The sequence below is a fragment of the Nuphar pumila genome, chromosome 5 (genome assembly GCF_984573655.1).
Source record: "Nuphar pumila chromosome 5, dmNupPumi1.hap1.1, whole genome shotgun sequence".
Lineage (NCBI taxonomy): Eukaryota > Viridiplantae > Streptophyta > Magnoliopsida > Nymphaeales > Nymphaeaceae > Nuphar > Nuphar pumila.
The window spans coordinates 114,342,122-114,414,210 of NC_143253.1; the positions used below are offsets into that span (position 1 = coordinate 114,342,122).

General features: G+C 37.0%; 3 protein-coding genes across 3 annotated transcripts in view; all 3 read right to left on the reverse strand.

Annotated features, from left to right (window-relative positions):
• LOC149838225 (uncharacterized) overlaps positions 1 to 688 on the reverse strand; it is a 1,976-nt gene extending 1,288 nt beyond the window's left edge. Inside the window, exons 1-2 of the mRNA XM_090007630.1 lie at positions 521 to 688; positions 141 to 327 (exon numbers count right to left, since the gene is read on the reverse strand). Coding sequence (XP_089863756.1) covers positions 141 to 327; positions 521 to 676 — 343 coding nt within the window. The 5' untranslated portion in view covers positions 677 to 688. The remainder of the gene's footprint in view (positions 1 to 140; positions 328 to 520) is intronic.
• An 8,592-nt stretch (positions 689 to 9,280) lies between these two features.
• On the reverse strand, positions 9,281 to 47,635 carry LOC149838226 (protein FAR1-RELATED SEQUENCE 5-like). Its single transcript, XM_090006460.1, has 5 exons — positions 47,337 to 47,635; positions 11,259 to 13,825; positions 11,099 to 11,174; positions 10,933 to 11,003; positions 9,281 to 9,450 (listed from the first exon to the last, which is right to left on the reverse strand). Exons 2-4 carry the CDS (start codon positions 13,720 to 13,722, stop codon positions 10,979 to 10,981), a joined length of 2,565 nt encoding a protein of 854 aa, XP_089862586.1. The 5' UTR covers positions 13,723 to 13,825; positions 47,337 to 47,635; the 3' UTR covers positions 9,281 to 9,450; positions 10,933 to 10,978.
• Positions 47,636 to 62,948: 15,313 nt separating this feature from the next.
• On the reverse strand, positions 62,949 to 70,913 carry LOC149838227 (putative UDP-glucuronate:xylan alpha-glucuronosyltransferase 3). Its single transcript, XM_090006461.1, has 6 exons — positions 70,814 to 70,913; positions 70,656 to 70,723; positions 70,176 to 70,277; positions 66,033 to 66,251; positions 65,150 to 65,787; positions 62,949 to 64,194 (listed from the first exon to the last, which is right to left on the reverse strand). The coding sequence occupies exons 3-6, from the start codon at positions 70,238 to 70,240 to the stop codon at positions 63,176 to 63,178; spliced, it is 1,941 nt and encodes a 646-aa protein (XP_089862587.1). The 5' UTR covers positions 70,241 to 70,277; positions 70,656 to 70,723; positions 70,814 to 70,913; the 3' UTR covers positions 62,949 to 63,175.
• Between the last annotated feature and the right edge of the window lie 1,176 nt (positions 70,914 to 72,089).

Consider the following 72,089-nt stretch of genomic DNA (forward strand, 5'->3'; position numbering starts at 1 on the left):
ATGAAGAAGATCAAGAAGACCCAAAAGTTGGAGTTTTCATGATAAATAAAGCTAGTGGGGTTCACAAACTCTGTTTATTCGCCTCCAACGAAATCTCAAAAAAGAAGAAATGGCAAAATGGTAAGCAGTAAGAGTATCACCTCCTGGACAATCTATAGAAGAAATCCAAGATGATCTGCAGAGAGAAGCATCATATCCCTCCATCCTCATCCTTAGCATTAATCCTTTCTTCAAACTATACCATCCTTGATTTCTAATCTGCCTCAAATACCTCATCACACTCTCATAGGCCTCCCTCTCTGCCTCTGTGGTAGAACCATTAATCCTCTGCAACCCAAGCCAAGGCAAATCAGCAAAGGCAACAAAGGTATAAAAGACAATTTTCATCTCAGAAAAAGATGGTCCTTTGCAGAAATATGCCCAGTAAAAACAAAAAGAGACAAAACAGTAAGAAAAACAAAAAAACAGCAAAAGTGTTGGCCACAAGAAGGAGAGAACAAGAGCTGATGAGGATATGGACCTCTAGTGTGAGATACTCCTCATCCTGTAGGCGGTGAGCTTGTAAAGTTGGGGAGGAGGTGTGGGTTGCTTCTGATTCAAGGAAGTCATGGACCATCCGAGAAAGCCTCTCTTCCTCTTCTTCTTCCTCTTCCTCTTCCTCTTCCTCTCTCCTCATCACCACTGGTCTCTCTCTCTCTTGGGTTATTTGCAAATAATAGGTTGATGGGTTTTTATCCTTGGGTTCATGGTCCATATAAACGGGTCTCTCACTCCCTTGCTTGCTTGTTCACGCACACAAGCCCACACGTCGACATAACAAACAGGCTTATCCTTTCGGTGGCGTGTCATTCGCCTATGTGATTACTCTCTCTCTCTCTCTCTCTCAATTGACTGCCTTGCTTGTTTATCATTTCATTGATAATACTTGACTTCGTCTCGTCTCGCATCACATGATGGATGGCGTATACGTATGTATATATAGAGAAATGGCTAGAAGCTACTGAAGAAAGTGTATTAGGAGAAAAGAATACGTTTGGGTTTGTTGGCTAAGAAAAGTGCACCCCCTTCACTTCACATCAAGAGCGTTGAGGATTTGGCCACTTCTTATCTTTGCATTCTTCTTTATCCTATTCTTACACCAAGTTTAGTGCAGGAAAATAAAAGTCCAAGTGGCATATTAGAATATTCCTGAAAATATGCAATTGTTGCCACTTCACATTTGAATGCCTGTAAAAGACAACAATTTTTGTTGTATTTTCACTGCTTAGCAAAATGTACCCTCTTGAAAGACCATAGAAGTAGTTCAAACTTCAAAAGTTTTTGGTGATAGACCCCTATTCTAATAGGTTAATGTAAGAGATTGGAGTTGTTTTACCGAAGCATAATGTTAAGGCTGTTGAGGTTTGTCAAAAAAATTATTGGGTAAACCATAACTTTGCCCAAAGCATGTTAAGGCTGATGAGGTTTTGTTAAAAAAACTATTGGGTAAACCTAACTTTGTCTATTTTTTTTTTCATTTATATAATATTGTGTGTTTATTAAACCTTTCAAAAGTTTAATCTCATGTTTAAATAGTGTAAAATTGTATTTTGTCTATTGAGGACATATCAATTGGACTTCGGACCTTAGATTTAGATGTGGCCATTAACCGCTCCTCTAACTTTGAATGTTTTAACTTTGATAGGGCTTTTTTAGACTCGTTGACAAATCTTTTTGCTCTTGGTTAAAGCATGACACCTTCTAACCATTTTGGCCATCTAGGAGCATTGATACCTAGTTGTTGGCCTTAATACCTAATTGTTGAGGTTGAAGCCTATGTATACCTTAGTGTTTTCTTATTCTTCTCACACTTACAAGCTCTTTCTCACTTACTCTCTATTGTGACAAACACAACATTGATCGTTAGCAGCTCAGGGGCCTATGATGACACGCACGTTGATAAGTGAAAAACTCAAATCTTGGCTATGGCATGTGGCAATGGTGTGATACAATACAACATTGCTCGTTAGCAACTCAGAAAGCAAGCATTAATGTGCGCATTACATCTCAAGTGCATCACCTTAACTCTATGCTTCATGCTACAATGATCTCTCAAGCTACTCACGATCACATGCCATGCTTCGGGAGTGCTATGCTACCTGCGGTCTGTCTCAACTTCAAGCTTACAAATTGAGTACATCCATGCAGATTTTACATGCTAAGGGTATTCTCTCGCTCAATCATATATGGAAATACATCCTTAAAGCCAGAACATAGAAAGAAACTATTTCATTCAGAGACACTATGCCAGTGCCTATTATGGCCCACCCGAAGAATTTCTGAGCCAAGATCAAAATCTCAATGACATATTCATATGTAGGGAAGACTATGGTGCATTTGTTTCGGTGAAATATAAAGTCTGCATTTAAAAACACCATAAAGAACAAAGGTGTTACATTTTCAAGTGGTATTAGGGTTTCTCCTACTAGAGGGGAGTCAGTGCCCATAACACCTATATAAGGGATCATCATCTTGACTTGTATTGGTGCACCATCGTGCGATCTTTAGTGGGCAACCCCTATATCGCGTGAGTAGCATATCAAAGTGCATGGGGGTGCTCATGAGTATGAAAATTCTTTACTTGGGCATCTCAGGCATGTGTGGGGCCCACCCGTGTCGTTCACCTTATCGTCCAACCTTACACCCTTGCAAGGGGCTCGATGAGTGTATGGCGAATCACGATGATTCTTCTTAGCTAGAAAATTTTATTACATTATACTAACAACTGGCTTCGACTGAGGGTTGAAAGACCTTCTCCATCATAACATGGGGTTCTGTAGGGTGCGTTATATGCTTTGCAGAGCCCATAAGTATCAAAATTCAATACGCTTCTCATTCAGTGCGCCTTAAAAACTCGATGCTCACTTTAATGTTCGTTATGCTTATTCGGACGTGTAGGTGACTCTATGACCCTCGATTACTCATGCGCTTGTCATACGAAGATGATGCACCCATTCATCGTTGACTTGGATGCTTATATGCTAAAGGCTTTGGCATCACCCTGCACTATCAACTCGTTTGACCTTGTTGCTCTAAACATTTTACTATGATAAGCGTGCGTGAGATATGTATGACCTCGAATCTACTTTTGTCAGGCTTACCTCGAATCACCTCTGATGCAAACTACATGTTAAATGGCCCAAATAACCCACCAAGCTCTCTTTGCGTGAGAGGAAGTGCGCAAAAAAAAAGACTAACTTTGTACTCCATAGCTCATCTGAGTCATCTCTCTCTTTAGCCCCTTAGCCAAGAGTCTAAGCCCATGTTGAGTCCAGGGTATACCCAACTTAGTCAAGAGCTATTCAAGGTGAGAAATATCGAGTTACTGAGTATCACCACGTGTTGTGCACTTGCCAAGCACAACGATCACAGGATCACGATGTTGTAGGACACTACAATTTAGCGGCCTCGCAATTGAGCGGAGGTGACTTTGCTGCTGAATTTGAAGCTCAACGCACAAAAAAGAATAAAGTACAGACAGGCGGAGTGTCTCTCGACAACACGCAACAAGGCACTCTCGCAATCAATTTGCTATAGAAGTGTTTCTGAATTCTGATCTTGCACACACTTTAGCACAACTCCTCACAATGTAAGTTGCTCGAACAAGTTGCGAACATCAACAGAAGTGCGTCAGTCATTAAGCATACGACAATAAACAGTAAACATAATTCAGTTGGCGATGCACTTGGCTGAATTGTTGTTTAACGACGTGTGCAAGCTAGGGACGCTCAACAGAACATCGACAACACTTGAATTGGCTGACAATGCGAGGCTAGACTCGCTCAACAGAGATTATCCTCCACGTGAATGCTCTAAAGCATCACAGATATGAACAAAACATCATATGAATCAAATTAACTTTAGCATTTAATACTGTGATTTAAAAGAGTTAATGCACTTAGATAGACATAGTTTAAGAGGAATCAGGAGCTATTTCAACTCAACCAGATCGTCTGCAGCATGCGTGCGCTCAGGCACAATGATCTGGCATGATCAAATACTCAATTCGCATGAACAGGACCGGTTACAGATGTTGCGTCTGAGCTTAATTGAATGCTTAATCGATAGGAACATACAATGACTAGCCTCCTGCAGTCCATCGGTCGGCAGATCTACAAATCGAACATCTTCTTCCCTCAAATCGATGACGCATTGCTCGTAGACTGATCAAACAGTGTCCTCAAGTTGTGATCAAACGGTGTCCTCAAATCGATGACGCATTGGTCGTAGATGAAATGAATTCTACCTAAAGAAGATGAAGTCTTCTGTAAGACGCCAAATCCTCAATTGAGGCCAATCTTCAGCAATGGAGCCAATTCTATTTCAAAATTATTCAAAAGTTCAAGAGTTACAATTAGAGTGTTGGAGTTCAGCTAGCTTTTCACGGAAGTTTTCTCCTTTCTTAACAACTTATGCCACCTTGGCACGAGACGGTGTTGCACCGAACTCCGATGCTAAGTGATGCCGACACACACGGGGATACAAGCCCCATGTGCTTATATGTGTGGCGCTCATTCGGACCCCCAAACATGCACCTCCGTGTTCCAGAGGGGGGGAGGGGGGGAGACATATAACCTGCTTAGCCTTGGCACCAGAAGTGGACAAGGCCCAACAGGTGCCTTTGACCTTGCTGAACCTCTCTTGCTCGATGGCAAGATGCACTGAGTTGGCGTGCTTTTCACAAGAAGATGCCTCAAGTTGTGGACACTCGTTGTCCTCACTTGCATTTGTCGCTGAAGGCCGTGGCTCACTGGCGCTGGGTGTGAATGTCGCACACTGCACGTTGTGCAGCACTTGGATGATGTGCAACAATTTCCTCTCCCTTGAAGCATTCCTAGTCCTCTAGGGAAAAAACCTGGGATACTTCCTGTGCATATTGTAATCAAACTCCCATATTGCTCATTCCTCCTCAACTTCATCTCATTCTACCAAGTATTTCCTCATCTACTGACCCTTAACCCCGACTTTCATCACTTTGAGAATACATGACCTACATGTTCGTATAAGAACCATAATAGCATGTGGTCAGTTTGGTAATCGTGTTCTTGCTCAAGAAGAATTTTCTCTTTGGAATACCCAATCCCCTTATGAAAAATAGTGATCCTTCTGCTGTCGGTTATATACTTGTCTCATCCTTGTTTGAGCCTTCTCAAGGTTGCACTTGAGCAGCCTTAAGACCTCATTGCATTAATGCAACTGCTGCACTCCCGTTCTCCTGTATCTTGCCAAACAATGCAAATACGTCTCCAAAGACTGATTCACTACTTTGGTATGCTCATCTGTTTGAGGATGGTTTGTTGTACTGTAGCAAATCTTTATACCCATGAGTGTGAAGAGTTCCATCCAGAACTTGCTGATAAAAACAGGATGCCTGTCACCAGTGGCGTAGCTAGGATTCATGTGAGGGAGGGGGGGCAAACAGGGCTGTAGCAAAAAAAAAATGGTGTGCTAGTCGGGGTTCGGGGGCAGCGTCCCCCGAAAAAAAAATTGAGATAAAATAAAAAATGGCTACAATTATTAATAAAAATCTATTTCATATGGACAAATCAAACTATTTGCTGCAGTCAGGGCTGGGCTAGGACTGAACTGGGCTGGGCTAAAAAAATGGATAAAAATCTATTTCATATGGAATCAGGGCTGGGCTAGGACTGGGCTTTAAAAAAAAAATTAACTGTTTCGGGAGGCAGGACTCGGCTACAGCTCAGTCCTGCCCCCGCCCCAGCTCCGCCTCTGCCCTTCCACTGTGCCAAACCCCTTGGGGCCTAGGAAATGGCTGGTCTTGCGAGGAGCTAGTGAATCCTTTTCAATATAAGAGGTGGACATCGGATCAGGTACCCAGTGGGCTTTTTGGTACCTGGCCCAGAATGCCCAAAACCTGAAAGACCTGAGCCTTGCCTAGCTCAACCTGATTATCCATATGCATAGGCTTGGGCTGTCGACAGGTTAGGCCTTCTTCCTGGCCCATCGAGCTTGAATGGGCTCAACCACCAACCCTTGTTTAATAGATGTCACAATCTTTTGGATCTCAGTCGGATCTCCAGACATACTTTTGTCTGCTTTATAAATATCAAAACCAGATTACTGTGTTTCCAGTTCAGAATAAAGTATAAACCCTGACGGGGGGGGGGGCACCGTAACCAAATCTGAGTAGTTTTTTATCCTAATCAATTGTACTTTACATAAACAAATTTGAAGCTTGCCTGTATGGGCTCCACGAACCCAGCTAGGTGGGTCGGCTTAAGGCATTCAAGTTGAAGAACATACTCAAACCTTGCATCCCTTGCTGCAAGGTCGAAACCGAAGAAAACCGTTCCCGGTGTGCATGAGTACTCATGGAGTTTTAGTCTAGGTGTTCAGGGGGTCATTACTCTTAGGAACTGGTTTGGGTCTAAACCAGCATGTTTCCACCTTGTGCCCATACTCCTCTCAAGATTTCCATAGCACTGGCACAACCTCATCAACAACCTGCGGAAAGTACTCTTTCCCTCGGCCATAGAAGCAGATCTCGTGAAGCATTGGACACAGAAATTCCATTTGTGTGTGTGTGAGCATGCATAAGTGGCAATAGAGATCACCATTTCCGTAAAACAATACTTGTGTCCCCCTTTGAACTGAACCATCCATTATACCAATTCATCCAGTGAACCGGTTTTCAAAAGATTGGTTTCTAGTTTTTACAGTGGAGCAAAAGTTTTAAACTGCCTCATCAAAAATAGCAAAAGGATATAAACTTTCTTTCACCCTAACCTAGATAATGCACACTGGTGAAGATGGAATTTTGCAAATGTTGAGATTGATTTGGGTTACTAACATATGTGTTTATCGAAGAATCTCTCAAAAGAAAGAAAAAAAAAAGAGTCAAAATGCTTAACACAGCAAAATAATGGCAGCCAAACTTTCATGAGAAAATTGAATATTTTCTTGCTTTTTTATTAAAAAAAAAATATCAACAAAAATGTATTAATTTAACTAACAAGAAAACTATGTAAAAAGAAAGAAAAAAAGGAAAATATAGATCAGAGAAATAGCTGATGTATATGTAAATATTGTGATAAATTGTGATTTTTTTGTTTAAAGAGCAATGTTAGGGCATTTTGAAAATAGTCTCATACTTTGACTATTTAAGATAGTGACTAAAATATAGCCATTTAGAGATATTGTCCAAATCCGGCTGATATTTTGCCAACAATGTGGCCAAAGAAGGTGATAGCCCTGTAGATTTGTTCCTATGGTTTGACCTTCTCAATAAAATGCTGCATGCTTAAATGATGATTGCCCTTTTACGTGAGAAAAGAGTATAACTCTCCAAGCCTAAGTATTTCTCAATGACTGACAGTGTACAAGTACCGTGCGTGAAAGAAAGGTGAAATTAACTTATGACTGGAGGGAAATAGAGAACCTAAGATCCAATGCAAACAATCAAATCGAAGGAGCAGAGTTTAGAGTTGGCGGGGGCACTCACTCTAATAACGCACCTTTTGCATGTTGGGTCAGTCAAAAAATGGGACATTGAGGATTCATCTAAGCCAGTCTGCATCCATTTCCATGGCAAACCAGATACAGTGAGTCAAATTATATTTATTAATAAAATTTAAGTTGAATCCTGGGCTTTGCTCATTTGGTAGGGGTGACTTGTGAACATCACCAAGTTGATGGGATGTCACAAGTTATGCTCCCGGTAAGGCTTATTCTCATGTTTTTCGCAGCTTTGTCGAGGCTGAAGCTCAATGAAAATAAGTGTTCGGTTACGCTTCTAAATGGCGATCCGACCAGTTAAAATGTGGTAGAAAAAATTTCAAATGCGCTTTAGGGCCGTTGCCGATTAAGTACTTGGGGCTACCCTTACAAGTCAAGGCAACCTCTAAAATATCATGGGCACCGGTTGTTGACAAGGTCGGTCTTAAGCTACAATCTTGGCGTGCCAAATATTTGTCTCTTGCAGGCAGAATTACTTTGATCAGGCATGTTTTGTCAGCGATCCGGAATTCTGCATGTAGGTTTGTGTCATGCAAGTCAACGTTGAGCAACAACTTAAGTGCGTCCTATCAAATTTTTTGTGGCGAGGTGTAAATGGACCTTATAAGAGGCACTTGGTGGGATGGAACTCCATCGTTATGCCAAAGACTATGGCTGGCTTAGAAATTTTTGCTTTGCGTAAAAGGAGTGTGGCATTGGCTGTGAAGCAATGTCGGTTGGCTCATATGCAATAGGAAGCATGGTATTATGACCATCATCTTGGGCTGAATCACGGTCATCCTAACTAGGCTGATTATTATGTATTTCACATGATCCACCAACTCCTTGTAATAAAGATAAACTCATCCAATGGCCAATGTCATTAATAAGTGCTCAACGATGACTATTTGGGTAATTATACCTCCCTTCTATTCTCTATAATATCAAAATTTCCTTCATCAAAGATAACATGCCAAGATATAATGATGCATAGCATGGTAAAATTCCAACATATGTATCCTTTATAGCAGTCAACATATTCCACAAATCTACTGTTAAAATGTAATATAGATATATATATAATAATAATGTATTTTTATTATATATATTTTTTATTTTTATTTTTTATTTTTTATTTTCTTTTAATTTATTCTACAATAAATATTATCTAGTTTGTATCGAACTAGATAATATTTAGTTTGGTTAAGTTCCACTTGGAACTTAACCAAATACTAGCTGTTGGAACTAGTCCAACAGCTAGATTTCTAGCTGTTGGACTAGTCCAACACCTGATGAGCACCTCAAGGGTTTTATCAACTGGAGGCCTGTTAATGTGCGGCCAGTGATAAGGAAGTTTTTTCCTTGGCCTAGCCAAAAAAAATTAAAAAATTAAGTTGAATACGCATTACCCAACATGATTCACCTCAGTTTTTATTATTTCCCTCCTTTTTCACAGTTAAGCTGGGCAATAACCCTAGGTTCAATTCAAACTTGAGATCATTTGGTTAAGATAGTGCAATTATAACCAGTGCAGGCTGCAGCTATCTTATTCGAACCTATATTTACGTGAATAATATGGCTGTCAGTGTCAGTACTACATGACACTGCATTTCAACTGACCAATTTTTTATACAAGAGTGAGATTTCAGATTGTTATAGTAAAACTATGGCTTTGTCCTACTGATTTCAGGCTACCAATCATAATAAGGACCTCATCTAACTAGAGTTTGTTCACATAAGATTGTCACGTGGATTTCTTCTTCATTCACCCAAAAAAAGAAAAAGATTGCGACACACACACAGGCTAGAGTTTTTTTCTTAATTCAGGCTACAGTATTCACCAACAAAGACTTTTATGTACAACAAAACAACACATCTGGGGGAAATTCATGAAGCAAGGAGTTGATACAAGATATCAATTTTTTTTATGCCTGCAAATGCAAATAACTTTTCATCCTGCAAAAGTTATACTATAATCAGATGAATTCTGCCCCTTTCAACACACACATGCACACGCATGCACACAAGAGTATGCAGAAAACATTGGCTACATTTGTGGGTTCCAAACCCATGAGTAAGAAACAGAATTTTGATTATTTTTTTTTGAAAGAAAATTATATTCAATCAAAAGAGGATAATAAAATAGCATACAGAATTTTTCCAGCATGTATATATGTTTTTCCAAGGGTTAAAAAATCAATAGCCTATACTGTACAGAATTTTCACTCAAAAACTCTTGTTTTAACATTGAACACGATCCAAGAGTTGATCCCCATTAAATGGATCATGCTGAACACATCTAAGGGTCAGACTTGGTCAACATGATCTGCCCTTATGAGTTTGAACTCATGGGTTTAGAGTGGAACCCACAAGTGTAGCTAGTATTTTACAACATAAAATACACTTCTTTTTTTAATAAAATACACGGTGTTGGAACTTTTTATGCCTGCAAATGCAAACTTTTCCATCTTAAAAAGTTAAACTATAATAAGCCGAACTCTCTCTCTTTCTCTCTCCACACACACATAGTAGACCATAATTTTCATAAATTTTGAGTTCTGTCAATTAGGCCGTAAAGATGTGACCTCCATAACTTGTTTACAAGAAGTTTTGGACCACATGATTGTAATGCGCACACAGGATTTTCAAGAGCTTGAAAAATTAAATGTATCAAATTTTCATGTCTCATAATCGTATTTTTATGTTTAAAAAACATGACCCAAAATGTGATCCGTGATTGTGATGCACATGCAGGGTTTTCAAGAGCTTGAAAAATCAAACAATCTGCAATGTATGAAATTTTCATGTCTCAAATAATCGTAATTTTATGTTTAAAAAAATTACCCAAAATGTGATCCTTAGCAAACAGGCTATGCTGAATAATCTGTGGCATCAAATTGAGTAGATGTAATTTACATCCATGATTTCCCAATAAATGAGAGTGTGTGCTCCCAGTGAACCCCTATCATTAGATGTGTGCCTGTGTGTTTTTGTGTGAATGGCAGTACACTCTTTTGTTTGCATGGATCTAGCCACCAAACCTTAAATGTAACAATACAGATGTGTTTAATATAGTTTATTTACTATGTTAGTAGGTTTAATCATATCCAATATAACAAAAGATTAAATTTTCAAGATAGCAAAAAATGGATGACTCACGATTATTGAAAAGAAAGATAGCTTAAAAATGACCCAAACATCATGCTGGCGTCAGCTTTAATGAATGAAATAGTAAATAGAACATGCTTCACATGATCCAAAGGTTAATTTGAGCTTTTGGAAAACTGGATCCACATAAATCAAGTGTACCAGCATAAGTTATAGTGGCCTAATATATATATATATATATATATATATATATATATAGAGAGAGAGAGAGAGATGCAAATATAACATGGGAGAATACCACAAGATTGCTAAAAAGGAGCATGGTCTTACCTCCATGACATGGGTTGTCAAGCAACTGCCTTTTTAGCATGGTTTTCTAACGTGAACTTGATGGAAAGATCCTGTTCAGCCAATCCAATGAAAGTTAAGAGCATACGACTAAGCAAAAAAGGGTTTCATGAACCATAAGGAAACAACAGAAACATAAATTGCTTACGGAATTCCAATAGATAATCCAAGTTCTTCACCACTCAACCAATGAAACCCTTGGTCATTGTGTGCTTCTTCGTCAACTGAAAGACAGTAGGCATCAAGTCAAACTTGATGACACTTGAAGTTACTACTCTAAGTAGCTTTTGAAAGGAAGATCTGTGTACCTGATGGCATCAAGCACCCAATGGCAGAAGTAGCCCTCAATGCTGGGCAGTTGCGCTTGTCATGATTGTTTGCTTTGCAGATGTTACAATGTCTTAGTTTTTTTTGGGGTTTCACTTGTCGAGCATCATGTGAAGTAAACTGGTTCATCAAATTATCAACTTCATTTTCACTGTTATTCTCTTGACGAATACTTCGTGTGCCTCGATCAATGGCTGCATTTTCTTTTAATCTGGTGATCTCCCCAGAGGCCTTCTCTAGAGCACGCAATACCATGTGATATGTATCTGCGGAACTTGCTCCATCTTCTGCAAACTTAATGACCTTGTTAAAAAGATCATTATACCTCAAGCTTATAGATTCTTGAAGACCAACTTGTGTATCAGTGTGACATTCATCAGATACAACCCCACTCCTGGCACCTCTTGTGAACCTCTTTAAGATGTACTGTGGTGGGAGGATTATGATACTTCTTTGCACGAAGACAATCAGAATATGTCTACAAAGAACGCCTGAAAACTCAAACATCTGGCAGCTACAACTAGCCCTCATTGTGGAAATATCCAACTTTACAGTGCATTCCCTCTTCTCTTCTCCAAATTTCATCACTCTATAAATTACACCCATCCCATCATTCTCTATTTCATCGGTCATATAACCAAAACTGTCGAGTAATTCATCTTGAAACCTTGCAAATACTGTTCTTGTATAAAGATCTGCGGCTTGTTTCTCCAAAGGCCATGATGTTTTGGGAATTGGTTGTGATTGGTTTGTTTCAAAGTCTGCATGAATTTCCTTTTTGTATTGGCCCTCCACTGCTCTTCCTTGTTGCTTCAGAAAATCCAGAAAAGTAGTATTTGAGTTTATATACTCATGAAAGATTGATTGCACGCTCTCACTCCAATGGTTTCCAGCCATTTCTGCAAAAAACGTATTTCGAAAATATGCAGGTACCCATTGATGGCGTATACTGTAAATTGATTGAACCCATTGGTTCTCCCTTAAGTTGTATCGATCAACAAGGAACTCCCAACAATCTTCAAACTCAACAATTGTCTCAGTCATGTGAATGCATTTATAAAATTCATCTTCAAAATTTAGATGCATCTCATATACATGGGATAGCTTATCTGGCATTTCTCTTAAAACATGATGTAAGGAAAGACGATGACGAGTTCCTGGAAATATCTTCGCAACTGCAGCACTTATGCTTTGATCAGAGTCGGTAATTAATGAAACTGGTTGCCGTCCAAACATTGCTTCAAGCCATGTAGAAAACAGCCAAACAAATGAAGATTCTGATTCATCTAGAAGAAGTGCACAACCAAAAAATATGACATGTCTGTGGTGGTTAAGTCCCGTGAATACAGCAAATGGCAGTTCATATTTACTTGTCTTGAATGTCATGTCAAGTGTAACAACATCACCAAAATGTGCATATGCCATTCTAGATCTGGCATCAGCCCAAAAAAAATTAGTCATGTGCCCCTCTCCATTGACTTGTATAGCATAAAAAAATAAAGGATTCTCAGTTTGCACATGCTTAAAATAGTCAAGGATGGACTGAACATCTTTCCCCAGGATCCTCTTTCGAAAATCATGAACAAGATTTTTTTTATCTTGTTCAGCAGCATCAATATTTCCAGGACCACCTGCTTTGTCTCTAAGATAGGATGCCAAAAGATTAGTGTGCAACCCTGAGGCCATGCAAGTATCAATAAAACTTTGCATAGTTCGTGTAACAGTCCTATGTGATCGAAGATATTGAGCTTCACTGGGGTCTGCAAGGGCATGATTATGATCTTTCACAAATTTCTTAACTACCCATTTCCCATTTTTCTCTCTTTTTACATGTAATGATGCCTTACACCCTTCCCTTGTAGCAGGCCGAAACCTTTTACCTTGTGTTTCGTTATTTCCCTTTCTCTTTTGGCGAAATCCCTCCTTCGAACAAACTAAGTGCCGACCAATACACTTACCACCACGAGCGCGTTGGGTGCTACTTGATCTGATACTAAAACCTACTCGTCTAGCATATGCATTGTAGAATGATTTAGCAGCTTCCTCATTTTTAAATTCCATACCCACATAGGGTTCCATAATTGTGTCCCCTCCAGAAGCAACAGAATCTTTTTTATTGGAATTTTCTACTGTTAGATTGTTCCCATCCACATTACCCTTTTCACTAGAACTTGCTTCCATTTTATCATCTTCACCTACATAGAGATCCTTTCCACTAGCACTCTCCTCAGCTTTATCTTCCCCATGACCCCTTCCATCCATATCCACACAAGGATGCATTTGAGTAGAACCATCAACCACATCAGCATTGCCATTCACATGAAGATCATTTTCACTAGATTCTTGTACCACCTTGTCATCCCCTCCTACATTTCCACTAGAATCTACCATTCTTCTATCTGCATCCTCACAAGGATAGTTACTCATTTTATCATTATTGTTCATGCTAGAGACAGTTCCACTGGAATTCCTCTCCACTTCATTCTGCCCCTCAAGATCCCTTTTTCTGCCATTATCCACGGATCCAAAACCTGAAATGACTAAGCATCTGGATAAACAGTAGCACATAGATGAACAAGAGAAAAAGCAAGTCTCAGTGAATTAAATATAAAAAAACTTTTTAGCATTAGGAAAACAAGACAAAATTAAAGAATGGAAAGTACTGTTCACTTGAATTCAAACAGTAAAAGTGAAGAAATATTAAATCAAGAAGTTGAAAACCAATAACCAATCACATAACATGTGAAGAACAAAATTGGCAAAAAATTAGAAACAGATGAAAAAGTAAATGACATCAAAGAAAGTGAATGTCTGTGCAATAACAACTCAGTTACTAGCATACCAAATGTTAAAATCAGTATCAATAAAAATGCAATCTTGGTTGACAAACAATCAACATTGGAATGTTTTGCTTTAGATCACTCCTAATCAATTTTGAAGTAAACAAAACATGCAGGTGTGATGGCTCCTTGGCAGCTTCTTATCACCACAATTGCAGAAAAAAAAATCAAAATGATCAACTAAATAAAAAGAGTTTTGCTCCATTAGGGAAAAAATACATCCAAGTACAGGATTCATTAATCATAACAGACCTGCATTAATGCCTGGATTCATCAAAACGGCTACAAGTTAAGAGAACAACTACAATGAAATTGGTATAGCTTTATCGGCAACCAGTATTCTTTAAATAGTAAATCAGAAAAGATTACACGTTAATTTTATCATAAGATTTCCTATATGTTATTATGATACTCTTAGTGTTACCATACGATGCTCATGTCTTGCAATGTTAATAGGACGTGCCCAAATTATCATGCTCAATATCAAATGTATCTACTCTGTTACAAAGGGTCTTAAACTCCTAGGTTAAGAAAGTCTGTTTTCCTTTGTCTCTTGACCGTGTATTGGCAAGATTTAGCTCTGACCCTGTGTCCTCTTCTTCATGGCTACCAGGAACCTCTATCTGCATTTAAATAACAAATTGTATAATGTTGTGACTGCTGATTATGCTTCTGGCGTGGTTCTTCACCTTTAGTTACTATCATTCGTATTCCAAACATGCAATAGAAGCATCATCCTTTTGCTACTAACTATAATTACCACATCTACTACTACAAACAACTAACCCATCTCAACCAATCTCAACCCCTCAAGCAGTGCAATACTGTCTGCCTTACACTCGATACAATCTTCCACAAGCAACACTTCATCTCAAAATGATGCACTACCTCCTGTTCTCAATTTAACATTGCGGTGAAATCAAAGGGGTTTTGCAAATTTTGAGAATTAAATGAAGATAAAAGTAATGAGTGGTGAATTAAATGAAGGCTAAAAAAAATTTCTAAATGGGGCTCAGCTTATCTGGTAGGAGCAGCTAGTGCACGCCACTTTGTGTTGGGAAGTTGTAGGTTCAAAACCCAATGATATAGTGTATAACTGATAGGGTTTTGCCTAACCCCAACTTGCCTTTAAAAAAAAAAGAAAAAAGTTTCCCAAAGACTAGGCCCTTTCATTTGAGAAAGATGTATGGGTACATGGTCATTTTAATAAATAAACAGCAGAATTTATTAAGGTTAAGTAAACTTGGTGCTATTTGATTAACCCTCGTAGAAACTTTGTCAGGAAATTGGAAACTCCCAAACTTTTGGTGGGCATATGAATTAGACAGAAAAGTTTGGTGGCTTTTTGAAAATTTTCCTAAGATTTTTCTGCAAGCGAGTGAGTGAGGTGGGTTTTTTCAGTTATCTATGAAAAAAAAAGGAAATTTTATAATAAAAATATGAAAATCATAACTTTCCATGCCATTATAAAAGGAATAAAATTCTTCATATGCAAAATTTTCACACTTGTACAATTTTCATATGAAAATACCTTCCTACAGAAAAATGTAGATGAAAAATCTCTTGAAGATACAAAGACGGGTGGTTAATGTTTTCCAGCCGCACTTCAGACACTTCAGACGCTCTTCACATGACATGAATATTTATTTTTGCTCTTGAAAATTTGCCCCACTTCCAAATGTGACCAATGAAAAATTGTGACCTAACAATTCACAAAGAAAAAAACCAATTGTATCATTTTGAGGTTCAACCCACCCCCAGGTGATCTGCCAAATCACTTTCCTTAAAGTGATTTGGCATGGTCACTGTCCACAAATTGCATAAAGATCGTGGGGTTCTCTGAGATGAAGCAATGGACGGTGAAGATGTCAAATCACTTTCTTAAAGTGATTTGACTGATCACCTTATATGCGCCCCCCCCCCCCCCCTCTCTAGTAGCCGACCCTACACCATGGCCTTATCGATCGTCTGTCTTCATCCCCCAATATCTCTCCCAAACGGATTAGGAACTTGGTAGAGAACGGAATCCCCAGGAAATTAATCCTAAAGTAAAGGAAAGGGTTTGGGTACAAAATAAGAAGTGGGTTCTCACCAAAATTGATGGTGCTGACAGTTTTGGGTTCGACACAAGAAGTGGGTACTAATCAAAATTGATGGTAATCTCTCTCTCTCTCTCTCTCTCTCTCTCTCTCTCTCTCTCTCTCTCTCTCTCTCTCTCTCTCTATATATATATATATATATATATATATATATATGACTTTTGTTTGTTATTTATGCGTGAATGCTCGATATTGATTGGTTGGTGTTGTTTCTCAGCAGATGGGAATGCCGAAATTCTCTCGAATTGATCTCAGAAGTTGAAGAAACATTGTGATCTTCTCGTGTAATGACATCTTTCTTTCTTTTCACGTGGCACACCCAATCAGGTCTGTGTTCGGTGAAGGGATAGAATCGATAGATCCCCTCGCCTAAAAAGCTCAGCAGTCTCTGAAATATTCCGATGGTAATTTTTCACTTTCTTCTTCTCTTGATTGCTGATACCATTGTTTTAGTTTTCTCTCTTTTCCTGTTTATTTTCGAGTTTTTGCAGTTCCCATTTTGGTTTAGTTTTGGTTGGTGTGTGCTACTCTTTTTAGTGTTGGTCAAATTCCCTAAATTTGCAAAACCCTTTTGATTTCACCGCAATGTTAAATTGAGAATTGGAGATAGCACATCATTTTGAGATGAAGTGTTGCTTGTGGAAGATTGTACCGAGTGTAGGGCAGCCAGTATTGCACTGTTTGAGAGGTTGAGATGGGTTAGTTGTTTGTAGTAGTAGATGTGGTAATTATAGTTAGTAGCAAAAGGATGATGCTTCTATGGCATGTTTGAAAAAAGAATGAGAGTATCTAAAGGTGAAGAACCACGCTAGAAGCATATTCAGCACTCACAGCATTATACAATTTACTATTTAAATGCAGATAGAGGTCCCCGGTGGCCATGAAGAGGACATAGGGGCAGAGCTAAATCTTGCCAATACACGGTCAAAAGACAAAGGAAAACAGACTTTCTTAACCTAGGAGTTTAAGACCCTTTGTAACAGAGTAGATACATTTGACATTGAGCATGAGAATTTGAGCACGTCCTATTAACATTGCAGGACACGGGCATTGTATGGGAACACTAATAGTATCATAATAAAGTATCATAATAACATATAGGAAATGCTTGGGAGAAAAGTGTTGGAAAATTGAGATATTTATTTCTTGTAATCGTTACCCTCTCTTTATAAATACCCCATCAAATTGAGAGTTTCAAGTATCCAAGAGCTTTTCTCTTCCTTCTCTTATTTCTTCTCTCTTTTTGGTTTTTTGAGGTTTTTCTTCTTTCTTCACTTGAGAGTAGTGAAGGGTGCCTTTCTAGGAACTCTTCTCTACTCCCTTAGTGCTTTGAAAGATCCAAAACAAGGAGGAGTTCAAGCCTAAGCCTCAAGTCAAGGTAAGTAAATTTAATATTTATGACTTGATAATATTTAATTTCTCTTCTATATCCTAATCTCTAGCCTCAACTATATAAACATGTGTTTTCATAACATATGTGGATATAGGAAATGAGTATGTTACAACTCTTTCTATCCTCATTCTTTCTCAAGTTACACGATATTCTTTATTATGTTCATATGAGAAGCAGAATGATTTTTCATGATCTAATGATAATTCATTACCATGGAAAAGTTTAGTTGGTATTAAGAAGAATTTTGTTTTAAGAGATATGCATTCATGCATTTTAGAATTTTTCAAATCATACTACTTCCAAATTGAAAGACTTTTTAGAAATCCATGTGACCATCACAAATTGAAATTTTACCTTTGAAAATTTGTGTGAAAGGATATGTCTTGATTATAATTGCATTCTTGAATCTTATTCATGTGGGTATGAGAAAGTGTATACTCAAAGTTTGAATGAATTGATTGAAATCAATTTTTGAAAAACCGTGCAACCATGATCATTAGACTTATGACCAAAGTGAATTAGATGAATTAAAGATGAAATTGAAAAAATTTGGATGGTTGTGGTTCATCTAACCAAAAGAAAATAGATTTCTTGAAATTCGGATTTCTCTCAGTAAAAATCCGATTTTTGAATAATGAGAGGTTGTTGAAAATTGAATTTTTGGATTTGGATTTACCCAATTGAATTTTGGATTTAGATTTACCCAATTAAATTTTTGGATTTGAATTTAACCAAATGGATTTGGATCTACTCAAATGGATTTGGATCTACTCAATTGAATTTTGGATTTAGATTTACCCAAATGGATTTGGATCTACTCAAATGGATTTGGATTTACCCGATTGATTGGATTTGGATTTACCCAAATGGATTTGGATCTACTCAAATGGATTTAGATTTACCGAATTGAATTTTGGATTTACATTTACCCAAATGGATTTGGATCAACTCAAATCGATTTGAGATTTGGATTTACCCAAATGGATTTTGGATTTGGATTGACTCAAATAGATTTTTTGGATTCGGATTTACTCAAATGAATTTTGGATTTGGATCTTCTCAAATGGATTTTGGATTTGGATAAACCCAAATGGAATTGGAATCATTCAATGGAGTTTTGTAAATTTATATTTGCTTAAATGGATTTTGGGAATTCATATTCACCCAAACCAACCTTGAAAAAATGTCAAAAATATTCTACCAAAGAGATCCATTTCAAAGAACTTGAGTCTTCTATGGGTATAGTCCTAACTCAAGTATTTGAAAGATGAGAGAAACAAGTACATGTCTAATACTCGACTAGGCCAAGTAAAGCATTAGCACAAATCAAAAAACAAAGTGCATAGAAGTACATAATATTGTTGTCTTAAAGAAAGGCTAGACGAGCCTCTACTTAGACTCCTTCTCCTTGAAAGGATACACACGCCTACACCATGAGACTTGGTCAAACCCTACAAAGTTGTGACATAAGTCAAACAACGATTTGTTGTTAAAACACTCAAGAGAGTGACACATATACTCAATAATGTGGTAAAGTGTGAAATGAAATGGAGATCTTCGAAACACCAGCTTAGATTAACAAGGGCAAGTGTCAAGAATGACACTAAAGCATAACCCTTAAAAAGGGTATAACTGGAAAGAAAATAAAAATAAAAATGTATTCTTTATTGATATGAAAAACCAATTGCTTAAGAAGCATTGGAATAAAATACAAGAGGGGTTGCACCCCTTTATATACACAGCAGAAAGAGGACTCAATAGAGCTGTTGGACACAGTCCTGGAATGTGTCAGTCCAACAGCTCTATTGCTAGTCAAGTCTGGACAGAACTTGACTAGCAACAGTCATTCTAGTTCAAACTGAACTAGATGACATAAAGACAAAAAATAAAAATAAAGGAAAAAAATTACATAAAAGAAAGAAATGAAAAATATATTTATATATATAATAATATAATATTATTATATATACATATATGTACAGTTTTACATTTTAACACTCCCCCTCAAACTTACGGTACAATGAGCGAAAGTTTGTCTAAGAGAAAGTGAAATCGGGGAGCAGCGAAACGCTTTGTAAAGAAGTCTGCTAACTGATATTCTGAAGTGACATATGGCAGATCAATTATCCCGTGTAGATATTCATCTCTGACGTAGTGACAATCCATTTCGATGTATTTGGTGCGTTCGTGGAATGTTCTGTTACTGGCAATGTAGATCGCACTTTTGTTGTCACAACACATTTGTGAAGCCTTTGTTGCTTCAGCTCCCATGTCAGCAAGCAGTCGTCGGAGTCAAACTACTTTCATGGTCGTGGTTGTCATGGCTCTGTATTCAGCTTCGGTGGATGAGAGAGATACCTTCTGTTGCTTTTTACACCTCCACGAGATCAATGATTCCCCTAAAAAGACACAAAAGCCAGTGGTTGTGTGTCTGTTATTGGGATCACCTCCCCAATCAGCATCAGTATATGCAATTAAATCAAGAGAAGAGGAGGAAGATAAGAAAAGTCCTCGTGAAAGAGAGGACTTGATGTATCTGATAATACGCATGACTGCTCCCATATGAACAGAAGTAGGAGCATGTTGAAATTGACTTGTTGTATGAACAGCATGTGCTATATCTGGTCGGGTAATGGATAGATAGGAAAGTGCCCCGACAAGCTGTCTGTAAGGAGTAGGGTCTGCAAGAAGTTCTCCATCATCAATCTTCATTTTAACATTAACAACTTCTTGAGTGTCAACTTTCGTATCATCAGTAATACCAGACCTGAAAACAATATCAAAAGCAAATTTAGTCTGAGATAATAAATATCCTCTAGGAGAATAAGCAACTTCAATGCCTAAAAAATATCTCAACAAGCCCAAATCAGTCATTTCAAAATGAGATTTAAGAAGTATTTTGATTGTTTCAACTCCTTATTTATCGCTTCCGGTGATGATCATATCATTCACATAGAGAAGAAGCACAATGATCCCTGCATCAGAATTCTTAATAAACAAAGCAGTGTCAGTTAAACAGAATTGAAAACCAATATCAATCATAACACGACTAAACCTATCATAACAAGCTTTTGGTGTTTGTTTAAGTCCATAAAGAGCTTTTTCTAAGCGAAGGACTTTACACTTAGGAATACTTAGACCAGGAGGGGGTTCCATATATACTTCTTCAACTAGCTTTCCATTTAAAAAAGCATTTTTGACATCCATTTGAAAAATAGACCATTTTTTGATAGAAGCTAAGGCAATTAAGGTTCGGACAGTAGTCATACGAGCCACCGGAGCAAAGGTTTCTTCATAATCAATCCCATATTCTTGGGCATAACCTTTGGCTACTAAACGAGCTTTATATCTTCCAAGAGTACCATCACTCTTGGTTTTAATTTTATAAACCCATCGACATCCTATAGTTTTCTTCCCTGGAGGAAGATCTTGAATATTCCATGTAGAAGCCTTTTCAAGTGCATCTAATTCAGCTTTCATGGCTTCTATCCATTTGATATCATTTTTTGCTTGAAAATGTGTGGATGGTTCTTCATATGAGTGAATTAATGCAATAATTGCCCTATATGTGGGTGAGAAAGACTCGTATGATACAAACTTTCCTGGAGGCCTCGAGATTTGGCATGATTGTCTAGTTGGAATGTTAGAATATTTCTCAAGTGCACATGGAGGATTAGACTCTTGTCGCCTGGAATATTGAATATTAGTATCTCTATGAACTTCTTCAATTTCAACATTAAGATCAATAATTCTTTGATCATCATCAAAGTTACAGTCAAGGTCATATTCATCAGATGTTGATGTTAGATCTAGCAAAAAGGAGTACTCAGTGACGTCTTTTAATTTTCTAAAATCAAAGAAGCTCTCCTTTTCAAGAAAGGAAACATTTCTATACACATATAGTTTATTATTTTTCAAGTCAAAACATTTATAACCTTTCTGGTTTTCAGCATATCCTAAAAAGGCACAGGGAATCGCACGAGGGGAAAGTTTATCATTTTTGTCTGTAAATATGAAACATTTGCACCCAAATATTCTTAGTCTAAAGTAGTCTGGAGAAATGTTCATAAGTTTTTCAATGGGAGTGATATTTTGTAACGAAGAAAATGGCATCCTATTAATGAGATAGGTGGCAGTTAAGGCAGCTTCTGCCCAAAAGTCTTTTGGGACTTGATTTGCTATTAATAAAGTCCTAGTGGTTTCTATAATATGGCGATGTTTTCGTTCTGCCAGTCCATTTTTTTGAGGTGTATAAGGACAAGATCTTTGATGTGTGATGTCATGCAATTTAAGATAATTTTGAAAATCTGTGGATAAAAACTCTCCCCCTGAATATGTGCGAAAAATAGTAATATCATTTTGAAACTTGTTTTTAACCATATTATGAAAAGTTTGAAAGTATGAAAATACTTCAGACTTATGTTTGAGAAAGTACATCCACGTATGTCGGGAGAAATCATCGACAAAAATAACATAGTAAACAAATCCTCCTTTAGAAATTACTAGTGCAGGACCCCAAACATCCGAGTGTATTAATTCAAGTGGTCTTGAAGAGAAAAAGGTTCTGTTCTGAAATGGTAATCTTTTCATTTTGCCGAGAATACAATCTTTACAATCAAATGATTCAGAGTTACAAAATTTCCCTTGATTTGGAAAATGTTGGATTTTGGCTATATGTGGGTGACCAAGTCTCTTATGCCACAGTTCCAACTCTATTTTTTGAATATTATAACAAAAAGCTTTCTTCGGCATTTCCAAAAAATCCATCTAATAGAGTCCTTCTTCTTTATGGCCTTCCCCAATCAGCTTGCCTGACTGGCGATCATGTACCCAACAACCATGAGAAGAAAAAAAAATATTACACTCATAATCAGAAATTTGAGATACAGATAAAAGATTTAAATTTAATTTGGGAACATGTCTAATTTCTGGAAAAAAAATTTGTTTTATAATTTTTTTCAAAATTTCCTATTCCTTCTATTTCAAGAGAAGTCCCATCGGCAGTAAAGACCTTTAACACACTTGTTTTATTTTTAACACATTTGGATAGACTTTGATTATTTGGGGTCATATGAAAAGATGCACCAGAGTCAAGAAGCCAAGAAATTTTACCTAGATCAAAAAAAGATGAGGCTGTTGCGCCGGTTGAAGCTTCAGATGAGGAAGAGGCACCTTTGATGAGAGGTTGAAGAATCTCCATTAGTTGGGCCAGGGAAACTGGTGCATCCTGATCTTTAGGCTCCGATCCAGCAATTGCAACTCTTTTTTCTCTCAGCTCCTTAAGTTTGGGACATTGTGGCCTGTAGTGTCCCGGTTCATGACAGTGATGACAAATAACTTTCTTCTTATCATAGTCACCATTTTGTCGGTTAAAGTGAGGAGGCCTATATGATCGAACATGATTCCCTGGTCTAGACACGGCTAAAACGAAATCATCTTCAATTTTTAAAGAGCCTTTCCGGAGATGATTTTCTTCCATTGTTAACTCTTCAATAGTTTCAACAATAGAAGGAATTTTTTCTCGATAAAGTAAGGCCGATTTAGTGGTTTCAAATTCCGGCCTTAATCCAGTGATAAACTGGTAAAAATGTTCAGCATCGAGTTGTTTCTGACGAAGCTCGATGTCTTCGGCACAATGCCACTTTGGTTCTAAAGGAGAAAGTTCTTCCCAAAGTTCGGACAACCCATTGTAATATTCACGAATAGTTTTGTCTCCTTGTGTCATCATTCAAACTTTTTCTTGGAGGTTGCACACGTGTGCAATATCTTCAAGGGAATAGATATTCTTAAGGTATTCCCATGCCTTATCGGCATGATCAAATTTGGCAAGACTTGAGCATTTTTTAATGTTAACGCTATTGATAAGCCATGACATTATCTTCGCATGAGATATTCTCCATTCTTTCCATTTCTTCTTGTATGAGGCAATAGCCTTGATTTTCTCTCATTCCGATAGAGGGACCTCTTTATCTCCCTCCTTTTTAGTAAGAGATAGCTTAGGTTCCAAATCGAAACCATCCACAATCCCCCATAAGCCTTTTCCCCATATATGGTGCTTCATGATTGAAGCCCATGTTACATAGTTCGTATCGCTTAGTTTCATAGGCATGATGGTGACTTTATCATTGTCATCCATCGATTACAAGGAGAGAAAGAATAGGGATAGAAGAGAAACAAGAAGGAAAATGAAAAAGAAAAAAAAAAACAATACAACAAGATGTGAAATCTTCTCCAATGAAGTGATAAAACACTTCTCTTCAAGTGGCGAACACTTTTGCAAACGGGCACGGAAACCGAGGCAGCTTTTCCTCAAGATTTAGTACTTCCGCAGCTCTGATACCATGAAATGAAATGGGGATCTTCGAAACACGAGCTTAGATTAACAAGGGCAAGTGTCAAGAATGACACTAAAGCATAACCCTTAAAAAGGGTATAACTGGAAAGAAAATAAAAATAAAAATGTATTCTTTATTGATATGAAAAACCAATTGCTTAAGAAGCATTGGAATAAAATACAAGAGGGGTTGCACCCCTTTATATACACAGCTGAAAGAGGACTCAATAGAGTTGTTGGACTGTGTCCAACAGCTCTATTTAGAGTTGTTGGACTGTGTCAGTCCAACAGCTCTATTGCTAGTCAAGTCTGGACAGGACTTGACTAGCAACAGTCATTCTAGTTCAAACTGAACTAGATGACATAAAGACAAAAAATAAAAATAAAGGAAAAAATTACATAAAAGAAAGAAATGAAAAATGTATTTATATATATATATAATAATATAATATTATTATATATACATATATGTATAGTTTTACATTTTAACAAAGTGCGTTGATAAAGGATTTATGAACGTATCCAACATGTGGATGTCTATAAATAGGTCGAGCGCCAAACATATGAACACCTTCTACTGTAAAGCTACGATGCCTACAACTGAATGGCTAGGCAAGGAATGCATACATAATTATGTTACTTAAGAGTCAACGCTTATCATGTTCATGTTTTATCTTAACTACTATGCTATGAATTGATACATGTTGATCATCTCCTGTGTGTGAAATGAACTAACTACAAAAATGCATGAGTGCTATGTTGAGAGCGGAATGGCCATGACCAACCATCGTGAGAGGAAGTCTCATTGCTTATACTAACTCACACACATTAAATCTTTTATTGATGTCGTCACTAATAAGGTGCTTTTCAAAGGGGCACGTGATTTGGGCAGGGCAAAGATCTTGTCATGACATACTACCCTGAGGGGAGTATGGGGCAGAGTTACCGAAAACGCATATGCATAAGGGCAAGCGCGCTTCCATGAGATGCACTTCGGAAGGGCGAAATGCGGCGCTTCCGAAATGCACGGGGAAGCGCACGTAAAAAAGAAGAAATGTGTCCCTTTAAAGGAAAACGCATCCCCCTTTAAAGGGAAGCGCGTCCCCCTTTAAAGGGGGACACATTTACGAAATATCAATTTTACCCTTTTTCAAAACGAAATTGACACGTGAAAAACAAGAAACTAAAAAAAATTCTGAATAAGGGCAAAACAGATATTTTAAAAAAATCGTGAAAACTTAAGAATGAAGGCTCAGGGTTTTGCTTTTCATCTCTCTCTCTCTCTCTCTCTCTCTCTCTCTCTCTCTCTCTCTCTCTCTCTCTCTCTCTCTCTCTCTCTCTCTCAGACACACACACATTTTCGGCCACCGACGATCGACGATCTGCGACCTCCAACGATCGGCGACCTCCGCCGATCTGCTACCTCCGACGATCGGCGACCTCCTCCTTTGTTGACATCCGAAGACCTCGATCGACATTGACAATGTCTCTGTTCAGGTATGTTCCTCTCTCTTCCACTGACGTCCAGCGACCTCTCTCTTTCGATTCGCTTGAGGTCTCATCCACTATTCATTCTTGTGTTCAGATTGTTGATCCATCAAAGTTATAGTCATATTCATACCTCTGTGAATGGTTTGTTTCGTGAGTAGCAAGTTGTAGGGATTCAGTGCAGTGGCGTAGCTAGGATTCATGTGTGTGTGTGTGAGGGGGGGGGGGGGCAAACAGGGGTGTAGCAAAAAAAATTGTGTGAGAGTCGGGGGTTCGGGGGCAACGTCCCCGAATTTTTTTTTTTAACATAAAATAAAAAATTGCTACAATTATTAATAAAATCTATTTCATATGGACAAATCAAACTATTTGTTGCAGTCAGGGCTGGGCTAGGACTGGGTTGGGCTAAAAAAATGGATAAAAATCTATTTCATATGGAATCAAGGTTGGGCTAGGACTGGGCTTTTAAAAATAAATAAATAAATAACTGTTTCGGGAGGCTACAGCCTGGTCCTGTCTCCCGAAATAGTTATTTATTTATTTTTTTTTAAAAGCCCAGTCCTAGCCCAGCCCTGATTCCATATGAAATAGATTTTTAACCATTTTTGTAGCCCAACCCTGACTGCAGCAAATAGTTTGATTTGTCCATATGAAATAGACTTTTATTAATAACTATAGCCATTTTTTATTTTATCTCAAAAACTAAAATTTGGCTGATTCACAAATTTTGCTATATGCATTGAGTCTTGGACTCTTGGCTGATTCATGTACTGATTCGTTAAATTTGATTTGATGGGCATATTCTGATAAGAATAAATAGAACTAGTCTGCAGATCTTTTTAGATTGGATTTATCAAGCTTCGACCTATTTGTGATTTCCTTAGTTAAATTAAATTTGTGGTGTTTCAAGTTTCAACTGTCATGTTTGTTTGAGATTTAGTTTGATTAAACTTGAATTTTAAGGCTTGATGCTTTCCTCTGTATTCGTTACGGGTGTTAATGCTATTAGAAAAAGGAAATCTGATTGGTTTCATAGTTCTGAAATTTAGATTGTGACTGTGAAGCTGTGTGTGATACATATAGTCTGGATTATTTTAAGAAATGAGCATGATTAGTTTATGTGCGCTGACACTGAAGTTGTTTAGTAAACCCCACGGTATTTTATGGGAGTTCGATTGCAAGGGGCGTTCATGGTTCACTTTGAGTCTCTTTTTTTTCCTTTTATTTTCGCATTCCACTCTCCATCTTTTGCTGTTAATAATAGTTTTTTTAAAGTGTTCTAAAATGATTCTTATACTTTTATGATGCAGGTATATTTGCTTGTTCTTTGCTTCATTAATGACCATCACAAGCTATGATCACGATAATTATGATGATGATGATGATGATGATTCTTTGTACAATTTGGAGCATGAATCGTCTAGTGGTGTTGAGAAGGACAATGCAAGAAAGGGCAAGACCAGATTGTCCATATGAGTTTGAGGATAGAAATGAAAATTGTTTTGATGAGGAAGATGAAGAAGAATATGACTACTATTCTGAAGATGATCAAGATGATGAACCACCTAGCATGTATAAAACAACAGTGTCATGGCGCCATATATTGAAACAAAAGAAGAGTGGGCAAGGAAAGCAAGGTGGAACCCAGGTTTTTATGTGCAGGCACTGCAAAGATATTTATCATGGGTCATATACTCGAGTTTTTGCACATCTCATGGGATCTTTAAAGGAACAAAGTGTTGGGATTGCCTTTTGCCCTGTAGTTGCAACAAAAAAAATTAAGAGGCAAGTTCGCAGAGTGGAGGTTTCATCAAGTGCATTTGAGTTGAGGAGATCAAGAATTGATAATCTGAAGAAGCCTATTAGTATGACTACATCATCTAGTGGAAGCCGAAAAACAGTTGATATTCGTGATACCAAGGTTGTTAAATGCGATGAGGCGAAGCGAGGCGTTGAGCATGTTATGAAGCGAGACGTAAGCCTCGAGGCGTTGAAGCGTAAGCTTCGTGATCAAAATAATAAAATATATAATATTAATAAAATAATGAAAATTTTAAATAAGAACTACTAATTTGCTTTTAGTTATTTTAGTACAAAATCATAACAAAAAAAAATAAAGATTCATCACCGATCTCTGCGTCCGCCATTAACTGATCGGGGCCGAACAGGGAGGCGATGTCAGAATCGACCTTGAATGAGATGATGCTTGCAGTGTTTTCCAAGAACTGCTCGCCGATGAAAAACCACGCACCGCGGTACTCAAAGAGGAAGAGGAGAGTATACCAAATTATGCATTGGAGGACGACGATCTATAGTCAGTATCATGAGGCTGCCGACAGACCCTCACTGGCTACATCTGATCTTGAGAGCAATTTTTTCATGTATATATAAAAAAAGGCCGCCGACAGATCCATGAGGTCGCCGACAGACCAGCCCAGCCCCTCAGAAGTTTTTTTGTTTAATTAAAACTTATACATATAAGCCTGGAAGTCCAACAAAAACTGGAAAAAAAAACACCATTTTATACCTCAGGCTACCATTAAAATGCATCCAGATAAAGTACCTTGACAAAAATAAATAAAGAGGTTGTTTAATGTAATAGCCCTGAAATCAAACGGCCTTTTGTAAATGGATGATAAGTTAGGCATAATGTTGTAAATTGCTCGATATCTTCATCATTTTTTACCTGAGCAAGACTGTTAAAAAAAGAAAATCTCAAAATCACCGTTGAGGAGGCAGCGCTTCAGGTACTGAGTGTGCGCCTCAGTACCTTGATCGTGTGCCTCGCCTGTGAGGCGTACGCTTCAAATACTGAGGTGTACGCCTCTCACAACACTGCGTGATACCTTTAAAAAGGTAGAAAGAGATGATGTAGATCACAAAATTATCAGATTTTTGGCATACCTTTCAATGTGCTTCGATCACCATATTGGGAAGAGATGATATCTGCAGTTAGTAAAGTGCCTGGATATAAACCCCCATCATATGAAAAAGCACTAACAACATTGCTTGACAGTGAAAAAGAGTGTGTTCACAGAGAGTTAAATGAATTTTGAAAAAAGTTTGAGTTTGGAGTTTCCATTGTCTCAAATGGTTGGACAAATATCAAGAACAAACACTTGATAAATATACTTGCCTCAGACTGTTTTGGCTCTATATTTTTATATGCAAGCGATTTTTCTAATGTGCAACAGTCAGCTACAAACATTGCCGACTTTTTGAAGACGGGATTTAGACTTGTGGGGCCTTCTAATGTAGTGCAAGTGATTTCAGACAATACAACAAATTGCAAGTTAGCAGGTGAAGAGTTAAAACAAACGTATAAATATATTTTTTGGTCACCTTGTGTTGTGCACACACTTAATTTGATCTTTAAGGATTTGGCACATGAGTTTTATTGGTTGGGGAAAACATATTTGCAGAGTAAATAAATTGTGAAGTATATTACAAATCATTCAAAGGCACTAGCAATCTTTAGAAGCAATGAAAAATTAGAGTTAATAAAGATTGCAAAAACAAGGTTTGCTTCACATTATACTACTTTGAAGCGCTTGCTTGATGTGAGGGAGAGCTTGAGGCTCACAGTAATTTCAGATAGATGGAGTGAGTGGAAGCAGTCATGCACGGATGAAACTATGAAAAAAAGGGTTGTTACAACAGAAACAATTGTTCTTGACGAAGAATATTGGGATTTTGTACGTTTAGCATTATTGATTACAAAACCCATATATAAGATGATTAAATTTTGTGATCAGGAAGGCCCTATAATTGGTGAAGTGTATGAAAGCATGGACAACATGTTGGGGAAATCAAAGACAATCTAAAAGGACAACCAGATTTGTATGAAAAGATTCATAAGATTGTCTCAAATAGATGGGATAGAATGAATATGCCTCTCCATAGTTTAGCCCACATGCTTACTCCAAAATATTACGAGTCGAAGTATCTCAAGATCCCAGCAGCAGGAGGGGTCAAACGAGTTTCTCCTGGTAAAAATTTTATTCTATCTATTTAATAAAGTTTAAAGTTTAACGATTTAATTATTTTATTATTTTATTTGCATTTTCTTATTATAGTTATTAAACTTTTTTTTTGCAGAAAAGGATAATGATATCTTACACGGTGCAATGCTCGCGCTTGAGGCGATATCTGTTGGAAATGAAGAGTTATCTACACTTTATAGGTCACAACTTATGCCTTTTGCATCAAGAAGTGGAAGATTTAGCCGAAATGCAGCAAGAATGGATGCACTGAATCCTACAATGTCGGTGCTTAATTGGTGGCGTTTTTATGGTGGTGATACACCTGAGTTGAGAGCATTAGCCATTAAGGTTTTATCTCAACCTATTATCACATCTTCTGCAGAAAGAGTGTGGAGCACCTATAGTTATATTCACAATGTTAAAAGAAATAGGCTCAATGAAGATCGTGTTGATACCTTAGTGTATATTCATTTCAATCTTCGATTGATTGACATGTATGATTAAATTATGTTGTACTTTTGTTTTGGCATTTTTTTCTTTTTTTCTATCAATGATTATTTATTATCATTCATGTTTTATATCCTTGTTATAAAAAGGTACAACAATCGCTACAAAGAAGGTCCTAGTCGAAAATAGGATATCAATCCAGAACTTCCTATTGTAGAAGAAAATACGTTGAGATTAGAGGACATGCGTTGGAGAGATTTGGATGATAGTGCACAACAATCAAGCATTATTTCCAAATTCAAACCCAAAGATGCACAAACAAGAGGTCCATTACCTCCAATAATCATACGTAAAAATGAAGTTGAAGAGGATACAAATCAATCCAACAGAGCTAATAGAACTGCAGATATACAAGAGCGACCATTAGTTCCTCAATGTCGGATTGATCGTTTCTTTAGCAGGAGACCTAGGCAAGGTATGTTGATATTGTGTTTTTATATTTTAAAATATGATTTTTGAACATTTTAATTTTTTAACGTATTCATTATAGGAAATAAAGGAAGGAGCAGAAGACATGGTCGTGGAGGACAAGACACACGTGATGATGCAGAAAGTTTGTGATCTATTGCTGACTTGAAGGGGAAGAGAAAGATGATAGATTAATGAACTCTTGAATTATTAATTATTTTTTTGATGATGTAGTTGGAGTAATCCAACTTAAAAACTTTTATGTTACTTTTTTGTCATGATCTTGTAATATTTTGTTGGTTTGATATGTACTTTTATTTTGAATCTTGCATGATGAAGTGAAGTGGTGGATTATGTTAATTTTAATTTTAGAGTTTAGAACTTTGTAGCTTATAATTTACTGTTTAAAAATTTATAGATTAAAAATTTAACCATATCTTTATATAATCTTTGAGTTTATTGATTTCTCATTTTCTATGTTGCAGAGATGACAAGATTTACAACAATCACAACATCAAATAACAAGTCATTTGATTCTTTCATTGAAAAATATACACTTTTTTATTAAATTTAATTGTTTTATTAATGCATTATTTATTGCTTGCATGCATTTGTTAAATGGTTGCAACAAGAATGTGAATTATGATCTTCTTTTGACGTATGATTTTTTAAATGCTTGACAGTTGCAATATGATGCATTTGTTAGATAATTACAACTTATATTATTTATTGTCTTAGATACATGTTTTATTTTGTTAACGATGGCATCAATCTTATTTTTTGATAAAATAAAAATATATAATATTATAATTATATTTTTGTTTCCCTTTCGATTATTATTCGCTTCCCTTTCGCTTCTCACTCGAATCCTATGGCGCTTTCTACTTCGCTTCCGAGACGCTTCTTCGGTCACTTCCGAGACGCTTCCTGATTCGCTCCTAAGTCGGCCCGCGCTTCCCGCTTCCTAAAATTTTAGAAGTGCCTCGCTTCCCGCTTCTGCTTCCCGTATCGCTTCCCGCTCTCGCTTCCTCGTCTGGCAACTCTGGTATGGGGCTATGTAACGTCCCTCAAAAATTCAACCTTTTAAAACTTTTCCAAACCCTAAATTTTGAGAAAAAATTAAAACTTTTTATTTATATAAGCCATTCACATGGTTATCAAAAGTAATATACCAACGAGTTCATCTATGGTCACATTCCAACCGTTCAAAATATTAGACGGTCCACTTGAGCGCAAGCACCAGTGTATATTAGCCTCCCAGTATCAGATTTAGTACAGAATCATCCATAGACACAACTTGATTGGGACTATTACTCTAAGGGTTTCTCCCATAAGAAAAAGAAAATGCGGAAGACAAAATGTATCAAGATTTAAGATAATTGAGGAGTTACGTAAAAATTTAAAGTTCTGAACCATATGCAAGATCATAACAGGAATAAAATGGCAACATTTAAAATGTTTTCATTCAAAAGTATTACTCTTCTTCAATAGCAAGGATTCAGACAAAAAGTAAAATTTACCCGATTTGTATGCTTTTGCATTTGCATTTTTCTTTTTCTTTTTGCATGGCATTTTCAGCCGCATGCGATGCTTATCACTAAGCATCGCGCAATTACTCTGCTACGCACCTGCAAGGCACAAATATACAGACAATACAATACATTTTTAACACTATGCCCGTGGTGCGAATATAGTGTACATACAAACTAACTTGAGAATCTATCATACAACATGAATAATATCTTACAAAAATTAGTTTAGGAATCTTACCTTTTCGATGCGATCAAAGGTAAAGGAAAACTCGGTACTCTGGAAGTCTAATTCAATTATCGCACACTACGATCTAATCGTCCCTCTCACAAGGAGAGAGTGCTATTGTGTTGCACAAACAACAATAACTTTTATCTAATTATGCTTTCGCACACGAGCGATAAAAATCAAAACAAAATTTGGTAACCCTATTGGCGAAAAATCAACAAGTAGCCGACTAACAAGTCCAAACAAAATTGGGCAGCCGCGTGGAGCAACTCCACGAGTTGCACGCTGTCCAAGGCATTGCCCCTCATGGTGGTGCAAAAACCGAGGCATTTGGTTTCAACCAGAAATTTCCTATTTCTTTAGGAATGCGAACCTACACAGTAAAACCAACATAATGTGGTTGCTAAAGTGAAGATCCACATACTGCTGAACCAAGGCATCCCTTCACGATTCCTTATGCCAGGAGTCGAGTGCGTAGGCTAAACCGCGAAGCATGACAGACAGAAGAAAAAATATCAGCTATCCTATAAACAAGAAACTCAGCAAATGCGGAACATGCATTCATGAATTTAGGCGTTTAACAGTGCAAATGAAGAAAGAAATGAAAATCCCGATCAGTCGGTTCCGCACTCGCGCATACGTGCTTGTGAAACCCCTGTCAGGTCATGCAACAAGGAAATACATGTAATTGGACAGCAGAGAAAAGAGAAAAAAAAAACAATGCTATTTCGAAATGGTGAGGGCCCCCTTTCGATCTACACAGGAAATCCCAGATTTTGAAAACATATCTACATATTACTAATAACTTACACATAAAAACGAAAATCAACAATCGTGATATCAAGTTACTGAGGAACCGGGTTCTCAAAATCAAAAGGGAAAACCGGTTTCTCAAAATCAAAGGGGAGCGGGGTCTTCATTTCCCCAAAAGCACACTCCCGCAAATAAAACCCTACAGCAATGCATAGAGAGATGGTTACCTGACAATGGTTGGGGCTCCAGACGGTGTGGCGTTGTCGCGGGCTCTGGCAACGGCGGTGGGTGTGAAATTATCTCCAACAAGATACTACGAACAATATTACAATATTCTTGAAAATAAATGCATATACAAACGCCCAATAAGAACACTTGGGCACACAATGCACAACACAAACTCATAAATGCACAAATACGAACCCAAAAGTCATAAGTTCCACTAACACAAGCTTGGGATATAATCCCAAAGCCTTACAAATACAAGGGGAGAATCCCTTATTTATAGGGCAAGAGAGAGCCTTGGGAGGGGCTCCAAACATAGTCGTTGGATGGGGTCCAACGACTAGTGTGTTGCCCCCCTCCCCCCCTAAGGAAAGGTGCATTGTACAAAACAATAAAAAAGATTTAAGGAAAAAGGAAAAATAAATTACAATCATATTCAAGAAATTGAATATGACTAAAAAGACTAAACTACCCCTACGACTACTATTAGAAGAAATATATATTTTATATATATAATAAGTAGATACATATACATATATATTAATATATGTATATGTATTACTTTATATATATATAATATATATATATAACATTACATGATTTGATTACATAATTTAACACCCCCCTCAAACTTAGGGCAAGATGACCGAAAGTTTGCTAAGAAGGAAGTTGAAGCGCGGAGCACACAAAGCCTTAGTGAAGAAATCCGCCAACTGATATTCTGATATGACATATGGAAGGTCAATGACTCCTTTGAGATACGCCTCACGAACATAATGATAATTCATTTCTATGTGTTTGGTTTGCTCATGGAAAGTGTGATTCTTAGCAATATAAATCGCACTTTTGTTGTCACAACATAGCTTGGTGGGGCCCTTCTATTGTGATCCCCATATCTTCCAGCAACTGATGGACCCATACAATTTTCATAGTTGTAGTCGTCATGGCACGATATTCGGCTTCAGTTGATGATAGAGACACATTTTGTTGCTTCTTACATCTCCATAAAATCAGCGAATCTCCTAAAAACACACAAAAACCAGTGGTGTAGTAACGGTTATTTGGGTCACCTCCCCAATCAAAGTCAGTATACAACAACAACTACGCCTTCATCCCAAAATAATTGGGGTCGGCGATATGAACCAACAAAGAAAATCATTCTGTGTCTTCCACATGAATCCTTCTCCTCCAATCATTTTTATTCAATGTCATATCCTCGGTGAGGTTCAAAGCATTCATATCCTTTCCTATCATCTCCATCCAAGTCTTCCTAGGCCTACCCCGACCTCTTTTAACTAATATATTTTCTCATTTCTCCATCCTTCTAACTGGAGCATCATTAGGCCTTCGCCGAATATGTCCAAACCACCGTAAACGATTCTCTCTCATCTTATTTTCAATGGGTGCAACGCCTACCTTCTTACATATCTCCTCGTTCTGAATCTTATCTTTTATTGTATTTCCACAGATTCATCTAAGCATACGCATCTCAGCTACACTCATTTTTTTAATATAATGTCTCTTGGCAGCCCAACATTCTGTACCATATAGTAAAGCGGGACTAATAGTTGTCCTATAAAACTTTTCCTTCAACCGCAATAGCATTCTATGATCGCACAGCACTCCAGTTGCACTTTTCCATTTCATCCACCCAACCTTTATCCTATGATTTACATCTCCATCAATTTCTCCATACTTTTGAATGATAGATCCCAAATATTTGAAACAGTCATCCACCAGTATTTCTTGCTCACCAAGCTTCACTACACTCTCATCACTACTTCGTTGCGTACTAAACCGACATTCCATATATTTTGTCTTACTCTTACTCAACTTAAAACCTCTTGCTTCCAATGTCTGTCTCCATAATTCTAACTTAGCATTAACCCCAGCTCTAGACTCATCAATCAAAACAATATCATCAGCAAACAACATACACCATGGCACCTTTTCTTGAATTGATCTCGTAAGCTCATCCATCACCATAGCAAATAGGAAAGGGCTTAAAGCAAATCCTTGATGTAACCCAACCGTTATAGGAAAATTGGTTGTCACCCCTTCACAAGTGCGGACAATGATTACTACTCCTTCGTACATATCTTTAATTATACTAATGTACTTGAGAGAAACACCTTTCTTCATCATTGTCCACCAGAGAACGTCCCTAGGTACTCTATCGTATGCCTTCTCCAAATCAATAAAAACCATATACAAATCTTTGTTCCTCTCTCTATTTCTCTCAATAAGTTGTCTAAGAAGATGTATAGCTTTCATAGTTGATCTTCCAGGCATAAAACCAAATTGATTCTCTGATACCATGACAACCTTCCATAACCTAGACTCAATCACCCTCTCCCAAAGTTTCATAGTATGACTCATGAGTTTTATACCACGATAGTTTGTGCAATCTTGTATATCACCCTTATTCTTATATAGAGGCACCAAAGTACTCTTCCTCCACTCATTAGGCATCTTATTTGTTCGCAAAATCTTGTTAAAAAGATTTGATAACCATTCTAAACCTTTCTCTCCCAAGCATTTCTAAGCCTCGATAGGTATACCATCTGGGCCAACGGCCCTTCTTGATTTCATTTTCTTCAAAGCCTCTGCAATTTCTTTCTTTTGAATCTTGTGCATGAAGTCACGATTCATCTCATAAAAAGGAATGAACAAGTCTCCAAGATCCTGAGCATGACTTCCATTAAATAGCTTATCAAAATAATTTTTTCATTTCTCTTTAATCTCTTCATCTTTGACTAAAACCCTTTGTGTTTCATCTTTGATACATCTAACCATACCCAGATCCCTCAATTTCCTATCTCTCATCTTAGCAAGCCTATAAATATCGTTCTCGCCCTCTTTGGTATCCAACTTGCCATAAACCTCCTTATATACCTTATCCCTCGCGTTTCGAACTACTTTTTCAGCTTCCTTCTTTGCTATCATATACTTCTCCAAATTCTCATTATCACGACTCTTAGATTTCTATAACACTCTTTTAACCTTAATAGCTAATTTGACATCCTCGTTCCACCATGATGTATCCTTACCTAGCGGTGCACCGCCTTTAGACTCACCCAATACCTCCTTAGCCATCTTTCTCATGCCACCCGCTATCTTATTCCACATTTATTCTGAATCCTCCTCGAGGCACCAATCAACTTCCTTAACTACCTACTTTACAAACATTCTTTGTTTAGCTCCTTTAAGTGCCCACCACTTAATTCTAGGATCTATCCTATGTCTATCCTTTTTGCGGCATTGTCCAATTCTAAGATTTAAAATTAAGACTCTATGTTGTGTAACTACACTTTCTCCCGGTATAACCTTACAATCGATGCAACAACCCCTATCTCTCTTTCTAAGTAGGAAAAAATCTATCTGACTCGTATTAACCCCACTTTTAAATGTTATTAGGTGAGACTCCCTCTTCCTAAACCAAGTGTTTGCTAAGACCATATCATAGGACAAACCAAAATCTAAAATCATTTCTCCACTTTCGTTTTTTTCTCATATATCATAGCCTCTATGGATACTCTTAAATTCATCCCTACTAATGCCTACATGTCCATTAAGGTCACCGCCGATTAAAAGCTTTTCTCCATAAGATATCCCTTGTACTACTCCATCTAAATCTTCCCAAAATTGATGCTTAATGGAATCATCTAAACCTACTTGAGGTGTAAAAACACTAATAATATTAATAATATACGTACCTAATACTAATTTAATAAGTAAAATCCTATCACCCTTCCTATGGACCTCAACTACATTATCTATAAACTCACGACTCATAACAATCCCTACTCCATTCTTATTTCTATTTATTCCTGTATACCAAATCTTATATCCCCAAGGTTCTATCACTTTTGCCTTCTCACCTACCAATTTGGTCTCTTGTAGACATAAAATATCAATATTTCTCCTACACATAACATCTACTAACTCTACCAACTTACCAGTTAAAGACCCTATGTTCCAAGTGGCTAACCTAATTTTATGGTCTTGGACTAACTTCTATACCCCCACCCGTCCAACAAAGTGAGGGAACCCTTTCCTATTTGACACCACACCCGGGCGCCAGTGTGACGCGTCGCTTCCGGGCGACGACCTAGCAACCCTTGCCCATTTATCACTGCCTCCGAGCCTATAGAGTACAACGTGTCGCTCAGTAGGGAACGCCCCAACGAAATTCTCATATTGGTTCATATTCATAGGGTATGACTAAGTTTTTATGTTGGTTGTCACCGGCCTACCGCAACCCTCCTCCTTTATCCGGGCTTGGGACCGGCAATGTATAACTAAACAGTTATACACAGGCAGAGTCAGTATATGTATTTAATTTTAAATCAGAGGAAGATGATAAGAAAAATCCCTTAGAGTGCCCTTTATATAACTTACGACTCGTAAAATAGCACTCATGTGAACAGAGGTTGGTGCATGCTGAAACTAGCTTGTTGTATGAACTGCATGTGAGATATCTGGTCTTATAATACTCAGATACATCAATGGTCCTACAAGCTGTCTGTATGGAGTAGAATCGGAGAGAAGAACACCATCATCAATCTTCATTTTAGCTCCTACTATAACAGGAGTTTCACAAACCTTATAATCAGTAATACCTGACCTGTTAATAATCTCAGACGCAAGCTTAGTTTGAGATAAAAAACACCCTCTATAAGAGTAAGCTACTTCAATACCCAAAAAATAAGTTAGAAAACCCAAGTCAGACATTTCAAACTTATCCTTTAAAATTGATTTTATGCTTTTAACCCCTTTAGAATCACTTCCGGTTATAAGCATATCATCCACATATAGAAGTAAAATAACAATCTCTGCATTAGATTTCTTAACAAATAAAGCAGTATCAGTAAAGCAAGATGAAAAACCATTTTCTATCATTACGGAGTTAAACCTGTCATACAAAGCCTTAGGGGCTTGTTTTAAGTCATAAAGGGTTTTCCTAAGGCGCACCTTCCCTTTGAGAATCTTCATTCCAGGTGGAGCATCCATGTAAACCTCTTCATTCAAATCACCATTTAGAAAAGCACTTTTAACATCCATTTGATAGATGTTTCATTTGTTGATACAAGCAACAGAGATGAGACATCGGACAGTGACCATTCGAGCAACGGGCGCAAAAGTTTCTTCATAGTCAATCTCATACTCTTGACTATACCCTTTAGCAACTAATCGAGCTTTATATCTCTCCAGAGATCCATCGCTCTTAGTCTTAACCTTAAATACCCAACGACAGCCTATGATTTTTTTTCCAATAGGTAGAGTTTGAAATTCCCATGTCTCTGTTTTCCTAAGAGGAGTGAGTTCATTTTGCATAGCTTTTTGTCATTCTATATATTTTTTAACTTCCTCAAAATTCCTTGGTTCAAAGTAAGAGTGAATAGCGCTAAGACAAGCCCTATATCCGGGTGAAAAAGAATCAAATAAGACAAACCTAGAGGGTACTCTTCTACTTCTCTCAGTTCTTCGTAGATCATTTGTTGAACTAGAACTACTAGGTTCACTGTATTTTTCAATAGCACTCCTGAAATTACTTCTATCTCTATGGATATATGTTATAGGTTCTCTTAAATCTTCTTGATTACTATGTTGAGGTACCAAGGGAAGAGAAGGGGAACTATCTTCATTTTAATTGATGTCATTAAGAGTAAGAACATCATCACTATCCTCATTGTCATCATCATGAGCTAACATTTCAAATAGGAAAGAATAATCCATGTTATCTTCATAGGATTCACCTTTTTCAAAACCATTCACATTTTCCAGAAAACTCACATTTCTTGAGACATACAACTTATCATTCTTGATATCATAACAACGAAACCCCTTATGGGTTTCGGAATATCCAAGAAAAGCACAAGGAATCGTTTTAGGTGAGAGCTTATCGTTCTTATCAGTAAGAACAAAGCATTTACAACCAAATATTCTTAATCGACTATAGTCAGGTTCTTTAGTATAGAGTTTTTCAAAAGGTGAGATATTGTTCAAGTTTTTAGAGGGTAGCCGATTTATCAGATAAACAGATGCAAGAGCAGCTTCAGCCCAAAAACCTTTTGGGATGTTTTGAGAGACCAACAAAGTTTGGGTTGTTTCTATTATATGTCTATGCTTTCTTTCGGCTAACCCGTTTTGTTGAGGGATTTTTGGACAAGATCTTTGGTGGAGAATACCATAATTTTCAAGGTAGTTTTTGAAATCATATGAAAGGTATTCTCCACCTGAGTCAGTTCTAAAAATTTTGAGATTCCCATTAAACTGATTCTTAATCATCATATGATAGGTTTTAAAAGTTGAAAAAACTTCATTTTTGTGTTTAAGAAAATAAATCCAACAATAGCTCGTATAATCGTCAACAAAAATAACATAATAAGCAAATCCACCTTTTGATAAAACTGGTGTCGGACCCCATACATCAGAATGGACAATTTCAAATGGTCTAGTTGTAAACATAGTTCCTTGAAAGAAACTAATTTTTTCATTTTCCCAAGTATACAATCATTACAAGTGAAATCACTTTTGCATAAACTTTTGACAAAATGCAAATGGAAAATTTTTACAATATTTGGATGTCCAAGTCTTTTGTGACATACATTAATATTTTTTTGGACAACATTACAAAAAAGATTCTTTAGAACTTGAAGAGAATAGACATAGTAAAAATCCCCCTTCCTAGAGCCTTCCCCAATCAATCTCCCGGACTGGCGATCCTGTATTCAACATTTGTTGGATGAGAATTTTATATCACACCCATGATCCGAAAGTTGAGAAACGGAAAGTAAATTTAAGTTTAATTTGGGTATAAATCTAATTTTTGAAATAAAGAATCCTTGTTTTTCAAAGTTACTCATTCATTTTACTTCAAGAGATGTTCCATCCGCGGTTGAAACAAAGGATGGAAGGAGATTTTTTATATACTCGAAAAAAGAATTAAAATTTGGAGTCATATGAAAGGAAGCACCCGAATCCAAAAGCCAAAAAGTCTTACCGGGGGGAGAGGAGGTTGACATGGTCGCACCGGAAGTGGCCCCTTTTAGAAGGGGTTGAAGAGCATCTACGATTTGTTGAAGAGAGAGGGCTTCATTTGAAGATGATGGGCCTTCTTGAGATGTAGTGGTCATGGCAAGAAGCTTTTTTAACTTTGGACAAATGGGTTTGATATGCCCCGGTTCCTTACAAAAAGTAGCAGGTAAGCTTGCTATAGTCCCACCTACATCCTTGTCCACTTGGATTTTGGTTTTTGAAATGAGGAGGTTTGTATGTCTTTAGGTTGTTTCTCGGTCTTGAAACGGCATTTACACCTTCATTATCTTCATTATTTGAAGGTGTGGCTAATACACTTGAGGTATTCTTGCTTATACTCATCCGAGTTTCTTCCCCACTTAACTTAGTTAATACATCTTAAAGAGGGGAAGAAGAAAAAACGGATAAAAGAGAATATCGGATTTGTTCGAATTCGGGCCTAAGCCCATTTAAAAAATTAAAAAAACTATCTTCTTCCAATTGTTTGTGACGAAGCCCTATGGCTTCACGACTCCATTTGGGTTCGAGCATAGCAAGCTCATCCCAAATACAAGAGAGCTCGGCAAAGTACTCTCTAATATCTTCTCAAGATATTCCCATGCTTGAAAAGCCTTCTTGAACTTTATGATATTTGCATTGATTCTCGTTTCAACGGATGAGAATATCCAAGAGAGGATTTTAAAATTCCTCATTTCCCATTCTTCATGCTTTTTCGTATATTCTTCAAGGGCCTTGGTTCTTTTATCTCCTTCAAGAATCTTTATCTCTCCTTCTTCTATTGAAGTTATCTTGGGTTCCGGTTCGGGAATCGAGCCTTGGACATATCCTCAAAACCCTTTTCCTTTTATGTGAGCTTCCATGTTACCGACCCAAACATGATAGTTGGACCCATTGAGTTTGAACCCAAGAGAGAAATGGGAGTCTGTTTCACCCATTAGAGATGAGAGATTATGAGAAACAACACGTACCTCAAAGGCTTTTCAACTTTTTCTTATCAAAAGAGGCTTCTAAAATATTGCCCGAAGGAAATGATCCACTCCAAACTCCAATAGCTTGAAGGCATGTTTTTCGAGGTACTTCAAAAGAGAAGAAACACATGATCCTCCTTCAAACGAGGCTCTGATACCATGTGAAAGTATCTCCACCAAGATACTACGAACAATATTACAATATTACAATATTCTTGAAAATAAATGCATATACAAACGCCCAACAAGAACACTTGAAACACTTGTGCACACAATGCACAACACAAACTCACAAATGCACAAATACGAACCTAAAAGTCATAAGTTTCACTAACACAAGCTTGTGCTATAATCCCAAAGCCTTACAAAAATACAAGGGGAGAAGCCCTTATTTATAGGGCAAGAGAGAGCCTTGGGAGGGGCTCCACATATAGTCTAGTCGCTAGAGCCCCTCCAACGGTCACAAATGTGACCGTTGGAGGGCGTCCAACGACTAGTGTGTTGCCCTCCACCCCCCCCCCCCCCCCAAGGTAAGGTACATTGTACAAAACAATAAAAAAAAGATTTAAGGAAAAAGAACTTGCAAAAATAAATTACAATCATATTCAAGAAATTGAATATGCATAAAAAGACTAAACTACCCCTACAACTACTATTAGAAGAAATATTATATATATATATATAATAAGTAGATATATATACATATATATATTAATATATGTATATGTATTACTTTATATATATATATAATATATATATATAACATTACATGATTTGATTACATAATTTAACAGTGGGCATCGGTGTATCCCGTCGGAGCTCTAACGAAAAGGGGAACCCTGCGAAAAACAGTGAATGAGACGTGAAGAAGAAGGAGAAGGTAAAAGGAGAGGGGATTTACCCGGTGACGACGATGGCTCGAATGGTGGTGCCAGCACTCAAGCGGGAGACATCGAAAAAAAAGGAAAACGGAGAAAAGGAAGATGGGAAGAGGATGGGCGTCGACCGGCGAGGGTCGACGTGGCTCCGACCGATCTGCAAACGGGAATGAAGGAGGAGAATAAAACTCGGGGAGGGCGGCTGTGAAAAGTGAAAGGAGGAGAATGAAATAAGCAGGGGGAGTGGTTTAGGAGGGGGGTATCGGGTTTGGATCGGACCTGATTCAGGTTGGGTTCGATTCGGCCCAACCCGGGGAACTAAAAAGAACTTTATAAAATAAAAAATAATAATAATAAACCAAAAAGAATCTATATAAAAAACAAAGCAAAAATAAATAAACAAGATAAACTAAAATTAAGTCTATTTAGCGAATAAAAATCTTATTTTAGATGAAAGTTTGGTTCTAAACAATATTTTATTTAATTAAAACATTTCCCGTAGTTAGTTTTATAACTAAAATACCCTTTTATAAAATTATCCCGAGAGTCATTAAAACATGCCCCCATTAAGTTCAAAAACCCTATAAAATTGTCTAGATGGTTTCTGGGACTCATTAAAACGTTTAAATTGAATATTTTCATGATATTTTATTTACTAAATTTATTAAAATTACTATTTTACCCTTGTTTATTAGAACAATAGAATTAAGCGTATAAAATACATAAAACTTACAATAAAAGATAAAAAATATATTTTTAACTTGCAATAAGGCAATTTCTTTATTTATTTCCTCTTAAAAATTTACAGACTTTACATAATTTCATCCTCGAAATTTTCACTCAGATACAAATAACTGAGGATACTTCTCTCTCATTCCCGCTTTGGGTTCCCAAGTGCACTCCTCGGTACCATGATACTGCCAAAGAACCTTGACAAAAGGAATGGTCCTGGTTCGCAGAACCTGTTCCTTCCTGTCAACAATGCGAATTAGCCTCTCGACAATAGACAGATCCTCCTGAATATCTGCATCCTCTTACTGAATGACGTGAGAAGGGTCATGAACATACTTCTTGAGCATGGACACGTGAAAAACATCGTGAATCTGTGAATACTGCGGTGGTAATTCCACGCAATAGGCTGCCTTGCCAATGCTTTCTAGAACCTTGAAAGCACCAACATACCTTGGACTGAGTTTACCCTTCTTGCCAGAGAGCTTGATGAACACAAGGTCATCAACCTCGAAAGTAAGCTCTCTATGACGATGATCTGTGTAGCTCTTCTGACGACTATGTGTTGTGCGCAAACGATCACGAATAATTTGTACCTGATCTGTATACTGCTGAACTGCCATAGGCAACTCCACACTGTGGTTGCCGACATCATCCCAGTAAACAAGCGATCTACACGGCCTCCCATAGAGTGTCTCATAGGGTGCCATGCCAATGCTCGCATGATAACTATTGTTATATGTGAACTCAGCGACAATCACGTGATTATACCAATCGCCTCTCCAATCTAAAGTACATGCCCGAAGCATATCCTCGAGGGTCTGAATGGTCCTTTCAGACTGACCATCCGTCTGAGGGTGAAACGTCGTGCTAAACTTCAACCTCGTACCCAAAGCTTGCTGAAACTGACCCAAAAAACGTGAAGTAAAATGAGTATCGCGATCAAATATGATCGAAATAGGCACATCATGCAAACGAACTACCTTCTTAATATATAGAACTGCAAGTCTCTCCAGAGTTTGAGTCACACGAATAGACAAGAAACGTGTTGACTTGGTCAATCTATCAATGATTACCCAAATCGCATCGTGTTGACGACGAGTCTTGGGTAGTCCCACGACAAAATCCATAGTGATCTCTTTTCATTTCCACTACAGAATCTCTATAGGTTGCAATAGACTACCAGGTCTTTGATGCTAGATCTTGACTTGTTGGCAAGTCAAACACTTCGAAATATAAGTTTCGACATCTTTCTTTATGTCATTCCACGAATACCTCTTCTAAAGGTCCTTAAACATCTTGGTTGTGCTAGGGTGAATGGTATATCAGGATTTGTGAGCCTCGTCAAGGAGCTCACGCCTCAAATCAAGATCGTTGGGTACCCAAATATGGTCTCTCATACGAATAGCTCCATCCTCTCCAAGGTGGAAAGAGGTGTCGCTCACCAGGGTAAGGGCCTTCATTTTCTCAAATTGAGGGTCCTTCGACTGCGCTACGATGATCCTGTCGAAGATATCTTGTTGCACGACTAGGCTAGCAAGCTTAATCGTGCCCTGGCCCACAACAAAGGGCCTCCACGCAATAAAATCCTCTAGTAGTTTTCATCCTCCGCTAAGGCAACTGGATAGAACACCACTAGCCTTTCTACTAAGCGCATCAGATACCACATTTGCCTTACCTAGATGATAAGACAAAGAGAAGTCGTAATCCTTGATAAATTCCAACCATCTATGTTATCACATATTCAGCTCTTTTTGCGAAAACAAATACTTCAAGCTCTTGTGATCGGTAAACATTTCAAATTGCTCACCATACAAATAATGTCGCCATATCTTCAACGCGAAGACTACAGCGGCCAACTCAAGGTCGTCTATCGGGTAATTGCGCTTGTGAACCTTCAACTGACATGATGAATCAGCTATAACCTTACCATTCTGCATTAGGACACAACTCAAACCTGTGTCAGAAGTATCTGAAAACACCACAAAACCACTACTGCCAGATGGCAAAGACAAAACTGGAGCTGAAGTGAGCTTCTGCTTAAGCATCTGAAAGCTCTCTTTGCACTACTCCCTTCGTCAGAAGTTTCGTCATCTGTAAAGTAATACGAGAGAAATCTTGAATAAATTGTCGGTAGTAACCAGCTAGACCAAGGAAACCCCTAATATCTCAAACATTCTACAATTGTTGCAAATCTAACACTGCCTCAACTTTGGCAGGATCAATGGCCACACCATCAGCAGAAATCACATGGCCAAGGAAGGAGACTTGCCTAAGCCAAAACTCACATTTGGAGAACTTAGCATAGAGTTGATGCTCCTTAAGAATCCCCAAAACAACACATAGATACTCTTGATGTTGAACCTCATTCTCTGAAAAGATCAAGATGTCATCGATAAACATGATCACAAAAGAATCCATAAATGGTTGAAAAATGTGATTCATCATATCCATAAATGCGGCTAGACAAATTGTGAGTCTAAATGGCATCACCACAAACTCATAATGCCCATAACGAGTGCGAAACGCAGTCTTGGATATATCCTTTGCCTTAATTTGCAGTTGATGATACCCGGATCTCAAATCAATCTTTGAGAAGACATACGCAAAAGCACAAGCAATACATATACTACAACACGATCACACAAACAAGCAACATTACAGTCATTCAGATACTTATAAAGTAATCTAACTGTAACGTTCCTCAAAAATCCAACCTTTTAAAAATTTCTCAAACCCCAAATTTTGAGAAAAATTTAAAACTTTTTATTTATATAAATCATTCACATGGTTTCCAAAAGCAATATGCCAACGAGTTGATCTAAGGCCACATTCTAACCGTTCCAAATACTAGACGACCCACCTGAGCGCAAGCGCGAGTGTATATTAGCCTCACAGTATCAGATTCAGTACAGAATCATCCATAGACACAACTTGATTGAGACTATTACTCTAAGGGCTTCTCCCATGAGAAAAAGAAAATGCAAAAGACAAAATGTATCAAGATTTAAGATAATTAAGGAATTACGTAAAAAATTAAAGTTCTAAACCATATGCAAGAACATAACAGGAATGAAATGATAGAATTTAAAATGTTCTCATTCAAAAGTATTACACTTCTTTAAATGTAACGATTTAGACAAAAAGTAAAATTTACACGAGTTTTTAACTCTCTCAAAACTTTTGCTTGATCCCTCTAAGAATCATACTAGATAAAAGTGGAGCCTTCAGCCACGCAGTAAACACATTCCAATATCTCGCTAACTACAACCATGAATACCATGGTATCCGAATTATAACAATAAAAGCACTTTTATTCTCATACATTCAAATCATGCTCATCATGATCTCCAAACTCCAGCAGCACAGTCATACATTTCCACAACTAAGTGAGTGTGAGCAGGAAAGTGTTGCATTCAAGAACGTAATTAACTTGTGGTGTGCTTTCACCACTTATCACGGGTATTTACCCGATTTGTATGCTTTTGCATTTGCATTTTTCTTTCTTTTTGCATGGCATTTTCAGCCGCATGTGATGCTTATCACTAAGCATCGCGCAATTACTCAGTTACGCACCTGCAAGGCACAAATATACAGACAATACATTTTTAACACTATGCCCGTGGTGCGAATTCAGTGTACATACAAACTAACTTGAGAATCTATCATACAACATGAATAATATCTTACAAAAATTAGTTTAGGAATCTTACCTTTTCGATGCGATCAAAGGTAAAGGAAAACTCGGGACTCTGGAAGTCTAATGCAATTATCGCACACTACGATCTAATCGTCCCTCTCACAGGGAGAGAGTGCTATTGTGTTGCACAAACAACAATAACTTTTATCTAATTATGCTTTCGCACACGAGTGATAAAAATCAAAACAAAATTTGGTAACCCTATTGGCGAAAAATCAACAAGTAGCCGACTAACAAGTCCAAACAAAATTGGGCAGCCGCGTGGAGCAACTCCATGAGCTGCACGCTGTCCAAGGCATTGCCCCTCATGGTGGTGCAAAAACCGAGGCATTTGGTTTCAACCAGAAATTTCCTATTTCTTTAGGAATGCGAACCTACACAGTAAAACCAACATAATGTGGTTGCTAAAGTGAAGATCCACATACTGCTGAACCAAGGCATCCCTGCACGATTCCTTATGCCAGGAGTCGGGTGCGTAGGCTAAACCGCGAAGCATGACAGACAGAAGAAAAAATATCAGCTATCCTATAAACAAGAAACTCAGCAAATGCGGAACATGCATTCATGAATTTAGGCGTTTAACAGTGCAAATGAAGAAAGAAATGAAAATCCCGATCAGTCGGTTCCGCACTCGCGCATACGTGCTTGTGAAACCCCTGTCAGGTCGTGCAACAAGGAAATACATGTAATTGGACAGCAGAGAAAAGAGAAAAAAAAAAACAATGCTATTTCGAAATGGTGAGGGCCCCCTTTCGATCTACACAGGAAATCCAAGATTTCGGAAACATATCTACATATTACTAATAACTTACACATAAAAACGAAAATCAACAATCGTGATATCAAGTTACAGAGGAACCGGGTTCTCAAAATCAAAGGGGAACGGGGTCTTCGTTTCCCCAAAAGCACACTCCCGCAAACAAAACCCTACAGCAATGCATAGAAAGATGGTTACCCGACAATGGTTGGGGCTCCCAGCGGTGTGGCTCTGTCGCAGGCTCTGGCAACGGCGGTGGGCACCGGTGTATCCGGTCGCGCTCGGACGAAAAGGGGAACCCTGATAAAAACAGTGAATGCGACGGCGATGGCTCGAATGGTGATGCCAGCACTCGAGAGGGAGACACCGGAAAAAAAGGAAAACGGAGAAGAGGAGGAGCGTCGGCCGGCGAGGGTCGGCGCGGCTCCGAACGATCTGCAAACGAGGAAGGAAGGAGGAGAAGAAAACTCGGGGAGGGCGGCTGCGAAAAATGAAAGGGGGAGAATGAAATAAGCGGGGGGAGTGGTTTAGGAGGGGGGGTTATCGGTTACGGATCGGACCTGGCTCGGGTTCGGTTCGGCCCGACCGAGGAACTAAAAAAAACTTTATAAAAAAAAAAGTAATAATAAACCAAAAAGAATCTATATAAAAATCAAATCAAAAATAAATAAACAAGATAAACTAAAATTAAGTCTATTTAGTAAATAAAAATCTTATTTTAGATGAAAGTTTGGTTCTAAACAATATTTTATTTAATTAAAATATTTCTTGTAGTTAGTTTTATGACTAAAATACCCTTTTTATAAAATTATCCCGAGAGTCATTAAAACCTGCCCCGTTAAGTTTGAAAACCCCATAAAATTGTCAAGATAGTTTTTGGGACTCATTAAAATGTTTAAATTGAATATTTTCATAATATTTTATTTACTAAATTTATTTAAATTATTATTTTACCCTTATTTGTTAGAATAATAGAATTAAGCATATAAAACACATAAAACTTACAATAAAAGATAAAAACACATTTTTTAAATCATAATAAGATAATTAGTTTATTTATTTACTCTTAAAAATTTATAGGTTTTACAAGCTATTAACACTTAACACCTTGTATAACACGAGAACATAACTATTAAAATTATCCATAATAAAGATGAGCTACACATGTCACCCATTCACACAATGATTTACCTAAAAGAGGATGGATATTATAACCTCAAGTGACATAGTTAATTGTTATTTGTTTGAGATTATCAGCTTGTTATTCTTATTGTTATTATGAGATTATGATTCTTATTGATATCTCATTATTATGATCATGCTATCGACGTTGTTAACAAGATTATGGACATGTCATTTCATCTGTCTAGCATGTTAGTTACATTGATATTGCATATTAGAGAACATGATAGATATTTGATTTCTTACCATAATGCATAATGCTTAAGTTTGCTTACCTGCTTGCAAGAGTTTGACCTCATTTCATAGGGCGCAGGTGACAAACAATGATGGGGTGCGAGAGCTCGATGCCCGGTAGGACCCTGACCCAAACCTCCCTAACTACGTTTTCGATCTTTAAACTAACTATCAGATGTCTCATTTTAATGAGATATTTTATTAAACCTTTGAGATTATATAAACTTTGATTTATTTACAATGCATGGAATGGTCTTTATTTCTTATGGGCATGCAATGGAACCATGTTTCAAATATATTTCTCATTTTTGTAACCCGCTGGAATTGTCCGACTTTTAAAAACCCAAACTATTTTTGTTGTGCTATTTCAAAAAAAAATTATAATTAAAATTCTATGTTTTTAAGTTGAAAATTTTGGGGCGTTACAGCATTTGTATCAGATCAAAGTTAGGAAAATTGGTTCAAGGTTCGCCGACATCAGCAATCGCATTGTAAGTATACCCTAACTAAATTGATTGAATTAAAATATTTTTTTTTATATGCTACAAATACATGTGTGAATTCGAGCACTTATAAATAATGTTAGGGACATCACTTAGCATGCATGATTGTGGACCTCAGTTTGATTATTTCTTGTTTGATTAGATGACATGGGCAACTAGAGTCAACAAGGTTATGGATGCCCTGAGCAACCTAACAAGTGTTGTTGGCTAGCAAGCCGAGGTCATGAAATCGATGGGGGACAAGCTTCAGTAGGTTGTCTGAGATCGAGCGATCATAGTTGGTGGAGGGATCTCATACAAGAGATTCATGGATATGAACCCTCTAGCCTTTACCAAAAGGACAAACCCTGAGGTGGCTGAAAATTGTGTTCGAGAAATAAAAAAGTGTTTTCAAGTTTTGGAGTTCCCTAATGATAAAAAGGATAATCTTTGTGATGACAAATCCAAGACCAAGTGATGCAGTCAATCTAATCTCTGTGAGGATGTACACGTCCAAGATCAAGGGATGCGGTCAGTCCGGCCTCTGTGAGGGTGTACACGTCCAAGACTAGGTAATTTGATAAGAGACTTATTTCGATATATGGTAGAACCTTGTGAGGATGAACAAGCTAAATAAAATGGTTTTGATGGATCGTACGAATTATAAGAGTTTCTTGAGATGATTCATTTGGGAAAACCCATGGATTTGGTTTTCTTTCTATGATAGTAGTGTGATTATATGTTGAATCCAGGTATGCGAATCATATTCTTATCGATTATAAATTATGAGATGAGGTTAAAAACGTTTATGATAGCGTATCAGTGAATGAAACATCATGCCTGCGTAGTCTATTGCAAATGATTGCATTTGAGATGTGATTGATTAAAAAGATATCACACATATATACCATGTTTGGTATACATCACGGAGATCCTATTATATCTGGCTAGGGGTTGTCTAAATGGTATACCCTGTGTATGTCAAACATGTAAGTACTGATAGTACTAGATTATGATATGTAGTACTTATGTGGAGCCTGAATTGTGTCATAATACACTCATGTGGAGCCTGATGGTTGCGACATGATGTACTCATGTGGCGTCTGAATTACGGCATGATATACAAATATGGAACATGATAATTGTGACATGTTATGCTTATGTAGAGCCTGAATCGTGACATAATGCAATCATGTGGAGCCTGATAGTTGCGACATGATGTATTCATATGGAGCCTAAATTGTGGCATGATGTACTCATGTGAGGTCTGATAGTTGCAACATGATGTGCTCATGTGGAGCCTGAATTGCGGCATGATGTACTCATGTGGAGTCTGATAGTAGCGATATATTGTGCTTATGTGGAGCTTGAATTGCGGCATGATGCACTCATGTGAAGCCTGATAGTTGTGACATGATATGCTTATGTGGAGAATGAATCGCGACATAATGCACTCATATGGAGCTTGAATTGCAGCATAATGTACTCATGTAGAGCCTGATAGTTGTGATATGATGTACTCATGTAGATCCTGAATTGTAACATAATGTACTCATGTGGAGTCTGATAGTTGTGACATGTTGTGCTTATGTGGAGCCTAAATTACGGCATGATGTACTCATGTGGAGCCTGATAGTTGCAACATGATGTACTCATGTGAAGCCTAAATTACGGCATGATGTACTCATGTGGAGCCTGATAGTTACGACGTGTTGTGCTTATATGAAGCCTGAATCGCGGCATAATGCACTCATGTGGAGCCTTATAGTTGCGACATGATGTGCTTATGTAGAGCATGAATCACAGCATAATGCACTCATGTGGAGCCTGATAGTTGTGATATGATGTACTCATGTGGAGTCTAAATTGTGGCATGATGCACGCATGTGGAGCTTGATAGTTGCGACATGATGTATTCATGTGGAGCCTGATAGTTGAGACATGTACTTATGCGTAGCTTGAATCGCGGCATAATGCACTCATATGGAGCCTGATAGTTGAGACATGTTATACTTATGCGAAGCCTGAATCGCAGCCTGATGTACACATGTGGAGCCTGATAGTTGCAACATTTTGTCATCATGTGAAACCTGAAATGCGGCATGTTACACTCATGTGGAGCCTGATAGTTGCAGCATGAAGTAATCACGTGGAGCCCGTAATGCGGCATGATGTACTCATGTGGAGCCAGATAGAATAACGTTGTGGTATGATGTGATCATGTATAGCCTGAATTGCGGCATGATGCACTGGCATGACAAAATGTTGTCTAGTGGCATGATAGATCATGCAAAGCCTGATATTACCACTTGCAACTTGATGTAGACAGGTTAGTCCTATTATGAAGTATGATGCCCATTTGAAAACTTTTGGGGTACAATGTTAGCACCTGATCGACATAAGTCTTGGGATGTGGTGTTAGCACCCGATATATATTTATTTTGGATACCACTTGTAGTGTGTTAAGATTTAGGAAAAGGAAAAAGTTTAGCCCGAGATTTGTTAGACCGTTCGAAATCTTGAAAGAGATCGACAAAGTAGCATACTGTGTGAAATTACCACATATCAAATACATTCACAACCTATCCCACATCATTAAATATGATAATGTGGAGGTACATGAGGATGTAACTGTGTCAAAATGGCCAGTTGTGATCATTGAGATCAAGTTTTGCGATCAAAGACTATTCTTTTGGTTAAGGTACGTTGACAACACCATAGCATCGAAGAATGCACATGGGAACCTAAGACCAGTATGTGAGAAAAATATCTTGACCTATTTAGGTAGTTTTATGATTAGATTTCGCGGATGAAATGCTTTTTAAGAGGGGTAGGATGTAAGACCCACAAATTTTAAGGTATTTTTAATAGTTTTTCATATGAAAATGTTGATTATACTTGTTGCTTGTATCTAGATTATAGGATGCTAAGTTAGTAGGATTAATTAAATTTGATTAGTCATTTATGAATTTTGGAAAAATATAGCCTTGTAAATTAATTTTGAAAAACTATAACCTTGTAAATGAGTTTTTGGAAAAATATGGCCTTGTAAATGAATTTTTGAAAAATATAACTTTGTAAATAATTTTTTGGAAAAATATAGCCTTGTAAATGAATTTTGAAAAAATATAGCGTTGTAAATGAATTTTGGAAAGTATAGCCTTGAAATTGAATTTTGGAAAATTAAAGACTCAATATGGAATTTTGAGAAAAATAATATTCAATATGGAATTATCATTAATTCAGGTTATTAAATGGAATATCTAAGAAGTAATAAAATAATAATTCATTAAATTAAATAGAAAAGACAACTAAATAATAATTATAGTTGGAATCAAACAAAATGAAATTATGAAAAGTTAAAGCAACTAGAAAGTACAACTATGTGGTAATTACAAATTTGAATCAAACCAAATACACGTACACTGCAATTTTTTCTCATGATGAGATTAGATTTTTTAAATCTAATAAAATCTCTAAAATATGTATTAAATCTAAAAATATCTTCTAAGAAGCTAAAATATTTAGCTTATAGGTCTTTATAATAGGGTCAAGGGTTATGCATGGCAGAAAAATGTTGGAGAATTGAGATGATTTAATCTCAACCATTTATTCATTGTAATTCATCTCAACCCTTTATTTAGAAAGTAATCATTACCCTCCCCCGACAAATGGATTTGGATATACTCAAATGGATTTAGATTTACCCAATTGAATTTTTTATTTGAATTTACCCAAATAGATTTGGATCTACTCAGATGGATTTGGATTTACCCGATTGAATTTTGGATTTGGATTTACCCAAATGGATTTGGATCTACTCAAATGGATTTAGATTTACCCAATTGAAGTTTGGATTTGGATTTACCCAAATAGATTTGGATCTACTTAAATGGATTTGGATTTATCCAATTGAATTTTGGATTTGGATTTACCCGATTGGATTTTTGGATTTAGATTTACTCAATTGGATTTTAGATTTGGATTTACCTAAATGGATTTGGATCCTCTTAAATGGATTACTCAAATGAATTTTGGATTTGGATCTACCCCTATGGATTTGGATATTCTCAAATAGATTTTGGATTTGGATTTGAATTTACTCAAATGGATTTTGGATTTAGATTTATTCAAATAGATTTTGGATTTGGATAAACCCAAATGGAATTGGATTCATTCAATGGAGTTTTATAAATTTAGATTTACTTAAATGGATTTTAAGAATTTGTATTCACCCAAACGAACCTTCAAGAAATGTCAAAAATATTCTACCAATGAGATCAATTTCAAAGAACTTGAGTCTTTTATGGGTATAGTCCTAACTCAAGTATTCAAAAGATGAGAGAAACGAGTATGTGTCCAATACTCGACTATGCTAAGTACAACATTAGGATGAATAAAAAAGCAAAGTGCATAGAAGTACATAATATTGTTGCCTTAGAGAAAGGCTAGACGAGTCACTACTTAGATTCCTTCTCCCTCAAAGGATACACACGCCTATACCATGAGACGTGGCCAAACCCTATAAAGTTGTGACATAAGCCAAACAATGATACATTGTTCAAACACTCAAGAGAGTGACACATATGCTCACCAATGTGGTAAAGTGCAATGATAAAGGATTTATGATCTTATCCAACATATGCATGTCTATGCATAGGTTCGAGCACCAAATATATGAACACCTTCTACTGTAAAGCTATGATGCCTATAACTGAAAGGCTAAGCAAGGAATGCATACATACATGTGTTACTTAAGAGCCAATGCTTATCATGTTGATATTTTTGTTAGAAAAGTTTTAAATTATAAAATCTTGGTGATTTTGTTTCCCACCAAAAGTACTTTGAAAATGTTTAGTCCCATATCTAAGAGAGAAAAGTTTTTCAAGTCGTTTAAATAGAGGGTTTGTTATATATTATTTACTTTGGTAAGCCTTGAGTCTTTAGGTGGCTTGCAGACGTTGTTGCGCATCGTGCAACAACGAATGCACTGTTCGCAAGCATGCGCGCCCGCGCGCGTGTGTGCACAAGGGCGCTTGAGGCACAATGTGGCATTTTGATGGCGCACTTTGCACTTCGCATGCTTGCAATGGCACGAGGTACAAATGTCCGTTTTGACTTTGCAGTTTTGAGATGTCTGGTCGTTTAAAAGGTTTTAATTGCATTTATATTGAGTTTACGGTGCATTGTGGTTGTTGGACGGTTTTGAAGGCTTTTAATCAATAGTCAAAAGTGGGTGACCGTTCAGGGACCTTTTCATCCAAAATTTAAATCGTCAGATTTATGGCCATTAATTTCATTTATTGCAAAACGTTTTGGCCTTACTAGAAGTCTATAAATCTTTTCATTTTTTATCTTTTGAAGATCGAAATTTCTGACACTCCAGTTTTGCTCCTTTCTTTCTTCCCAGTTTGGCTTGCAGAGTTCAAGTGTGGGAGAGGTCATCTGTTCTTGCGAAGCAGTGACTCTCTTGAGGTTCAAGCCTAGTTGTATCCTGGGAACTCAGTCGTAACAAATCCCTTTTCGTATCTTCTAATTTATCGGAGTTCGGAGATTGAAGTTCTAAAGATAACGATCTTAAGAACGTGCCTCTAGGCTTGAGATCTCTATTTCTTTACATCTTTATTTGTCACCTATTTGAAATAACAATTTTAGAACTTCAATATGGCCTCTGGTTCGACATGCAACTCTATCAATCTGCTTAGTCCTGACCTTGAAAAACTTGATCGATTTGATGGGTCAAACTTCAAGCGATGGCAATCAAAGGTCTCCTTCTTATTGTCCGTGCTGCATATCGACTATGTCCTCAAAAAGGCTTGTCACAATGTTGTTGCTGGAGAAGTTGAGACAGAAGAACAAAAGAAAGAGCGAGAGAAGTGGCATACTGACAACTATCGATGCAAAGGGCATATTCTGAACACTTTAGTTGATTCTCTCTTTGACTTGTATTCACCATTGGAGTCGGCTAGAGAGTTGTGGAATGCTCTCGAGATCAAGTACAATGCAGAAGATGCTGGTAACAAAAGGTTTATCGTATATCAGTATGTTAATTTTTCTATTGTTGATGATAAGCCTATACTTGTTCAAATTCATGAGATGCAAATATTGGCCTATACGATCAAAGGAGAAGGTATGTATCTTGATGATAACTTCCAAGTTGTTGTCATCATTGGGAAACTACTGGATTCATGGAAAGAATATAGGAATCACCTAAAACATAAAAATGAAAAAATCACTTTAGATGGTCTTCTTAAGGACATTCGAATTGAGGATGAGACTCATCTTCATGACAAAAGGAATTTGAGTCCTAAAGAGGGTTATCCTAAAGTGAATTTTGTTAGTAACAAGGGTGGCAAAATCATGAAAACCCAGAAAATCAAAAAGAATTCCGTGAAAGGGAAAAAGTCAACTAATAAAAAGAAAATAAGTTGTTATGTTTGTGGTAAGTTTGACCATTTTGCTAGAGAGTGCAAAGAAAGGAAGAGAACTGGTCCTAAGCCAAATGAGTCAGAGGAGAGACTTATTGATGTAATCTCTGAAACCTTCATGGTGGCAACAAATAAGGACTGATACCTGGATACTGGAAGCATTGTTCATGTGGCAAACGACAAGAACTTGTTCAAGTCGTATGAAGTAGTGGGGGAGGGATGTAGTCGTTTTACGGAAAACTCTTCCTCAACTAAAGTACAGAGAAATGAGAGTGAAAATTAAGTTCACCTCCAAAAAAATCCTAACACTTGAGAATGTCCACTATGCTCCAAAAGTTCAAAAAAATTTAATCTCTGCAGACCTACTATCACAAAATGGTTTCAAGATTGTCATTGAGTCTGTGATTGTAACTGTGACTAAAGGGAAAATCTTTGTAGGAAAAGGGTTTGCCACTGGTGGTATATTCAAGATGAGCATAAATGAAGCAATTACTTCTGTTTATATGGTTGACTCTTATTTTCTTTGGCATTCATGATTAGGACATATAAATTTTTGTTGCATTCATAATATGAATAACTTTGGTCTTCTTACTTGTCATGTTAGAATAGAACATAATCATAACTGTGAGACATGCATTCAAACCAAGCTAACTAGACTCTCATTTCTTAGTGTAGAAAAGAATTATAAATTACTTGAATTAGTGCATTCTGATGTGTGTACGATGAATAATGCTTTGAGTCGTGGCGACAACAGGTACTTTATTACCTTTATAGATGACTATTCAAAATTCTGTTATGTTTATTTGATGAAACATAAATCTGAAGCATTTTCAAAATTTCTCCTTTATTTTGCTGAAGTATAAAATAGATTTAAAACAAAGATTATACATTTATGAATAGATCGAGGAGATGAATACTTAGGTGGAGAATTTGATAAATTCTGTGGAGATAATGATATTATCCATCAAACATCTGCTCCTAAAACTCCTGAACAGAATGGAGTAGCAGAAAGAAAAAACATAACACTTGTAGAAATGATGAATGCTATGCTTCTTAATACAGGTTTGCATTCCAACTTATGGGGAGAGGCTATACTTTTTGCTTGTTATATTCTTAACCGAGTTCCTTATTCCAAATATGAAAAATCACCTTATGAATTGTGTTTTGGTAAGAAACCTAATCTTAGTTATTTTTGTGTTTGGGGTTATTTAGCATTTGTTAAAATTTTAGAAAATAAAAAAAAGAAGGTTGGACCTAAAGCATTTAAATGTGCATTTGTTGGATATGCTGAACATAGTAAAGCATATAGATTTCTAAACATTGTTAATAATGTTATTATAGAATCTAGAGATGCATCTTTCATAGAACATAAAAATGCACTTGATTCTTTTCTTGATGACAATCATATTATAGTAGATGAACATCATGTTAAAGACATGATTGAATATTCTAATGATTGTGCTATTGAACCAGAAACTGAAGTTAGGCACAGTAAATGCATTAGAAAACCAACTAATTTTGGTTCTGACTATTATACCTTTCTAATTGAAAATGATCCTGTGTCTTTTCGAGAGGCAATGTTTTCTCAAGATGCTGCCTTTTGGAGAGAAGCTATAAATAATGAAATTGAATCAATTATGTTTAATAATGTTTGAAAATTAGTCGATTTACCTGTTAGTTACAAAACTATTGGCTGCAAATGGATTTTAAAAAAGAAATTAAAAGATGATGATACAATCGATAAATTTAAAGCTCATTTGGTTGCAAAAGGATTTAAACAAAAAGAAGGTATTGATTATTTTGATACTTTTGCTTCTGTAACCAGGATTTCTACTATTAGAATTTTGATTGCCATGACTGCCATATATAAGCTTCAAATCCATTAAATGGACGTTAAAATAACTTTTTTGAATAGGGAATTTGATAAAAAGATATATATAGAGCAACCTGAAGGGTTTGTAGTGCTGGGGCAAGAGCACAAAGTTTCCAAACTTGAGAAATCATTTTATGGATTAAAGCAAGCCCCTAAGCAGTGGCATGAAAAAATTGATAGTTCTCTGGTAAATAATGGTTTTAAAATACATGATGCTGATAAGTGTGTCTACAGTAAAGTAGATTGTAACTCAATTATTATAATCTGTTTATATGTTGATGATATGCTTATTTTGGGTTCCAATAGTGGATGCATAAATCAAACAAAAAGATTTTTATCTTCCATGTTTTGTATGAAAGATTTTAGTGTTGCAAATGTTATTTTAGGAATCAAAATTATAAGAAATGATAATGGCTTTGTATTATGTCAATCACATTATATTGAGAAAATTCTTACAAAGTATGGATATATTAATAGTTCACCGGCATGCACGCCATATGATTCAAATATGAAATTAACTACAAATGTTGGTGCAAGTGTTCAATAATTAAAATATGCCAGTGTTGTAGGTAGTCATATGCATGCAATGAATTGCATAAGGCCTAATATAGCCTATGCTATGAGTAAGGTGTGTAGATATACTAATAATCCTGGTCATCGACATTGGAATGCAGTGAACATGATTCTTAGATATCTTAAGTATACTTTAGACTACAAAATCCACTATACCGAGTTTTCTGCTATTATTGAAGGGTATAGTGATGCAAGTTGGAATACCGATTTTGAAGATTTCAAGTCTACGAGTGGTTGGGTTTTTACCCTTGGTGGAGAAGCAGTTGCATGGGGGTCTAAGAAACAGACCTGTATAACTCATTCTATAATGAAATATGAGTTTATTGCTTTGGCATATGCTTGTAGAGAAGTTGAATGAGTTAAGAATATGCTAGTGGATATTCCACTAGGTGAGAAGCCTATATCTGTTATTTCAATGTTTTGTGATAGCCAATCAACTATATGTAAAACAGGTAATATGAAATACAATGAGAAGTCTAGACATATTAGTCTAAGACACGGTTTTATAAGATAAATGATTGATGATAATATTATATCATTGAAATATGTGAAGTTATGTCAAAATTTGGCAGACCCATTTACAAAAAACCTTTCGAGAAATGTTATTAATAAAACATTAAAGGAAATGAGAATTAAGCCAATTAAGTCATCACCTAAGGATACCCAACCTAGAGCGTTGGAGATCCCACATGCCTAGGTTCAATGGGAAACAAATTGGTGAATGACAGATATTGAGTATATTTATGTGAGCCTATTACTGATGTTTGCTCATGAGCTGTAACTAATGCGAGGGTTAAGTTAATAGCTCTTAATGAGTTTGTAAGCCTTAAGGCTAGGGTGTGTGTTATAGTACACCTAGACAAACTCACATATGTGAGTGTAGAAGTGTGAGTTGCTTCTTATGAGATTTAACAATTCTCTAGAGCACTCATGAATCCAGGGAAACACAAAGCTCAAAATGTGCCAACATGAAATCCACACAATTGAACTTTTTGAAAACATATGTATGATTGAAAACTCGTTAACAATATAAGGAGCTAAGTTCAAGGTAAGTCCACCTATCACCTTGGTTAATTCAGGTTTTCTTTCAATAAGTGGGGGTTCAAGTCTTGCAGACACTCTCACTAATGCATAAGTTTCTATGCAAGCCAAGTACATTTTATAACTAGTGGGGGATTGTTAGAAAAGTTTTAAAATATAAAATCTTGGTGATTTTGTTTCACACCAAAAGTGCTTTGAAAATGTTTAGTCCCATATCTAAGAGAGAAAAGTTTTTCAAGTGGTTTAAATAGAGGGTTTGTTATCTATTCTTTACTTTGGTAAGCCATGAGTCTTTAGGTGGCTTGCAGACATTGCTATTCATCATGCAGCAATGGACACACCATTCGCACGCACGCGCGTGTATGTGCACAAAAGCACTTGAGGCACAATGTGGCATTTTGATGGTGCACTTCGCACGCTCGCAGTGGTGCGAGGTGAAAATGTCAGTTTTGACTTTTCAGTTTTGAGATGTATGGCCGTTTGAAAGGTTTTAATTGCATTTATATTGAGTTTGTGGTGCATTGTGGCTGTTGGACGGTTTTGAAGGCCTTTAATCAACAAGCAAAGGTGGGTGACTGTTTAGAGACCTTTTCATCCAAAATTCAAATCGTCAGATTTATGGCCATTAATCTCATCTATCGCAAAACATTTTGGCCTTACTAGAAGTCTATAAATCTCTTCATTTTTTATCTTTTGAAGATCAAAATTTTTGACTCTCTAGTTTTTCTCCTTTCTTTCTTCCCAGTTTGGCTTGAAGAGTTCAAGTGTGGGAGAGGTCAAGCCTAGTTGTATCCTGGGAACTCAGTCGTAACAAATCTCTTTTCGCATCTTTGGGTTTCTCGGAGTGGGGCTATTGAAGTTCTAAAGATAGCGATCTTAAGAATGTGCCTCTAGGCTTGAGATCTCCATTTCTTTACATCCTTATTTGTCACCTGTTTAAAGTAACAATTTTATCTTAACTACTATGCTATGAATTGATACATGTTTACCATCTCTTATGTGTGTGGAATGAACTAATTGTAAGAATGCATGAGTGCTCTGTTGAGAGCGGGATGACCATGACCCCCTATCATGAGAGGAAGTCACACTGCTTATACTGACTCTCACACATTAAATCTTGTATTGATGCCGTCACGGACAAGGTGCTTTTCAAAGGGGTACGTGATTTGGGCTGGGCATAGACCTTGTCATGACATACTGCCCTACGGAGAGTATGGAGTTATTGAGCCTTAACACCTCGTATAACACAAGAGCATGACTACTAAAATTACCTATAATAAAGATAAAGCTGCCCATGTCACCCATTCACATAATGATCCACCTAAAAGAGAGTTGATGTTATAACCTTGAGTGACATAGTTATTATTTATTTGAGATTTTGAGCATGTTATTTTGAGATTATGATTCTTATTGATATCTCATTGTTATGATTATGCTATTGATATTGTTAGCATGTTAGTTACATTGATATTGCATATTGGAGAACATGATAGATATTTGATTTCTTATCATAACGCATAATGCTTAAGTTTGCTTACCTGCTCACAAGTGTTTGACCCTGTTTCATAGGGCACAGGTGACAAACAATGATGCAGTGCGAGAGCTCGATGCGCGGCAGGACCCTGACCCAAACCTTTGTAACTACGTTTCCGATCTTGAAACTAACTATCAAATGTCTCATTTTAATGAGATATTTTATTAAACCTTTGGGATTGTATAAACTTTGATTTGTTCACAATGCATGAAATGATCTTTACTTCTTATGGGCATGTAATGAAACCTTGTTTCAAATATATTTCTCATTTCTGTAACCTGCTGAAATTGTTTGACTTTTAAAAACCCAGACTATTTCTGCTGTGCTATTTCAAAAAAAATTAGGGTTAAAATTATATATTTTCAAGTTAAAATTTTCGGGGCATTACAACAATAGTTAACAATTTTGCATTGATTATCAGGCACTTAATGTTGTGACTCTCAAAGACAAACATCTCATTCTAGTTATTGACGAGTTTCTCAGCCAACTCAATGGGGTCAAATATTTTTTGAAGATGGATTTGCGCGTGATATCATCAAATTAGAATGGCAGAAGGGGACATATCCAAAACTATGTTTCACACACATGATGGGTACTTTGAATTCCTCGTCATGTTGTTTGGGCTCATGAATTCTCCCAACAACCTTCCAATGTATGATGAATGTCATGTTTCGACCGATGTTGCAGAGATTTATTCTAGTATTTTTCAATGATATCCTAGTCTATAGCAAGACTTGGGATGAGCATTTGATGCATCTACAATCACGCCTTGAGATGTTGAAGGGTCATACTTTCTTCGCCGAATGCAGTAGATGCAATTTTGGCCAAATGAGTGTCTCGTACCTCAGACACATCATCGACCAGTTGGAGGTGCATGTTGTTCCAAAAAAAGCTGGAAGCTATGTAACTTTGGCCAACGTCAACCATGGTGAAAGTGTTGCATGGATGTTTGGGTTTGATGGGTTACTACCGTCGTTTCATTAGGTGCTATGAGGTGATTGTTGCACCATTGACAACATTGCTTGAGAAAAATGCTTTTCATTGGGACCATGAGGCAGCGACCACATTTCGAAACCTAAAACAAGCCATGTGTTCAATGCGTATCCTTAGTCTCTCAATTTGTTCTAAAACCTTCACGGTCGAGACAAATGCATGTTATACAGGCGTGCGTGGGTGCAGTCTTGTTGCAAGAGTGACATCTGACTGCCAATCTTAGCAAAGAGCTGCCAAACAAATGCAAATCATTTTATACCTAGGGGAAAGAATTGCTTGCCATTGTCATGGCATTGAATAAATGGAGGCCCTACCTCCTTGGCCGATGCTTCATTGTGCAAACCGATCATAAGAGCTTGAAATATTTACTTGAGTAGCGTGTTTCCACTCCTCTTCAACGAAAGTGGTTAAGAAAGCTCATGTGCTATGAATCTCATTGGCGTTAGCTAAACGAACATCAGAAAATGAGTTGTGAGAAACCTACTCAGATTTGCCTTTGCAAATGAGTCATTTTAGGGCTTCTTATGATTCTGATTCATGTCTCTAAATCAAATTTGATTTGGAGTCACATGTGGCCCAGCAAACCAAACGTATTACTCTCAAAGTAGCCGGACAATTCTTATCCAGCCAAAAGTATGTGGTATCTTTGAATTTCACCTTAACCCAGACTTGAATGTGGACTGCACATATGGGTCTGATCCAGTAGTGACCTGAGTGGTGATGCAGACCCACTTACACCCCTAGCTAATCCTCCGCAGGAAATGATGCTGTGGTAATGGGAAGGTTGGCATTGCAAATGCCACGATCGCACTGCTGTGGTGGGGCCTGTGGAAACACATCATTTTTTGTATTCTTCTGCAGCACACATGCTCTTGCACAAAACACACCAGATAGATGGATCATGCCCCAATTGTTGGTTGAATCAGGTCCAACTCTCTGTAACTGGTCCCACCCCACATTCATCAAGAAGCAATGTTGACGAGTTCAGGGTCTTTGAGTAGGCCCACTTATCCAGAAATTTGAGGCTGAGTGACTGACATATGGGAGTAAAGATCACAATGCAGTATCCAGGATCATCCAAGTTTTCTAGATATATGGGTCTTAGATGAAATAGAAAAGAAAACAACTAGATTCAATATCTCACTAACTTCACTAGCAATTTGCTTTTGCAGATTCACAAAGTTCAATTGAATCAACACCATTCATTGTAACAATTAAAGGTTATAAACAGTCTACTACTTGTTTGGGGTTATTGAATACATCTTTAAAAAGTCACACTGAAAGTTTACCATGGTTTCTGTATGTGCGGTTTAGATATGGTTTACATAAGCAATGGAATAGAATGAGGGTAGATTTGAGCAATTAAATGAAGTCAAGTCATGAGAGAAAGAGAGAAGAAATCACCATGACTAACCATAGAGAGGAATGCAACAATAAAATTCATTCTCAACATTGCAATTTTTCATCATATGGAGTATAACCATGAGCTTTTTTTGACCCAACCTGATTTAAGATGATGTTAAACTACAATATAGTACAAAATTTTGATTTAAATCTCTACCAAATGACTAATGGTTAACACCCAAAAAAAACAGACGAAACTTTAGCTCAAACATTATTGATTTCATAATGCATTAGCAGCCTATGAATGGGGGAAAAAAGAAAGGAAGAAGAAGAAAAGTGAAAAAGAAAACAAGTTACAAACTAGAGAGGGATGCAGTAGGTATAGAGGGTGTAGCAGTTGCATTGTCTGTCCAGTTAGTTTCACCCCAATGCCAAAGCATGCTCTCCCAGAAGCAGAAGTCCTCAAAACATATTTTTAGGCGTGGATCGCTAATGTTCTTTTTCCAGTGTCCATTTGCATAGTTTCCTTTCTCAGCCTGCCTTCTATCCCATTCTAGTGCTGCCTTCTGCTTTGATCGAAGCAAACAAAATTTTTGTAAGTTTTCAGGCATCAAGTCATGCACTTTCCACCATCTCTGGTGTGCAACGTCGCTTGCAAATTCATGCAGAATATCATTATTCCAATTGCAGTCATAATCTCGAAAACACAGCCAAGGCTTTAATCCCAGGTAATGGAGAACATAAAGAATCGGGGGATCAGCTGCAAAAAGATGGGTCTTTAGATCTTTTTCCTCCTGATCACCTGTCCAAAAATGCTTCAAAAAGTTCATATGTTTTGGAATCCGATGCCACCATGTAAATATTTCATTAAGATACCCTTGGTCACCACCATTATAAGATTCTATATCATTGATGTGATCCATTAACAGCTGAAAGGTGCAGTTTGAAGGCTCAATCACCATCACACCAGAGTTGAAAAGGGTAGCATTGTTGCCAATGGCTGTGATCTCAGGCATTTCAAATAGAAAATCAATGTTTCTGAGGATGAGGAGGTCTGCATCGATAAAAATTATCTTGTCATAGTCAGTCAACTGCCATAGACGAAATTTGCTGTAGTTCCACTCATTATAAGCATCCTGTTCAGCTTTGGGATTTCTGATCCTCTGGATTGTTCTAATTTTCCATCCAGCAGCCTCCAGACCACTCCTATGGTATGTACTGATGGTTTCATCAACAAGTATTATAAGGTCTCTTGTAGAACCAGTAAATCGTATGCTCTGAGCAGCAGCAATTGCACCACAAACATATACATGTGCAGAATGAAGAATCGTCGCATACGCTTCCCGATGCATGTTTCCATGGTATAATTGCTCTGTACACATGAAATTGCAACAGATATAATGATTTCCTTATCAAGAGCATGAATTCTATTGTTTTCAACAAAGTTTTATGCGTAGCGACAAAGATGACACCATCAATGTGGAGCGCATTTTTTAATATTCTGAAAAGAAAAGCCACTCATTTGCAATCAGTTTCAATTTGCTGAAACTTCCAAAATATAAGTCAAGCTTCCAAAAACCCAGTGAAGAAATCGAAATAAGTTCTCAGTAGTTAGTAATTACACAAGGCCTTGGATGAGTCATCCAGTAGATGGAGACTATCAGAATGTGTGCACACAATGATATAGATGCATGCTCCAATCAATCTGCATCTGTGTATCTTTGTGTGCCCACATGCTCACATGCACACAACTTTATTTCTTAACAACAACTGGAGAAAACCTCTCCTAATGGAAGGGCCTAAGTCCAAACAGGAAGATGATTATACTTTTAAAATAGCTTCATTTTGGAAATAACATAGAGAAACCGGTTTTTCAATTGACCTTAAAATTTATCAAAGGTTAAGGATTTACCACTTCAGTTTTAGTGAATCTAAGAAAACCCAGATTGGGCCAAGTCAACCATGATCTACCAAGTACCTTTTGGGCTTACTAAAAGTAAGTTTTTAATCTACAATATTAAAGAAAAAGAAATTGTGTGTGTGTGCGCGCGCGCGCGCGCGAGAGAGAGAGAGAGAGAGAGAGAGAGAGAGAGAGAGAGAGAGAGGTGGAGGTTAAAGTTCCATTAACTATAACTATTTGGACAGACCAAGAATTGTTTTCATCATCTTTTTCACTTATTACTAGGATAGAAGATTTCCCAAGCAGCTTCCTGTATTTTTAATCTATTCATTCCGATGAGTTTGGAAAAATAGAAGATGCTGATGACCATGTTATAATGCAAAGCAATCAGATAAGGGAACATAGCATATGGTAGAGTTCAACGAACCTCGGGACTTAAGTGGAACTGAAAGTTCACAAGACCCAACTGGAAGCTGGAGCTTTTTCTGCAAAATGCTCAACTCAGGTTCGTACACCCATATATTACCATCATGGATGATAAGCTCCTTGCATGTGAAGAGGTTTGGGATAGGCCAACAATCAGTCACAAATAGCACATGAACAGGGTTGCCTACCGATGCAGCAAGTTTTGCAGCTGCAAGCTGCAGATGTAACCGAGCTACATCTCTCGACCAGTTCCTTGCTGATCTTTGGCAAGGAAGCTTTACAGCAATAAGACTCAGTTGTAACCTTTTCGGAACCTCTGGCATTGTCATTGTTGAACAAACTGGCACTTCAGACTCTTCTTCTTCATCAATCCATTCAGGGTACAAAGTCTCCCATGTAACATCGGGCCTTACATGATCTAGTGACAAAGTGACAGTTTCTACACCAGCTAAGATATTCTGCCACTGATTAACCTCACTGCTCTTAAAATTCAACAACCCAACCATCTGATGTCTTTCTAGCTTGATTTTTTGCTCCAAAATTTTCGAAATCTGAGTCCAGTTAATATCTAAATCTGATGTATATCGTGTATCTGTAATTGTCCTCTCCCATAACCACCCAACATCCACAAAGCTTGACCTGAACCAATCAAAGACACTGTTAGATGCTTGCACTTGTTTTCATTTGAATGTGCTAAGAGTATGTAAGATAAAGAGTATGGGGAGGGAAAAGATAGCCAAAGATAATAGGTACTGTTGAAGTCTGCCCATTTTGAAAAGTGGGTTTATACTTTATAGCCATGATAAAAAACCAAAAAATATGTGAATAACTCGAATCATCCATCTAATACTACAGGCTAGAGGAAAATGGTTAAGATGACATACCGAGAACTTGATTGTGTGGAATGGTCATAATAATTCGCAGCTGGGGAGTAGAATACTGTTATGAAAGTACATAATATAATACAGACAAGAACAATCTTTAGAGATAGAAATTTGCAGCTTGAACTCCTCTCTTGTATGGGGCCATGAATGGACCTATCATTTTCTTTAAAATCATTAGCCCTCTGAAAACTTCTCTTGTTCATGTCATCGCTAGATCCACTGAACATGAAATAAACCAAGTCATCGAGGTGACAAAACAGATTCAGATATTAGTTTGGAAGTTCTAATACATGGAAATGATAAGGGAAGTATAATATTAAGCACATTTTATGCATGCGGATGTAGTTTGTGTGCATGTGCATGCGTACAAACAGCCTGCTTAGAATTAGCACTACAACCAGCAGATGCAATTACTAGAAGTGAGACAAAAATTCTCTAACCAGCATGGATAGTTAGATGCATTATATAGCACAATTTCAGGTGCAAACAAGTCCAACATAAGAAGCATGAAACTTTTGCCATGCATTTACTCTTCATAGATCATAGTCAGCAACATGATATTGAATAAAGTAATGGAGAATCTATATCATATGCACATAGAGTGAAGTGCAAAACATAGTTGTCGCATATGGCATCTCAGTAATTGCCATTTGTATTTTTTATTTTGTGGGGAAAGCATATGATGTGTGCGCCAGTTCGCTGATGCAAAGGATAAATTATGATCCTTGAAAACAGCCACGACAGTCATGGAAACATTGACCAATTGTAAATCATGGTTAATTCATATGTATAAAATTATACATATTCCTTTAAAGCCTGAGTACATGCTCAAGCATGGTCAAGTAAGGTAGCTAGGCCAGTTAGAATTGCACTTCATAACCGAGGATATCACAGGTTTCACCTGTGGTATCCTCCATTTCGGTCGTTGAAAAATACAAGACTAAGTATGTGCTAAGTCAGGCCCCTCGAATTAATGAAATAAAACATATCACAGTATTTAGAACCATAAAAATTAAATTGTTGTAACACAGTATACATAGCTCATGTGTTTTTTACTTGGGTATTAACTCTACAACATCAGACATACTGGGTAGTTCCAAATAATTCATCATTAAGAGACAGGAAACACCCAGGGTGCAGGTTAAACTGACTGTCAACAATTTAGGGAATGTAAAAGCAAGGTTGTAAGTATTGTATCGTTACCCTTATCGGTCGGGCCCAAAATAAGATACGTATTTAAAATGTATCATATAGTAAAAAATCATAATTTTTTTCAAAATTTTCAAAAAAATCATAAAAAAAAAAATAGCAAAAAAAAAAAAAAATCATAACACATGAAACAATGATGAATTTCACAAAATACAACCATAAAATCACATATAAAGCATTTATGTCTCATCTTCGTCATACATATCCTCCTAGGGCATCTTCGTCATACATATCCTCCTAGGGCTGCACATCTTTGTCATACACATCCTCCCAGGGTTGCGCATACCCCATTTTTGCCTCATCTTTTTTTCTTATCTTTTTTCTCTCGGATCAGTGAGTAATTGTTGGCAATGCCATTTTACGGCATCTAGAAAATTCCTTGATATGCAAGCCGCAACATTGAGACGTGTCTTGGCTAAATGATGCTTCAACCGAGAGATACCACCCGAAAAAATATTATGGCAATAGTTGCACTCGATTTTCAATCGGTTTTCACTCATTACTTGAGTGCCCCATTGCCATGCTGGATTATCTGATAACATCTTTTCAAAAAAAACTCAATAAGAAGCAAAAAATATGAACTTTTTACCTTAACCTACTTTCTTAAATGAAAAAATAGTGAAAATGCACTATTACTTAGCAAACCGCAAAATCCCTATTCCTTGCGTACGGATCGGCTCCCAAATCGCTCTCACAACTCTTAGGTCTTGGAGGGTAGTTCTATAATTTTACCCAAAATAGGTTACCCTAGACTCCTATTTAAAGAGGGCATTCCGTCTTTTGTAAGGTCTGTATATCTCAATCTTAATAGTAGATCTCAGTGTAGCCATGGACGTAGGCAACTCATGTCGAACCACGTAAAATCCTTGTTATTTGTGTGGTTAGTTTTTTTCTTGTCTTCAATATATCGATAGTGCGTTGAGTCATTCCCCAACACTAGGGTATGTGGATGCCCCTCTAATGGCTTCTACACAAATGAGGAAGTTGGCCCTCAAGAGATCTTTAAAACCCAAAAAGTAAAAAACAAGTTTCTGCCATTTTTAAAGTATGCCGAATGTGTATTGTACAACACACCCTGTATTATACGATACGATACAGGAGTGTATCGTACGATACACCTTATGTGGATACAATACAAACTTGTATCGTTGTTGCCCACAGTAACGATTATGTATCGTACCATATCATACGATACGGTACGATACAACATTCTATAAAAGATCATAACCTATAAGTTGAAACGACGATATATATATATATATATATATATATATATATATATATATATATATATATATATATATATATATATATATATATGGTGGTTTTGTACCATGATACCATATGGTGGTACACACTCTTATTTGCATAGATCTAGCTACCAAATGGTAAATCTAACTGTAAAGATGTGTTTAACATGATTTATTTAGTATATTAGAAGATTTTATCATGTTTAATATACTATAAGATCTCATTTTGGACATTATGAAAATCAACGGCTCACAATTCCTGAAAATAAGGGTGGTTTATAAATGGTACAAAACATTACATTTGAGTCAACTTTCACACATGAAAATAATAAATAGAATATGCTAAACATGATCCAACAGTTAGATTTTTTTTTGGAGCTTAGATCTATATAAGTCAGGTGTGTACCACACCATAAACTATGGTGGTACAGTACCACCATAGAAGCATCCTATATACACATATAGGATCTCTTGGGCAGAGAGTTTACCATGCTAAGATGTTAGATCTTTCCTTTAAGACATTTAGGTGATTTAAAGAAAAAGAACCAAGTAAAAGAAACAAATACAGGGTAAAATCTTTAAGTCAAGAGCTTAATTATATTATTTCAAAAAGATTGTGCATTCAAGACTCCCTGTATTGCCAGTAAATTCTATCATGTCTTGAAGAACACAAAATACAGAAATGGCTAGGAGCACCAAAAAGGGGAAAGAAAAACAATGGTTTTTGAGACAAGCCCAACCTAAAAGAAGAAATATCACACATCTCAGGGCCCAGATAAGATAATAGGACTGCACAGTTACAATATCTGAACCGGGGGGTCTCAGATAAGCAACCCACTGAGGGATGATCCCAGCTTGGCTATCATAAAAATGAAAAAAAGAAACCTTGCACCTTTCCAACATCTTTAAACTGCTTTATCATACTTCTAGGTACTTATATTTATTCAATTATTCTTTCTTGAACTGTTGTAGATGCATACAATATAAAAACAACTCCAACCATGAATATCTCAAAATGAGATAGCATTACACATAACACTACATTACCCTCGTTAGTAATGAAACTGCAATGATGGACATATTCTAGATCTGTGACAACTAGTGTACAATGAAGCCATGTAACCGGTGTCAGATCTGTTGCAGAAAAGAAGAAACTTCGATCACCATCTCCAAATTATACATACTTTTCTCATATAAGTTGCAACGTAGAAACTTGTACGTTAAGAAGGGACGGACCTGGCACTAACACCATTATGATCCCACTGAATGCCCCTTCAAATGGACAACCACGACTGAGGAGTCCCATTCACATGGAGTTTAAACTCATCCTCTGCCCAGACCTTTTCGACTAAATAGCAGATGTCCCACTAACATTTTTTTATTTATCAGATTCAGTGAGCGCTTTTTGCATAGATTTGCTTTGAGTGTTACAACTTATGTTTAATTTACGAAGAGTTTACTTAGAATTCCCATCATGAAAAATCCTAATCAGAACCTAAGTAGAAATATAACCAAGCAAGGAAGATCATGTAAAAAGAAATAATCAATAAAATTCCATATTGATACTTCGGTCACTGTGAACACAATTTCATACATAAATCATGTTCATGAATAAATCCATTCAAATTTTAAACATAACAAGGGATGATATTTTTGTTAACTAAGAAACAAAGAAAAAACTCACAGCGATCCTGACTGTCTATGTCTGTGCTCATTAGAACTGACCAGTGAACCGGAAGGTCCCCTCATTCTGATGCAGTTTTAGCAGGGGAAGGTATCATCAGACCTGATTTCATAACGAAAGTTAAGTGCCCAAGGAACAATTTCCAACAGAAACAATCATCAAAACACCACATAAAGCAGTTCATGAAACAACAAAAAAACAAGAGAAGTCAAATCTCAGAAAGAACCAATCAATCATAAACTAAACAGAACAAACCCAGACTTCTATCTGTAAGAAACCCACCACCAGCAACCCTAAAGCAGAAGAACCAAAACCCATTTTTGGATCATATTATTACACCATACTTTTGAAAGCACCCATGAAGCAAAGTAATCGAATTACACATAGTAACCAACCCCCACCTCATGCCCCCCCCCCCCCCCCCCCGCCGCTCTAACCACTAATTCCGAAAAAAAAAATCAGGTCAGAAGAAACACATACATGGGTACACATCCAGGAAGAAACCAGGCTAGTCTCCAATACAAGCCAAAGTAATAGACACCCCCATCCTAAAAATTACCAACGAACAAGATTCTTCAAAAATATTGCCAATAAAAGAGAACCCAGATGCCTAAAGAAAGATATCAATAAATGGGCACCTCTCACACCAAGATGGAGCTTAAAACCCAAAATAAAAGGAAATCCAAAGCTGCCAATTTATTGATACAATCCCAAAATTTGAAGTTGGTGATGGGATTGGTGAACAGAAGATAAACATTGAGAGGGTCAATTCAAAATAAATACACGCTTATTCCATTAAAATAAAATATAAAATTTTCTAAGAATATGGTGTGGGCCATTACACAGCATCTTGACCTTTTACCTTTTCTTTCTCCAGCATAGCGTTTTACATTCTTAGCCCTAGGGTTTGCAAAACTCACTTTGAATGGCGTCTTTGGTTAGATCATTTGTGCTGCCCTTAAATGGGCTTGGATCATTGAACTTGGTGAACTGCCCATGCTGCTCTTAAATACCGAGGCCTAGCCAGGATGTCATTGAAGTAGAGATTGGGTTTAGGCCTTGAATTGGTCTTCATTGTGGGTTGCAAGTAATTTGGTTTGAATCAGCTTCATTGGCAATGGTAATGTATATATGGCAAGAATACTACGATTTCTTTTAGAGTTAAAGCTCAACAATGAGGTTGATGAAATTGACTGCAAATGGTAAAAACCAAAAAAGATAATGAAGACCAACATGACTTTGAGTTACCTAAACTCAAATAGTATGCATCCATGAAACCAAAACTATAAATCAATGATTTATAGTTGGCTCAAAGAAATCATCAAACTCAGAACCTTTTTAATTTTTAAAGTTGGGGTAGCCTCCATGGGATTCGATCCGAGACCCAAAGTTGTTGATAGTATCTCATTGGATCTCATCAAGCTCAAACTTTTTGAGCTGAAAACGAGTTCTTTGGAGTTGGTGGGATAAAAGGTATAGTCACTGACCAAGTCAAACGAGTCTGGGCACCTATGTCACAGTTTACACGCCACTTAAAATGTCTCATGGGTCATAAGTTGACATGCTAATTTAATAATGATGTTTAATATTATTGTAATAAAAATATGTTTATATATAAAAACATCAAAAAAATAGTTTTTTTGATTAAACCTTAACATGATTCACATCCTTGTGTTTTGTATTGCCAAATCCAAGTAGCATGTCAGGTCGTATCCGTATCTTTGTGACATGGCCAGACACCTTGTTTGAGACCTTGAACAAAAGGCTGAAACCATTTTCTAAAAAAATGTAAGTAGAGTAGGTGCACAACAAAATGGTGGATTGAAATAAAGGATTATTTTGTCATTTCACATTTATCGAGTAAAAAATATATGATCGTGGTAGTAGGGGTGTCAATGGGTCGGGTTTATCGGA

Excerpts from the sequence above, each read along its gene's own strand:
- LOC149838226 (XM_090006460.1), bottom strand. The coding sequence starts at position 13,722 with ATGAACAATAATGATAAAATGAGTAACTATCCTTGTGAGGATGCAGAT. Across the intron at positions 11,175-11,258 it reads TGGGTGCTTGATGCCATCAG|TTGACGAAGAAGCACACAAT; the intron begins GTACACAGATCT and ends ACTGTCTTTCAG. Across the intron at positions 11,004-11,098 it reads GGATTATCTATTGGAATTCC|GATCTTTCCATCAAGTTCAC; the intron begins GTAAGCAATTTA and ends TTGGCTGAACAG.
- LOC149838227 (XM_090006461.1), bottom strand. The coding sequence starts at position 70,240 with ATGAGGGGACCTTCCGGTTCACTGGTCAGTTCTAATGAGCACAGACAT. Across the intron at positions 66,252-70,175 it reads CATAGACAGTCAGGATCGCT|TGGATCTAGCGATGACATGA; the intron begins GTGAGTTTTTTC and ends TTTCATGTTCAG. Across the intron at positions 65,788-66,032 it reads TCCACACAATCAAGTTCTCG|GTCAAGCTTTGTGGATGTTG; the intron begins GTATGTCATCTT and ends TGATTGGTTCAG.